Below are 71,103 nucleotides of genomic sequence, written 5' to 3' on the forward strand. Positions count from 1 at the left end.
TAAAAGTTATTGCTTTATATAAAAATACTTTATTTCAATTAAAAACAAAAAACAACTTTATTCTTTTAAAATAAAATAATATTTTTATTTTTTTTACAAGCAGAAGTCCACTTTTCTTTATTTGAGAAATATTTCGCAAAACATTAAATATAATGTTTTACATTTAACAATATTTAAAAATATTGGTGGCCTGTAATACGTTTATTCTGCTTTTCCGAAATTCGAATATATCGAATTAAAAGAAGACAAATCGATTCATAAGAAGAAAATTCGAGACATCGAATTTATAGACGTTTGTGAATTAAGTCAAATAGAAATAGTGTTTTTGGAATTGAAAATTGGAATTCCGCCACTTTTAAATATAACGGCTCATATGTACATATTTACGTACAATTGAATATTTATCGAAAGAACTTTTCAGGATCGAAGTGAACAACTAATTATTACTTTATATCTATGTACGCAGTAACAATATATGAAGTTTTGTAATCATGCGAAAATTCGAACTCGAGATTTTGACTGATTCGAACTCAGAATCGATCACTGATCACGTTTTAATGTTCCAGAATAAATGTTTATGTGTGTCTGTGTATTTTGGGGATTTTTTGAACACCGTTAGACTGAAACTTAGTATCGGTTGCTGAAATTCTTATCGACACGAAGCTAATTTTTTTCAAATTTTAAGTTGACCGGAAATGGTACCTCCCCTTATACATAGGTGTCCTCTTTTTTTGAAGTTTTTGAATTCTATTATCGCCCATACGGCTACTTGAATCAGATTGATTTTTTTTATATGTAATAGAAATTATAAATTTTAGACCGCAATATTTTTTAAATATTTTTTCCTAAACCGGAAGTAGTACTTTTACTCTAGAGAATCGAGGTTTTGTATGTTTTTCTCAGAAACCTTTTGATTTATTGAACTGAACTTTCATATTTAGAAATTTAAGCGTAATACCAAGCTATCCCTAAAAATTGGTAAGCATCCGTCAACCGGAAGTGGCAGTTCACTAAATTTAATAAATCGGGAGTGGGATTTTTTCCTCTTAGAAAGGTCAAAAATGTTGTGAATACTATTTTGTCCACAGCCCTGAACGTATCGAGCTGAAAATTTATATTTGTATTTTTTATGTACTAACTTAGAGCTGATAAGATTTTGGTCAGAATCTGTAAATCGGAAGTAGTATTTTTTTTTTAAAATATATTCAATTAGTTTATTTGACCTTTTAAATTATTTTAATCTTCTTGATATTTATTGTAAATAATACTGATAGTGATTTTAAGTAACAAAAAAAAATTAACAAAATCCGACAGCCGGAAGTAGAACTTTTGTCTTGTGCAAGTGTCCATACATTTGCGGTCAATTTGTATCGAAAATGCTGTCATAACATAGAATTGCATAATACTGCCGGTAAGTGTGAATGTGTCTGTACGGTTCAATATCGAATTTTATTTGTGACCTTCTTATATTCCACAAATACATAGATAAATTCATGGGTTGATCACATCCGAATTTTTTTTTTGCCATTCAAATAACGCATAATTACTAATCATCAATATCAAACCATCCGCATAGGTAATCTTAAAAAAACAAATATATTATGAGTATACCTGTCTGTCTTTATACATGAGCAAGATGACGATTAGGTTGAAAAAAAATCCAAAAAAGCCTATCAGAAACAAGACGAAAGCTGTTGTGGCATATCCCCACGTGGGCATTAGTTCGTAAAAGTCTTCTTCATAATATAACGATCTCTCCACGGATATGTTCAAACTTTTAGTCGTAGCTTCCTCCATCGTAATTTATACTTATAAACTCTTACATATCTTCATCAGTATCGTTCTTAACTTTTGCTATTTCATTTATTATACACACAAATATAATATATACAATGGCATCTGTAAATAAAAAAAAATTATTATTTCAAATTAGAATTGAAAAGAAAATTTTATTTTTATAGTATTTCTTATACTGCAAAAAATTAGTTCATTTAAAAAATATATACATATGTATATTTGATGCTAGTCAAAGTTTAACATTCTATTGATGCAGAATAATCCTCATTTTATTTCGTTATATCTTTCAGGTACTTTTTATTGGGTTAGTTAAATTTTATAGTTAGTTAAAGCTCGCTCGAATTCACTTGAAACTTGGATATTGTTCGACTATCGCGGAAAACACTGGTATACATTTATACATACATAGGTGAACAGTTAAAAACTTTATTTTGTAGTTTTGTGTGAATAGTTACGTATTGATTACGTCCAGAAAATTTATTGGTAGCACTATTACATTAAAAAACTTTTGTGTAAACATACATATGTATATAAATAAATACATACATGCATAGGTACTTTTTCATCTCAAAACTTATATATATAAATATATATACATATATGCGGTGAAATTATCTCTCTTTTTGTCATACAGCCTTGTTTAATGTGTGCGTGCAGGATACGGGAGGAAAAGTCTGTTCCTCTTATTCCTGTTGTATCCTGCTCGCGCAAATTAAATGAGGATGTACGACGGGGGGAGAGAGACTTTAACCGCACGCCACTGGTATATAACCTAACCGTTATTCATATGTATGAATGGTGAACGAACATTTTCGACTTTTTCACGGTCACCCATAAAAGGTATATGTATATATATCAAGCCATTCTCATTTAAATTCCCTGATCAATATCAATGGCTCAAATTTATGAAAATTGTTGTTTTCTAGAATGATCCAAAAAATATATTGAATCAAACATCTATCTCAATTTAGTTACAAATAATGGACATGGAGGTCTGAAACTTTCCACGGTCACATCGTAAATCCTAATTGTGAGTGACACGCTTCAGAATTATGTTAGTGGTCATTTGTAGTTTCATTAAATAATTACAAGTAAAATAATTTGAACTGCATATTTTTCTCTGGATTTATATTATACATACAGTGTGGTCAAGTGAAAACGCATGGTTAAAAATTAAACAGTATATAAAAATTAAATAGTATATTTATTGACATAAAAGTTATGGTAAAAGTATGCCATTTTAAAATGTTTCCATGTGAAAAATTATATCACTCAAATGAAGACCGTTTTCACGAGCATGCGCTTGGAACCATTTTCGGAAGTTCGCCTCCACTCTTCCCAGGGTTTCCATTTGTTCAATTTGATTTTGTATTGCAGTTTTCAGTTTTTCCAGTTTGGATGGCTTTCCTTAGTACACGTGTGCTATGAGATACATATATACATAGCTCCACAAATAATAAGCTAAGAAGACGTATGTAAATAGCACTGAGCAACAAAAAATCACGTTTTTGAGTTACGTTGGAGCAAGGGGGACGGCAAGCGAGAGTCCGCCACTTACGCGCGTAAGTGGCGGACTTGCCATCTCGCTTGCTCCAATGCTTCTAGTGTACGCTCCCGGAAACTGTACGAAAGACTTTCTTAGCAATTACCGCTCGAGTTAGTACGTTTAGATAAAAATAAAAAATATGAACATAGAAAACCAATCCTTATGAACGTGGTGAAATAAAAAACTGACCCAACAAATGCAAAATAGCACAGATAAAAAATCCGTAAAAAAAATATATTTTTGACTTTTAAAATTCGCTGGAAAATTAATTATAAGTATTTTAAAACAATAAAAAATCACAATCAATAGAAAAAACATCTTACTATTGATTCCAATACTCACTTTGAGCACAGCAATACTAGATTTTGAATTAAAGACCGCAAAAGCCAAAAATCTGTAAAAAGTGCGCATTTTTTAAACGCTTATATTTCGTAAAGGAGACCCAAACATGGGCGCCCGCAAGGGGGGGGCAAGGGGGGGCACTTCCCCCCCCCTGGATTGATTGAAAATAGTCAAATAATGTTACTTTTATTTTAAATCACTTCGTGTTAGCATAAAGAAAGTGTGGAGAGACAGAACGTTGGCCAGCCTCTATGTAAAATCTACTACGAAGATTCCTATCGATCTCAAGCTTAAGTATCGTTTGCTAACTGATCCATACAAGCCTCACCCGTCATATGATTTTGAAGGCGACATGTCAGGAAGTGGAAAACGTTGTTTCAGGGAATCTTGGCTAACCCAGTATACTCCATGGTTACCATATTCACCTAGGTTAAAAGGTGCTTTTTGCATTTTCAGTGTTTTATTTCCGCAACCAGTTCAAAGAGGAATTCAAGGTGCCTTCATTACTACTCCTTGTACAGAGTACAAAGATTTTAATGCTGATTTAATTAAGATGCTGAACACTTCGCGTCAACCATTAGAGATCCAAATAAGGATATTATTTGTCAGATAGATAATTCTGTAAAACGAACTATTGAAGAAAACAGAAAGAAACTGTATCCTATTATTTCAACAATCTTATTTTGCGGAACAAATTATTTGGCAATTGGCAATTGAAAGATAGCACCAAAGGAAATGTCGAACAACTTTATGCGTATCGAATTGAGGGAGGAGACAGTATTTTAAAAAACCATTTTAACAATATGTACGGTGGAGCGATCGTTCAGCACATTACGTCGTGTAAAAACATGGCTTAGATCTACAATGTCAGATGAACGTCTGTCTGGATTGTGCATGTTAAGCGTACACAAAGACAAAGTGAACTGCAACAAAAAATACTTTATGGACAAAATTGTAGATACAAATGTTTGGTAGCGATAACAGACGACTTCAGTTCTTGTTTAAAGAATAAATTTTATTTTAAATTTATGTTGTAAAATTTTTGTTATATACATATATTGTGTTAATAAAAAAAATGTTGCTACAGTATGCCCTTCATTACTACAGTGTCCTGTCCGTTCGTTCACCATACAAATACGCTACAGTAAATTGAAACTACATTAAAGATTACTAAAAATATATTTCCCCCCCTTAGAAAATTTTCTGCTAGCGCCCATGGACCCAAACAACAAAAATCATTATCATATTCGAATTCAGTGGGTCAAACTTAGTAAGGATTGGTTAGTCTCCGCTCTCGTAATTTTTTTTGTTGCTCAGTGTAATCATACAGGGAAAGATCAAGCCAGGCAAGTCAGTGGACATCACCAAATCGTAAAACAACGCTTGAACTGCAGCCAGTGAAACTCTGTAGTTGTTGTTGGAACTATACATTTTCCCTGTTGATTCCTCATATTCGAAGATCTAGATAGTTATATTCATGATTACTGGCATGACAACTAAATGGCATAGAGTGAAAAGTCAAACAATTATCACCACAGGTTCTTCCTTCCTTCAAACGCCGAGCACTATTTATTACTAAAACGTCCGTTTTAAACTAAACTAAATTATATTAGTCCGATTACTAGATATTTCTAGAACTATTTTTAAAGTAAACTTTTATAATGCAAGTCGAAATCTATCTTATCTCATATTATACCTATACATATATTGATATGAAATTTTCATTGTTACTTTATGCTCTTTGTTTCAGGACGCGGTTTGCCATTAATGGGTATCGGATTACAACGATGTACATACATACATTCAACTAAAATATGTGCTTACCTATTGTATATTCCAGGCTGCTAAATTAGTAGACATGAGGTATTGCATATTCAGTGGAGTTATGTACAATTTTCAAGCTATCACATTTAATTTTCATATGGCCATGTTTTGTCACATTTATTTTACAACTTTACCCAACGTTGATTTTACCCCAGTTATTGAAATATTATAATGCAGCATATTCTTAATGTTATACGTTATATTTAGTATATAAGTATGTAAGTACATACACCACAAAATTACGTTGTATGTACATATAGTAATCCGATATCGGGAAGGCCGAGTTTTGGACAGAAAGGGGGTGATTACTAATTACTGATTAGGGAGATGACATAAATTTGCAATATACTTATATATTTATTTATTGTTCGGACTTATGTCAGTCATATGGCCAGGTTTCCTGAATATAGGATTAAAGTATCCACGTGTTTATATATAATCCGACTAATATTCGTGTATATATTTCAATAATTAAAATTAATTAATTAATTCTGAAGCTATTAAATAAGAAAATCAAGTATTATATAATACATATATTTTATTAGAATGTGAATTCAAAATTGAAATCTATGGAATAAAATATTTTTCGTAAATTCTGTGGAATGCTATTAATATTCAATGTTATACCTATATATAGCCTCGTTTCATTTTGAATACTCTCTTTCAATGCGTTATCTTACAAAAAATGACAATCAAGTAATGGAAAATATGTATACAAAATGCTTAGGTTCATCTGAAGAAATCTGTAGCGATTAATTTCAATATTTTTTACAGAAATGAATTTGTTTTTATTGAAAAATCTGCCAAATAGTTATGTACACATTATGCATATTTTTAATCTTTTTGTAGTTTCGCCAACGTACTTATTATAAAGTACTTTACATATACATATGTATGTATGTATAATGCAATATGTAAAGCAACATATTTAATATAACGTAATACGTAAAGCATCACATTTTTGATTGCTTTGTGATCAAAGACATTGTTCTAAAGTGAAAAAAAAGTATGTGCGTACATATTATATTATAAGCTTACGAGTAATAAAGCAATTTAAGCAGCCTACTCTTAATGAACAGCTTATCATGAAACCCACGGGTACAGGAGTGGTCTTATAAAAAATAACAGGAGTTATGCGCATAAAATAAAATAAAGTAAAAAAATCGGGAAGATATATTGACGGCAATATACATCTATCTAATCTAATATATAATTTCGAAAGAGACTTAAGTATGTATGTAAATATGTAATGTTGGTTCGTAGCATCGAAAACAAATCAGTTTCCATGACGATTCGATATATATTTTTTTCGATTCAAATAAGGCACCTGGGGTGAAGTCTCCGGGGGCGAAGGCGAAGGTGAAAAAAATTTTTTTTAAACTTAAAATTCGATTATCTCAAAAAATATACGAAACTGGACATACAATATACATACATATGTGCACCAAGCCTTCGATATGTTGAATATAATAACTATAAAACATTTGTTTCTACTTATGTATGTATATGTTACAGTTGAAGTGTATCTTCCGGTTTTAATATATTTTGACCAGTTAGAATATATGTGTAATATTCCATCTAAACTTGTACCAATTACCGTTATAGTTGGTCTATTTTCTGTTTTAATATATTTTGACTACCTATTTTCCCGTTAGATCCAAGGGGGGGGGTGCCATGGGTGCTATGCCCCCTCCCCTCCACCCCTCACCCATGGACGAATTTATTTTATATATATATATATGTTTTAATTTTTCACATTTAAAGGCATTATTTACTTTTTTTGGAATAAATATATTTTAATTTTACATAATTGCATACTGCAAGATGAAAATGACCGTTTGTGCTATTATCTATGCAAGAAATAAGTCATAAGAAATTCATGGCCTACTTTTATAAGATCTTTTTTATATATTATTTTTTCAATTTAAATTCCCTCCCCCCCCCTCCCCCTGGCCACTTTTTGGAATCGCTAGTGATCTTTTCCGAAATTGACTTGCACAAAATGTACCTTAAATAACATACATATATGTACATCTGTACGTAATTTTAATTAAATAAATTAATATATTTAGATTAATGCTAATATAAAAATGTACAAATCTACTTATATTCTACATAGAAAGATATTTTCCCCCAAAGAAAGACTACGTAAATATACTCAATATATGTACATATGTATGTATGTACAAAATAAGATGTTTACTATCATTGGTCATCCATACAGTTCGAAGGTACATGTATTTGTTTCAAATACTTTTAAAATCTGCCCAATCATGGGCGCCCGCAGAAAATTTTCTAATGGGAGGAAAAATATTTTTAGTAATGTTTTAATGTAGTTTTAATTTACTGTAGCGTATTGTTTTGGTGAACGAACGGACAGGACACTGTAGTAATGAAGGGTTATAATCTGTATCAACAGATTTTTTATTAACACAATATATGTACATATATAACAAAAAATATTACAACATAAATTTAATATAAAATTTATTCTTTAAACAAGAACTGAAGTCGTCTGTTATCGTTACCAAACATGTCTAAAAAAGTATTTTTTGTTGCAGTTCAAATTGTCTCTGTGTACGCTTAACATGCACAATTCAGACAGCGAACTGCGAAATAATATTGAGACAAAATAAAAACGTGCTGGACTTTGATGAACAATATAACTGATGTGCAGCCTGTCATGTATTTTCACTTGGATGCAATGAAAATTCTTCCAGTTGACAATAAATATCTTCAAATTTACTAGAAAAAATCCGAATACTTTTATACTTGCTTGTCCATCTTAGATTTTAATGAATGGTTTCTGGCACATTCATTAAAATCTTTGTACTTTGTACAAGGAGTAGTAATGAAGGCATCTTGAATTCCTCTTTGAACTGGTTGCGGAAATAAAACACTGAAAATGCAAAAAGCACCTTTTAACCTAGGTGAATATGATAACCATGGAGTATACTGGGTGAGCCAAGATTCCCTGAAACAACGTTTTCCACTTCCTGACATGTCGCCTTCAAAAGCATATGACGGGTGAGGCTTGTATGGATCAGTTAGCAAACGATACTTATGTAAGCTTAAGATCGATAGGAATCTTCGTAGTAGATTTTACATAGAGGCTGGCCAACGTTCTGTCTCTCCACACATTCTTTATGCTAGCACGAAGTGATTTAAGATAAAAGTAACATTATTTGACTATTTTCAATCAATCCAGAGGGGGGCAAGTGCCCCCCTTGCCCCCCCCCCTGCGGGCGCCCATGTGCCCAATAGAATTTTTATAATACCCATAAATGTGGGGTGAAAATACTATACACATCAGAGAGATGTAATATGAATAGAGGGGCCCTTACGAATAAATAATTGTTGTCGATAAATACGCTACATCGCACAGAATACAATCGGATCAATTTAATTATAAAAATGTATCCCATGTTGTTTATTGTGTGTTTTTGAATGTATTGTGCAATTTTTACCGATGCTTGCCCATCTTGCGAGTAATATAAACAAACAGATAAGTTTTTATCGGACATACGTCGAGCACCAGGCGTCAAATACGACTGATGCTAAAATTATTTAGATCTGTCCGTGGACATAATGTCACTTGACAACAAAAGAACACCTAAAGCCACTTCTATTAATATCACATTTCTCTGATACGATATGTAAAATCGTATTTTTCCCAAAAGAAACAATAAATCATTACAACAATACACACTACGAATATGTGAAAGCAGCCGAATTTTAATGAAAAATATAAAAAAATCCTTAGCCTGTCAATAAATCCCATTTTCATTCAAATCTTAAATAAAGTAGTGTACATATGTATATCATTTCAAAGTCCATACAAAAAAAAAATCTCGAAATCGTATATTGTATATTTAATTCAATTTTATACTGATTTTTATTCACTATATAAATACTTTCAAGAATAATACTATAGTTCCTTGTATTTTATTTGAATGTAAAACTTAAAAATGATAATAGTATACATGTAAAAAAATACACATGTATAGGAATATAATACATGCATATGCACATAGGTTAATAAATAAATACAAAAATAGCATACCTTTTTAATTATTTATATCTTCCAAGTGATCATTCTAACATTCACCTTAATGTAAAATGGTGTATAATAGTTCTTAGAAATCGCGAAAGAACTGAAAAGTCGCTTTTCCGGACGCGTCAAGTCCAACCGAACACACAATTTTCACTGAAACTCTATCGACGAGATACGCCGCTTAAATACTCGTCGGTAGCATACACCCGGAAAATATTAGAAACATTTATATTATTCAATATACATTAAACTAAGTATGTTTCTTCAATCTACATAACTGTATATGTACATACATACGTGTGTAAGTGCATATTATGTATAAAAATAAATAGACAACACAATTCGTGAAAGCTATCTCAGATTAATTAAATTTATTTGAAGTTTGCTTTCCGTATATATGTATCATACATACATACATATATATATATTATAATATAAATATATATGTACATATATATTTTTATATCTTAATTTTTTGCTTTTGCTTTTTGTTCTATCTATTAATTTTTTTATTTTTTGTTTTCTCTCTCTCTGTCTTATTTTATTATGTAGGCCATTGTTGCCCATTAGGTTTTTCCTGTAATGCCAAAATGTTAAATAAATAAAAATGTAGTTATGATATACCTTTTATATTTTTAACGATCTATTATATGCGAATTTTATACGTCGTTAAAAAGTATCGGTTTCCATTCGTTCGTTATATTTTATTCATTAAATGTCAAAAATGTTAAATTAAAATTAAACTCTCCCGAGAGGATTTTCTCTAACGAATGTCACGTTATGGCTGTTAATAATCGCAAGGATTTAGTTAATCTCTTTTGAGAATAAACTACATACATATGCATTTATGGAAGTGCATATTATAGGGTTCCAAAAAACCGCCCGAAAGAAAAAGCCGGTTAAGACAATTAAGATTTAAATAAGCTCAAATTAAATATATTTATTATATTATGCAAAAAAATAGTTTTTTATAAATTAAATTGAGTTATTAACATTATGAACTTTCATAAAATCATTATTATATGTTATTATTACAAATAATACAATTTGTATTATTTATCACAGCCGTAAAATGGCAGATCCTAAATACGCACAAATAGTTAAATGATTTAAAAGACAAATTAAAAAACACAGTGAAAAGCCTCGTGTCAGAAGTTGAAATTAGAATTTTTTTTCGATTTCATAGACAAAATAATGGACACAACTTCTAAATTAAAATTAAAGCTTCAAATAATAAATTGCGGACGACTAATAACAACATGGAATATTGTTAAGAGAATGAATATTTTTGATTCATTATGGATTAAATGCAGTACATAATATCAAAATATACATACATATGTATGTATGTATACATGTACATATGTATATGTACTTTTAGAATACGACTTATATAATTATTTTCTCTTTTTTTGTATAATTTAATTGGATTATTGAAAATTTTAAAGCTGGATTACTTTTTTATGAGCATTTTTTTACGGAAAGATCAATACATTTGTATGTATATGTATTATATAAACATACTTCAAACCCAGTATATATAAACGCATCTCCAAGTAAATTTGCATGTGCTTTTAACATTTCTTTCAGCTTTTATTTATTATATATGATATTATAATAATTATTATTATTTTTATAATTATACTAGTATTGTGCCCGTTAATTTCGGAAAGAAATTGATACACGAATTATACGTTATACACATAAATATAAAGTAAGGTAATTTATAGGCAAAATGTTGAGTGCGCGCATTACCCGCTCGCCGATCCAACCCGTTCACATGTCCGAAATTATGAATTAATGTGTGTGTGTGTGTATTCGTGGATGTGTATATGTGTGTACGCTCCCACGCAGCGCATGTGACGCTGACGTCACCCGTTCCAGGGCAGGTGCTCAATATCAAGATTCCATGCAGACGCTCCACGTACCCCCCACTTTCTAGCATCTCCTTGACACGATCGGTCGTCACGCCACATCCCTATAGCGGATGCTTAAAATGCACCCATTGGTCAGAATATATCGTCATTGCTCTAATTAATCAAACATTTTAGTCCACGTGGACCACTTCTCGCTGATATTAAATATCTCTACTCCTGCAAACAAAATAACCAATTGATATGGGATCCGAGGAATAAAAAATATTATAAAAAACATTTGAGCGGCTTTTTTCTTTATTCATGGTATGACACCATAATTATCGACGACTTTGGTTAACATCAAGTAAAAACGTAAAGGAGGTTTATAAAAAGTGTAATATGTAAAATGTATGTTGCACTAGCTATTAGTTCGTCTGACATTTCGACAGCTCGATATCAGAAGGCTCGTGTTGTCCGTACGTGATAATCAATCTGTGGTTGTTTTATGAAAAACCTTTTTTTTGTTGGAAGTAGCTTCTGATCTACATTCTGAACTTGTTGCAGTTTTGTAAATGTTTTGTGTGCTGGTAAAAAATATATAAATACGAATAATCGATTTGATTAAAATTCATAGTATTTCATATGTATTTTCCTGACTTGGCCAGATCTATGAGGAGGCAAATGGCTGCATCTGCCCCCCCCCCCCCCCCCTCCCCCACAAATGACTTTCCTGATGACCCCGCCTTAATCAAATTACATATATAGTTTTTCATTCCAAATTCACCCTTTTTCATTTCAAATTGACCCTTTTCAATGTCAATTTGAAATGAAAAAGGTTCAAAGAGTTGAAATTATGCAAATGTTAAAATGCTCGTGTAAATCGGTTTGTTTGAATTTTTCCTTCTTTTTTCCGGTCGCTTTCCAAGTTTGTGAGGGTCGTGACTTTCCCGTGGTCCTCCACCCCTCTCGATACCTCGCAGCTCGCAGTGACTCGATAGCCGTTTTCCCAGTGGCAGCCATAACCTGGTCACCCCATCTTTTTGGGGATCGTCCTCTTCCTCTGCTTTCCTCAACGCTTCCCAAAACGACCGAGTTTTCCAGGCTGGCCTGGTCTCGCCTCGCAATACATCCAAAGAACTTGATAACACGCTCAAGGCATATAGAAGATGGGTCTACCTCACGGGCCCGAATGTGAAACGCCCGAAATCGCAAATATCGTAAGGCAAAGATCGAAAATCGAAAGATCTTAAGTCGAAAGATAAAAAAGGGTGCATGGTAAACGGTACATACTCACTTAATTTGGGCGAGCAGGATACAACAGGAACAAGAGAAACAGGCTTTTCCTCCCGTATTCTGCGCGCGCACATTAATATGGGAGGAAAAGCCTGTTCCTCTTGTTCCTGTTGTATCCTGCTCGCGCAAATTAAGTGAATACAGAGACCGATGGAAGATAACCCATCACCAACCCGCAGCTTTTGTAATATGGAGGCATTGGTTCTTCTCGCTAATTTTTTCCTAATGAATTTATAATTTTTGTACGAATGACGAGATGTATTATATTGAAATCATTTAACGTTTGCCAGATTTGTGGGTTTTATTTAGGTAAACGAACTACTAGTCATATGCTAACCAGTCACAGGACAACCGGTCGCCCTAGATCGGTCACACGTGATCACCCGTCACACTAAAACTGGTCACGAGAAAACTGGTCACACTCTAAAACTGGTCACACCCTAAAATCGGTCACGATAAACTGGTTAACCGATTTTAGGGTGTGACCAGTTTTAGGGTGTGACCAGTTTTAGGGTGTGACCAGTTTTAGGGTGTGACCAGTTTTAGTGTGACGGGTGATCACGTGTGACCGATCTAGAGCGACCAGTTGTCCTGTGACCGGTTCACATTTGACTAGTAACCACCGAACCTTAAAGGTCTGTTCATACTTAACAGCACTGCACGGCTTCAGCACTGCACGACTCCGTTTCATATATGTCATTTTATTACATTTCTATTCATATCTACCTACATGTCGCGGTCACGTCACGTTTACAGCAATTTGGCCGAGTGCAAGGCAAAATCGGCTTACTTATACATTAGAGGCTATGACGATACGGCGCAATATTGCTTACGTCGTATTGTCGAGTACTTGCAATATTAATGCATACACGTGCATTCGTAGCTACGCGTCAGAATACAAGTCAGCAAAAATGTTTCGGCGTTTATCGAACGAAAAATTATGTATAATCGCGTTGTTGTTGGAGGAAGAAGATCAAGAAGGCAATAAAAAAGCACGGAGGCGTTTTGATGTGCATCCCATGTTAAAAAATAAAAAAACCGAAGGAGAGTTTTGGAAACTGTATAAGGAGCTTGTGGATGATGGACAAAAATTTTTTAAATATTTCCGTAAAAAATTTAATTTTTCTTTAAATATTTGCACCAAAACCATGTCGAAAGATTAAACAGCTGTCAACTATCACTATCGATAATTGGTCCAAAACAGCAAAGCGGCAGACTCATGGCACGTAATTCGCGTGTATATTTCCGCGATGGCCAAAAAAACGGATACGATACGTTGACGGATGTTGCTGTAAGGTATGAACAGGAAATGTCGGGTACTGCTGTAAGCCTGCCGTGGCGTAAACGTGACGGTTGGTATGAATATAGGTACCCATACAAAATGTACCAAAGAATACTTTTCGTACGGCCGGATACCTGCTGAAGTCGGTACGTGCTGACTAGGTATGAACAGACCTTTATTTGTGGGTTTGTCCAAAAGGGAGAGAAAATGGCCGGAGAAAGTGCGATTAGGACCGAATAGTAGAGTACAGCTGGTCGTGTCCGTCTGCCGAGTGGTCACTGAGACTGCTCGACTAGTATTAGCCGACGTTCGTGGAGTTGTACGTACGCACGTACGACAGATTATTAACTTGTAAGGGGGCACAGGCGAGGGGGCGCAGCCTTCATCATGGAGGCGATCGGCAGCGAAGTAGGCCTCAAAATGCGGGTGAGTGAACGCTTAAAACCACCGGCATTTTCTGCATTTGACAGCTCCATACAAATGTCATGCCGCTATTGTTTAACAACCCATTCGTAATATTCTCAACGTTTAGATCAATTATTTCATTCTTTAAATTACTATTTTCTCAGCCATATAAATGACTATTTTCTTAGCCATTAATATACATAGTGCAAATTAATTGATATTTACCTTTGGGATCGATATTTGCTTATAGATTTAACAACATCGTGTATGTGTAAAATTTATTATGTTTTTATAGTCGGCCATCAAAGCTAAACTCATGGAGCTGGGCTGTTACGTTGGTAAGATTTTTTTTTTTATTTTGTATCTGTATATCGAATAAATATGATGTTTTCGCTTCTTGTTCAGACGATGAATTGCCTGATTATGTGATGGTGATGGTAGCTAATAAAAGGACTCGGTCACAAATGGAAGAAGATTTGCAATTGTTTCTCTCGAGTAATACAGAAGCTTTTGTCAATTGGCTACATCAAGTGCTGCAGAAGCTTCAAGAAGTCACCATTAACACCAAATTAGGTATTTTTTAAATACATTTATAATAGTTATGCGTTTTATATATTTATAATAGATTTTCAATGAGGATATCATATTTATATCTTATGAAATTCCAGTTAATACTTTGGATCAAAAAAAATCTAAGTCAAAGCATGGAGATTTTTTGCTTATAGCCAAAAAAGATCATAAAGAAAAGGATAAGAAGAAAGATAAGGAAAAGTCTAAAACAAAACAAAAAGTTAAATTGAAAGCCAAAAAAGCGAAAAAAGAAAAAAGTAAAAAATCACCTGATGAAACCAAAGAATCTGAAAGAATCAGACCTAATGTTCCTCATTTATTAATGAATTTAGAAAAAGAGTCTTCGCCTTCTATAACAGACGTGTTTGCAGGTCAAATTTTGAAGTCACATGGTATTTCGTTGGTTCAAAATCAATCAAATAATTCAGAAAAAAATGAAGTCGATACTGAGGATAGAGTAAAACGAAAACTTCTTAGAAATAGGTTTCCCATTATCGATCCAGCGACTGTATCTCAAATCAACCTTGACCCGTCGATACAAACGGTTGATAAAAATCAAGTCGATGCTTTTGATATACCATCTATTACCGAAATAGAGAAATTCAAAAGTATGTCTAGCATTGATGAACCAGAAAATATTTTACAACTTAAACTACCCGAGGTTAAAAAAAAGTCTATAGAGTCTCCCGCATCCGGTTCGGACGGAGAAGATTTTATTAATATAAGAACTGAGGCTGAAGAACTAATGGAAATTGGCATAAATGAAGATAATTCCACAGTAATGCTCACTTTTAATTATCCTAGTTTATAAAAAATAATGGGATATATTTAAATTTTTTTTATTGTCTAATTTTAGAACAATGTTACAAAAAATGACTCTTGCACTCCACCTTTGGAATCATTTGTGAAGAGAGTAATTAATGACACTACGAAACCGAATGCTAAAGGGCTAATAAAAGCACCAGAACCATCCCGATCAGATTTTCCCCAAATCGAACTAAATTTACCAAAAAGACCTCTCAGAGAACGCTTAGGTGCTAAAAATGAAAACTTCTCTAACAAAAGAGCAATAAATTTAGTTAATCCTTATCAACAAAATAAATCTGGAAAAGCGGGCACATTTGATGAGGACAACAGCTTTTTGAACAGGTGACCCACATTTATAGTGTATTGTGGATACATCCATCTCTCGAATCATGTTTACTGCCACCTACCAATAAAACCACATTTTTTATTTTATTTTATTCATTATAACTACGGTCATAAGTAGAGGTAGGATAACCAAGGTGCCGTTTATTGTTCAAATGTTGTAAATGCATTGTTAAAGGTTTGCCGAACCTTTTTTACAAAGCATTTACAACAATTGAACAATAAGCGGCACCTTAGCTATCCTACCTCTAGTCATAAGGTATCATCGTTTTATTGAATTTGGGTACATTCATTGTGAATTTTCTTTTTTATTTTTGGTTAGTATTGTAAAATGTTTAATACTGAACAAAAGTACTTTTAAGATCTCATTGGATCTATGTTTAATAAAATAGATAATACTGATTTATACCTCTTCATATATTTTAACATTTCATTTTCGCTACAGCTTAAATTTTGAAAATCTTCTCTAGATTTTGTACTCATAGATGAATCTACATACTATTAGTACATTCATTAAATTTCGTATGTAATTAATTTCTTAGTAAATCTTGTCTTCTCTGAGTACTGCATAAATCGAGAGACGGGTGTATAATATTTACTAACAATTATTTTTGTTTAAATCACTATTTTCTTTGGTATCACTTAAACAAGTGAATTTATAGACTTTCAGGAAAAATGCATTTTGAAAAAGTAGATTCTAAATCAAATTCTGAGGGAAACTTTCGAGAAAAAATATCAATTAAGGAACGACTGACTATGAAGGATAAAACTTCTAAAAATAATGATACTACTAAAAAACGACTAGGATCAAGGTCTGCCTTCTTGATTGCTTATTTTTGTATTAATTTGATTTACATAATATTTAATTTGTGTTACTCGTTTTCAGAGTAGTACCGATGCAAAATGAGCCTATTAAGAATAATATTACAGTGGCTGTAGCCAGTGTTGTCAGAGCTCCACCAAGACCTCAACCTCAAGGCATATCTGCAGCTCCCCAACTTTTACTTCGAGCGATGGCAGATGCCCATAAATCTATTCTAAATGTAATTTTATTATGGAATTTTTTATTAGTTTACTTTTGTGTGGATTGATGAATCTAATAAAAAAAAATTCCATAAAAATATCTTTATAATAAATACTTTTTATAAATTATTACTATGATATACAGCAATCCCCACTTTTACATGTATTATATGATCGGAAAATTGTTTTGTGCGGTTAAAATTTTACATTGAAATGAAGTTCTCGTTGAGTTGGACGAAATGCATTGAAATATAGAAAAGTCTACTATTTTCTCATCGGTTTACTAGTGCACGGATTACTGTGGGATTTTTGCATACCTTTATAAAACCTTTAAACATGTTTCGATTTATATATTTCAATACCAAGAAAAGTTTCATATTAAAATGTATTCTAAACTATTTTCTAATGCTAAATGTTAAAAATTTTAGATGCCTCCAAAGGTTGATACTGAATTGATTTCTAAGAAGAAAGCTCTAGTATTGCCAATGAGGAGAAATTTGAATCATCAAAAAATTATTATAGAAGTTCCTAGCAGTAATATTCCAACCTCAAAATGTCATGAAACCCAAGATTCAAACTCCGACTTTGAAATCGATATGGATCCAGAAAGCTTAGGAGATTTAGAAAGTGACAATGAGAGTCGGTTAGCTATTGACCATTCTAGTGAATATGTACCAAAACCACTCGGTAATAAAACTGACAAACCGAAAGTCCCAGATTATATTCCAACTCATATTACTTCTACAACTAGAAAGAGAGCCTTAGATGATGCTCCAACTTTATCAAAAAATGTGTGCGTATACAATTTTTTCATTAATATTTTGCATTTTACAACTACTTAATTTTTATCGATATATTCATACATTAGGAATCCATCAACTGAATCTACTCATGAATATGAAAAAGATCCGCAGTTTGTTGTCACTCTCGACGGTCTTGATCCAAATGTATTCTTAGAGAAAAAATTAAAAATGATAGATCAAGACACTGAAATTGCAAATAAGCCTGAAGTAGAAGCAAACATTGAAAAACCTCCAGGAAATAATACAAATATCACTAATGATAATGATAATGAAAAAAAGAGTATCAAACAAAATATTATCATTACTTTTAATGACACTAATGATAGTAAAACTGTGAAAAGCAGCAGTAAAAAAATCACCAATCCAGAACCGAACGCGAACAAAGTCGTGGATTGCGAAAAAAACATGATTTCAACAAATTCGCCTGAAACTCTGTCCAATGATGACGAAAACGTTCAACAGAAAAAACGTAAAGCATCGCCAATTATTTTTAACAAAGATGATACCAAAATTTGTAAAATAGTTGTAAAGAAAAATGATGGCTCAAAAGAAGATCGACCTATAACTACAAATAAATATGACTTGTTGCCATCACGTGAGTTGGTTTTATTTTAATTTAAGTATATGAATTCATATCCACATATATTTTATGTATAATTCACGTATGTACCTGTATTTTAGTGCCACCAGACAGGCAACGAAATGCTTCTACTATTAGCACTGGAATTAGAGAATCAAGATGTCGGTTTTTCCCAGACTGTAGATTAGGAGATTCGTGTGAATTTTATCACCCTCCTCTACAAACCACACCTGTTACCAAACAAAATACAGTATGTAGAGCTTTTCCAAACTGCACTTATGGCAGCAAATGCGTATATGTTCATCCACCTTGCAAGTTCAACTCCACTTGTGTTCGAAGAGACTGTCCCTATTCACACAGTGAAAGAATTAAAACCAGTTTACCTATTCAAAATACATTGATGTCGCCGGTTGTGGGTGAGTAGAAAATTTTCCTCTATATAACAAATTGCAATACAATATATTGTATGTAAAATTGATAGATGGTATTGTCGTTTGGATTATGTAGCTACTTCATACTGTTTTCTTAGTATTAAAATAAAATTTCGCTTTATTTATTTCAGCCTCCCGTGTCGTTGCGGCAACAAACTACAAAACCATATCAGCTGCATCATTGCCAGCGATATGCAAGTTCTATCCTAACTGCATAAATCCCACGTGTCATTGGTATCATCCAAAACTATGTAGATTTGGAAAATACTGTGTTAATAAAGTTGAATGCAATTTTTACCATCACGATGTGCCATCATTAAAATGGAAAAGCTCGCAGTAACTTTATATATTAAGCAATTATAGTTTTAATAATCGAATGTTTATTTGCTAGAAATTGAAATAGAAAATAATGCAAAAATCTTTCTGATGTGTACTAAATTAAAAAAATTTTATTTATGTAAAAAGGTTCACAACTACGTACATATTTTCTCATTGATCCAAATGTTGTTCATAATATTTTATATATGAATTAAATAAATGTTTATCTAAGCAAATATATGTATAAGATGGCTCAAGTAAGAATACATATGTATGTATGTACATAGTACCTAACATTGAAGGTTGATAGAGTTATAATAGTTGAATTTTCTAATATTGTTTACATGTAATGATCTTTTCTATCAACCTTTGAATACGATCATAATGTTCTTAAATTCTTGAAACATCTTTGATACATGAAAGTTTTTGCACCATTTATTTTTACCAGTTGTAAGAACTTGTCTTGCCAATTTTACTATTATTTTGTTCTCGAATATAAAAAAAAACATAACAGCCTAAAAAGTGTTGAAATACATATGTATTCCGAATATAGATATACATACATACATATGTAAGTATCATTTAAAATCCTTAAATTGTAATATTCTTCAGTGACTGTCTTAGGAATTTGTGAAATCCAAACTTGTTTTATCATTTTTCTTAAAAATATATCAATTCTTTATACAGAGACTTGCCATTTACGATTGGTTAGACAAAATTTGTCTTTTATTTTTCCACCAAAACTTTTAACGGGAGATACGAGTAAATCAACGTTCTAATTACCCTGCTCTGATATCAAAATGCTTGTTACAGTTCCATTGCTTGTTCAGAGTACAATATTTAATAGGAGTCTGGATGTACAAAAATTGAAAGGACTTTTTTTAAACACGGTTTATTTGAATGAAAATTCATCGTCATCATCACAATTAATTCTACAAAATTGTTTTAAAAAAATACGTTTATACAAGATAAAAAATTAAATGTGTAACTCACGACTTTATCTATATATTTGAGGAATATAAGTATGCACACTATGTGGGCATTACTATGCCCACTCCTCACATTGGCTTGATTACATTACAAAGGCGTTGTGCAAAAAAATGTATGCAACGCTAAAATTTCAGTGAAAGTACATTCCAAAATAGTATAATATTCAGTTATTTGATAATACAATTGAGCTTCCTATAGCGCACTGGATCGGTTGGACAAAAAGGCAAGATAATTAATAAACAAGATGGTCAATATTGTAGTATTTTTTAAACTTGTCTATTACGACTATTTTTCACCATCGTAGGAGCGGATTTGATTTGAATATATATTGTTGACCAAACCCCGCAAAATGGCAAAGTTTCAAAACGACCGGAAGAATGTGGGACATCAAATCCAAATGTTGTCAGACGAACGAGCGAAGGCAAACACAGAAAAGGCTTGTAAAAAAGTTAGAAAATAAGATAATAATTAATAAAAAAAAGAGTGAATATGTAGAAAGGTTGTAACACTACGTTCTCCACACCGTCCCTTCAGTTGGCAGCCATGTCAGTGTTTAATCTAGCAACCCCAAACCCCCTCTCCCTGGACGTAACTTCCTGGGCGCTAATCCACCCAAACGCGCTCTTCTTCGTCGAGCTTTTCAAGGGAAAAGGTCGAGCCAGCCCTCCCTGTCCCACGCAGTACTTTCCAAATCGTCACCTGAGGAGCTCAAATCGGTTATTTATCTCTTCTACTATTCTGCGATCCGGATACATTCACAACAAATTTCGAATGTTGAATGCGTAGTTTAAATACGACACATAGTATTTTTCTCGTTATCGTACCCATCTCTTTCCTTTACGTGTACTTCTAAGAGAATGGAAAATATTTTTCGAATTAATTAATCAATTTTCGAACTGGGGGGTATGAGGGGGGATTCGTTGACTCCATCCATGATAACGCCCCTGACCACGCCTTTTTCGGGCATTTAACATTCGCTAAGAACTAAACTAGCTGAACCCGGGATGCGCTGCAATGCCACAATAACGCATGCAATTCCCGTTTCCGTTCCGTCATTTGTCGGAAAAACGCAAAAAAAAAGTTGGTCGTGACGCGAAAACATTTGAAATTGTAGCGTTGCAATGACACTCATTCCCTTTTTTTTCACAGTCATCTTCCCGGATATGCATACAACAAATCCTGAAATTTCCATCACAATCGTTTATGCCTATTCGAGACACACAAATAGACATTCATTTTTATATACATACTAGCTGAACCCCGGCATGCGTTGCAATGCCATAATAACGCATGCAATTCCCGTTCCCGTTCCCATTTGTCGGAAAAACGCAGGTAGCGAACACATTTGAAATTATTGCGTTGCAATGACACTCATTCCAGTTTTTCCCGTTTCCGTTTTTCCCAGTTTTTTTTTCACAGTAATCTTCCCGGACATGCACACAAGAAATCCTGAAAGTTTCATCGTAATCGGTTCGGTGGTTTAGCAGTCTATTCGAGACACACAGACATTAATTTTTATATATATAGATATTGATTATATATTTAATTCCAATTTCATTATTTTTATTTTCCTTTTTTACTTTGTAGGAATCTCGTCGTCGTCATCGTCATCGAAACCTTCGAGAATATTCCGCAACAACAAAATACATCGAGCGGAACAGCATCAAGCATTCCAGAAAATACTACGCCTCGACGAAAGCAAATTCCTCTTGTACGCATCAACAACTAAAAGCTCGTACGACCACTTTCATCAAGCATTCCAGAAAATACTACGCCTCGACGAAAGCAAATTCCTCTTGTACGCATCAACAACTAAATGCTTGCACGCATCAATAACCACTTCCATCAAGCGTTCCAGAAAATTCTACGCCTCGACAAAAGTGCATTCCTTTCTTACGCATCAACAAACCACCACCATCGGTCAGGCGATTCCAGAAACACTATAAAAGGAGGTACAACCCAAACAACGCCAGTCGACCCACAGCAGCAAGAGTCGACCCACAGCAGCAAGAGTCGACCCACAGCAGCAAGCGTCGACACACAGCAGCAGACCAGTCGACATCCAGCTCCTGACCAGCCACCACTTCACTACACGGACTTGGAAGATCAACCAGCCGACCGAGCCAGCAACACACTGCCGTATCCAGAGACTTGCTGAACATAGCCGAATGCCGAGCCAGCGACACTCTACCGTATCCAGAGACTAGCCGAACATAGCCGAACAACGAGCCAGCAACACACTGCCGTATTCAGAGACTTGCTGAACATAGCCGAATGCCGAGCCAGCGACACTCTACCGTATCCAGAGACTAGCCGGACATAGCCGAATGCCGAGCCAGCGACACTCTACCACATCCAGAGACCTCTGAACGACATACTTTTACCAACAATTAACCATACTTGTGTATACGTGTTACTACCAAATAAATACCACATTCAACATATAGTTGTATTAATACCGAACACAGACGAATCTGTCTACAATACATGGCGGACTGGTGGTGAAGAAGACCTTCACAATAAGACTAGTTCCCATAACTTCTATACTGTTTTCTTGCGGAACAGGTGTAGCGTAATGTAAGAGGGTTGACTGTATTTATTTTCATTGGCTACGTCCACACTACCGATATCTACACCCGATATTTACGAATTTTTCCATAACCAGTTCCTAAATAGCAACCATAGGTTGCAATATGGGAACTGGATATGGAAAATTCAAAAATATCGGGTGTAGATATCGGTAGTGTGGACGTAGCCATTGACAATATTCTATTTTCATTGACAATATTATTTTCACTTTTGCAACAGTTGGCTACTCTGACATTATATTAATGTGGAACTGTCAGGCACACAATCTGTCAAAATATATATTCCTAGTATGTTGTCATTTAAATTATTGTTTCGATTTCAAGGAAAAAACTGCAATTTCATACAAACAAGGTTCCCATTTTTTTTGTTCACTATAAATGTGTACATTTCATAAATTCTCATTTACGTCATAAATACTTGACAAATGTCCAAATAAATTATCACTCAAAGAAATCATCACAAATGCGCCGTGCTTTTTCAATTTACGCTTAGTAACTGTGTCTGAAATTTATTCCAGATGTTTGTATGAAAGCCATTACGATGTTCTCAGTTTGAAAAAAGACTGCACCACCAAAGATGTGCGCAATTCGTTTATTGGACTATCAAAAAAAGTTAGTCTCAAATATTCATTAAATAGACAATTCGAATACACAAAAAAAATACTATTAATCAAAAGAATTTATTTACTGTTTATATATGTATGTAGTTCCATCCAGATAAATCAAATAATAGAGATTCTCATGCTAAGTATCTACAAATACTCGAAGCGTACAAAGTCCTCAGCAATCGAAATCGCCGTGCTGAGTATGATCTAAATTTTTCCAATACCGAATCTTCATACACAGTTCACACAACTCAAAATGTATATAGTACTTATTATGCTCACGAATATGATGATCCTGTAAAAAGGTAAAATGGCAAAATTAATTTATTTTTTAACGCATTAATTAAGTATATTATATTAGAAGTAAAAACTTTTAAAAATATAAAAACCTGAATGATAACAAAACTGCAACTGTACTCAGTTAGACTTCTCAAAATATTTTAAGTAGTAAAACGTGGCGTTATATTTAGGCTATTGTGATGGTCAATTTTTGTTTTTCTTATTAATTTTCAGAGCTTGGAAAGATCCTTCATTTTATGCAAATCGTCATAAAACACAATATGGAGAAACGCACAACTCTAAATATGTAATTGTCGTTGTTATATTGACTTTTATATCTTTGATTGTAATTGTATACTCGCTCACTTTATGGTTAGTGTTTTACTTATCTCACTTTCACATTATTGTAATATGTAATATTAATCATCAGATGATGAATTTTAGGCATTTATTTCAAGAGTATAAAACAGGCACTGACACAGAGTCTGCCAAAAATGCTGCTTATTTGGAATTGGTTCGATCAAATGCAAGGGAAAAGAATATTGATCAACAGATTCATCATGTGCTATCTAAAATGAAAGATTAACTATGGATATTATAATGTCCGAAGTTTGTAAATATCTGTACATAAGTAGGTTATACAAAATTATATGTATAATTTTATGTAACAAAATATACTAGTATTATATTATAGACGAATGTAAATATAAAAATAAATTATTTATTTACAATGACTACTCTAAATACTAAATGAAAGTTGAGACAATTGTCCAGTTCAGTGTTAACCAATTGGAAAAAATCCAAACATCGGCAAATATTTTGTTGTTTTCAGCTTGAAGTTTGTTGATAAAAGGTGGCTATTCTATTTATTTATTTAAAAAAATAGAAGCAAACAGCAATAAAACGTATGTATGTATATTACATTGACACCAAAAATGTTTCTCAAGATTAATAAAAACAATGAAAAAAATAAAACTTAAAACAAAAAAGAAAAGCATTGAATAATGGTGTACGTGTACATATGTATTACTAAGAAAAATGATCCAGCAATAGAAATTTAAAGCAAGAAAAGGAATAACAAAAAGGATCAATTTGATAAGGGGGAATATTGTTAAAAGAAGAGCAAGATCTATATAAATAGGAATTACAGGAACAGTTGGTTGAACAGGGATTAATGTGAAATAATGAAGAATTATGGATGGATCTGATTAGCCATTGGAATAGGATCTTATTTTATAAATTAGGACTCAATTATATTATTCAAAAGCTAAAACAACATATTAAACACAGTCTTCCTGACTTTATAATATACATACATACTTAACCAGCGTATTAAACTTGAACTTAATAGTGTCGTGTCACAAACTATGAAAAAACACTTGAAACGTTTTTAAGGAGGATTTTAAAAGATGGGATTCCTAAATCAAATAATAATTTTAGGTGGAAGTCTTTTCCTTATCAGTGTTTAAAAATGCCTAAATAATCTCTTAAGCACAGAGGAAGAACAACACATTGAGTTAACTATAACCAGATGGTTTTTTAACAGGAAAATTGATCAAAATAAGCTGATTTTCTTTGATGTTAGATAAATATTATATATGCCGGGCTGCCGTGTAAGCACAAAAGCAAAACCTCTGGTTATTAGTTTCTTAAGTTTTTGGGCCCGGGGAACTCATACGATTAAATATTATAAATCACAAGAATTAGACTCAATAGGTTTTAATCTTCATGTAAAAAATGAAAAGTATCAAAGCTTTCCCAATGCCTTAATAATATTTTTAACCTATCGTTGGATTCGAATTATATTTTTAAAATATTCAAGACATATTATATTCTTAAAAATTTGTGTTACGAAGGTAAAATTTGTTTAATTTCGACCGAACCCTAGGTGGAGGTGTAAAAATTAGACGTTTACTGTTGATTTTCCCTTTTTACTTTAATTTCCAAACAGAAAATACCATATTCTTTAAATGGAGCGTATTACACTACAATATGGATCGGGATCACGGATTTCTAAACAATCCGGATTCCCTACTCATTATCACGATACTAACCTATTACACTATCAATTCTATATTACAAATATTACAATAAAAAAAATGTATGTACAATTCATCGATGTCTCGTTAATTGTCGAGTTTAAGTCAGTGTCTCGTAATTTAGCGACTTATATAATAAAAAATGCTGTATTGTTTGTAATTTGGCCAGGAAGGCGCATTGGGGTTTACCTGTAATGCCTTCCTGGTATGAAATAAAAAAAAAAAAAAAAAAAAAAAATTCTGGTTTAATCCCACAGGTTTCTGCTGGCCGGACCTTGGGTTTATGACTCCAGGTCGATCGTTTCCTATCAAAATTTGCCAATTTATCTATTATAAAATTATTTTATCTATCTATAAAAAAATATTTAAAATTTTTTTACGGAAATATTTAAAAAAAATTTGTCCATCATCCACAAGCTTCTTATACAGTGTCCAAAAGTCTGCTTCGGTTTTTCTATTTTTTAACATGGGATGCACATCAAAACGCCTCTGTGCTTTTTTATTGCCTTCTTGAGCTTCTTCTTCCAACAACAACGCGATTATACATAATTTGTCGTTCGATAAACGCCAAAACATTTTTGCTTACTTGTATTCTGAAGCGTAGCTACGAATGCCCGTGTATGCATTCATATTGTAAGTACTCGACAATACGACGTAAGCAATATTGCGCCGTATCGTCATGGCCTGTAATGTATAAGTAAGCCGATTTTGCCTTGCACTCGGCCAAAGTGCTGTGAACGTGACGTGACCGCGACGTGTAGGTAGATATGAATAGAAATGTAATAAAATGACATATTTGAAACGGAGTCGTGCAGTGCTGAAGTCATGCAGTGCTGAAGTCGTGCAGTGCTGAAGTCGTGCAGTGCTGTTAAGTATGAACAGACCTTTATACTTATAATATTTGTATCAAATGTTTCTGGCCAGGAAAGCGCATTCTAGTTACCTTTTAGGCCTTCCTGGTATAAATTAAAATAAAAAAATAATTAACAAAATAAAATACGGATGACGATAAGCATGGATCATGTGATAATATTGATAGTGTTATGGGAACTAGTCTTATTGTGAAGGTCTTCTTCACCACCAGTCCGCCATGTATTGTAGACAGATTCGTCTGTGTTCGGTATTAATACAACTATATGTTGAATGTGGTATTTATTTGGTAGTAACACGTATACACAAGTATGGTTAATTGTTTGTAAAAGTATGTCGTTCAGCGGTCTCTGGATATGGTAGAGTGTCGCTGGCTCGGCATTCAGCTATGTTCAGAAGGTCTCTGGATGCGGCAGTGTGTTGCTGGCTCGGTGTTCGGCTATGTTCGGAAGGTCTCTGGATACGGCAGTGTGTTGCTGGCTCGTCCGGCTGGTTGATCTTCCAAGTCCGCGTAGTGTAGTGGTGGCTGGTCAGGAGCTGTATGTCGACGCTTGCTGCTGTGGGTCGACTCTTGCTGCTGTGGGTCGACTGGCGTTGTTTGGGTTGTACCTCCTTTTATAGTGTTTCTGGAATGCTTGGTGGAAGTGGTTATTGATGCGTACGAAAGGAATTTGCTTTCGTCGAGGCGTCGAATTTTCTGGAATGCTTGATGCTGTTCCGCTCGATGTATTTTGTTGTTGCGGAATATTCTCGAAGGTTTCGATGACGATGACGACGACGAGATTCCTACATGGCTCTCCGGTGAGTGTTAGCGATGTGTGTGATTTTGTGGGAATCTTGATGTGTTGGAGTCTATTGACTCGATGGCGTCGTTGTTCGTCCGGTTGTGCTGGAGAAAGTTGTCTCAACAGCGGGTCTTGTGTTGCATGCCGGTCCAAGTCTTGTTCTCTACCAGGTTGCTTATTTTGGGCGAGCTGCGTTGGTAGTGAAGGTTTGTGATGGCTTGGATGGTGCTGTTGTGCAGGCTGCTGTGTTCTGCGTGGAGTCATTCGCGTGACTGTTTTGCTGGTTGTGCTGGAGTTAGTTGTCTCGACAGCGGCTGTGTTGTGTTGGAGCTAGTTGGCTTAGTGGCGATTTGTTTCACCGGTTGTGCTGGAGTGGGTTGACTCAACAGCGGGTTGTGTTGGTAGCTGGTCCATATGTACTTTCACACCATGTTACTGTTTCGGTCGTTACAATGGTAGTGAAGGTTTGTGTCGGTCTGGACGGTGCTGTTGTGCAGGCTGCTCTGTAGGCTGCGATGTGGGCTGCTATGTAGGCTGCGATGTGGGCTGCTATGTAGGCTGCGATGTAGGCTGCTATGTAGGCTGCGCTGTGGGCTGCGATGTTGACTGCGCTGTTGACTGCTATGAAGGCTGCGTAGTTCAAAGATGGGGTCACCAATGTAGGCGGGGTACATGTGTGTTGACCGCGCTGTTGGATGATCAGAAGGTTGCGTAGATCACTTCGGGGTAGTACCAATGTAGGCGGGGTAGCGATGTGTGTTGACAGCGCTGTTGGATGATCATGTTCGGAAGGTCTCTGGATACGGCAGTGTGTTGCTGGCTCGTCCGGCTGGTTGATCTTCCAAGTCCGCGTAGTGTAGTGGTGGCTGGTCAGGAGCTGTATGTCGACGCTTGCTGCTGTGGGTCGACTGGCGTTGTTTGGGTTGTACCTCCTTTTATAGTGTTTCTGGAATGCTTGGTGGAAGTGGTTATTGATGCGTACGAAAGGAATTTGCTTTCGTCGAGGCGTCGAATTTTCTGGAATGCTTGATGCTGTTCCGCTCGATGTATTTTGTTGTTGCGGAATATTCTCGAAGGTTTCGATGACGATGACGACGACGAGATTCCTACAGTGTAATATGCCCTAGTGAAAACGGTTTTCTTAAGTCTGAATATAAGCTGCGTGAAATTGTTGTTGTTGGCCGTTAATATTAGTATCACGGCCAAAGTGTTTGACACTTTACATTTGACGTTTGATCGGTATCACTGCGGGATATCTTTATTTCTCTACGAATTACTACACCGATAGATTAAAAAAACAACAACAAATCAAACATGGAGGATTCGGATTCGTTATTATTTTCAAAATTAATTGAAATAGGATGGTAACTAAGCATATCCGCAGATATTTATTATTTTGACCGCATACAAGTTTGTAAAGAAATAACTTTGATTTTTGTCTTCATTTAGTGCGTTACCCGATAAGATTAATAATTTAAATAAACTGCCACACAACTTCGCTTTACCAATTGCCCAAAAATGTCTAGACAAAATCAATAACGAAGATGAAGACACTCCAATACCTGAAAGCAAAGGCGATCAAGTGCTTTTAGCATCAAAATTAGCGGCTACTTGCAAGGTAAATATTGCTTATACAAACAATCGAAGTATTTTAAAAATATTGTATGAAAACAATTCATTTATAGGATTTGGGCTATGAAGGTGAATTGGGATACGACCTTTTTATATATCCTAATGAACACGATTTACGAGCCGTTTTGACATTTTTGCTAAATAAGCTATCGATCGAATGTAAAACTCAGGTTGCTTTCGATTTGAGAGATCTTTCTCTCATGCAAAAAGTGTCACAAAAAATACGAGAAGAACTAGATAAACCGTGGATTCCGTTATATTGTAGACCAAAAGGTTTTAACGTACATTCAGATGGAACTTGGACTCGAGATGGATGTTGTTTTACCGAACCATTCCAAACAATACCTTTTAAAATCACAAGAGAAACTACGAATTTGACTGATGGTATAGAATTTTTAATCGACTAGAACGAGTGGCCAATTAAAGATACATTTACATGTTACAATTTCTCAAAATATATTTTTAATGGAATATATGTACATACAGTGTATTCTCAATTATCCGGGTTAATGATAGTGCATGGATAATCTGAACTGTAAATTAATTTTAACACAAAACACCAGATTCAATCAATATTATTCTGTATACAATATATCTCCTGGAAGAAAATATATCTGTACATATAGTTAATTAAGACTTCATAATCATAATAATAATAATTCATGATTATATTGAGTGTTTTTTGTATCTTGCAGTTGTGAAAAGTATTTTTTATTTGGCTGCACAGTTCAATCGCTAAATTTGAAAATATAAAATTAATGGGAATATTTTGTCTTCTAAAGCTTTTGTAGATTATTGGGAAAAAAATGTACCAAATGGCAGTTGTGATTTAATTCATGACTCAATAAATAGTCCCGAATCGTTGATTCAAGCTGATATTATACTGAAGAAAATTAGATCCAAAGGTGGTTTTAATTTTCATACTCTAAGTTCATATCAAGATAAGATGGAAGAAGAAACCCCTAAAGAGATTGAAGAAGTCTCAAAAGAAAATTCAGTAGAAGCTATGGATATCGAAAATGTTAATATTGACATGTTGTATGATAAGAATGAAAGAAATATTATATTCAATGCATTATTTTTGAGTGATGAAACAAGTGGTGAAAAAATTAAAATATTAGAAGATAAATTGACTCACAGTATGCGTAGCGTCAAAGACAAAATAAACGCTGAAAAAAAGGTCATCGCAGAATATGAAGAAATCGTAGCCGCCCAAAAATTGGAGGTATATTTATGTATTTTTACGAAAAAATTTTAATATCAAGAGTATTTTCATTATTTACATGTATAATTTATATTTGTGGTATTTAAGAAAACAATTAAAACTCTAAAAAAAAAGTTTTGCAGTTCAACCTTTTGAATGTTTATAATCAAAAGAAGCAACGATTTATTTCCATGCATAATTTAATTAATAAACTATTGGTCCTTTTATTTATACCGTTTATATTTCATTTGTCTTAACATTTAAATAACTGAGTTGATCATTTTTCTCATATGTTATATTATGTTTTACAGGTGAAGGATAATGAAGTTGAAGCCTTAGAAAATAGAATAAAAAAAAAAGCGCAAAAGTTGAAAAAAGTGAAAAGGAATCAATCACACTTAATAATGTCTCCTGATAAAGAAAGGTATATTTAATATTTTTTATATAAGAACATTTTCATCATAGCATTTTTAAATAACCACCAATTTTTAGATTGATTTGTGCTAATGATGTAACTGAAACAATAGACCGCCTGACGAGAATCAAGTCAGATACAAGCAATATAATAACTAATGTAAATTCTATTCAAAAAGATATCAATAGAATCAATGGAGTCCTAGATAGGTCTTTTGTTGTCGCCGATGAGATGATTTTTAAGGTAATTTTATTGCATAATGGGATGTATAATTTCATAAAATTAATTTTCTATGTTTTCTGTATTATTTTTTATAATTATGTAAAATAAAGTTGTGGGTATCTGTTTATTTCGATTATTATCATATGCTACTTTACTGTCGATATGAAATTTATATTTTGATTATTCGTTATAGGACGCCAAAAAAGATGAATTCGCCAGAAAAACTTATAAGTTAATTGCTAATGTTCATACTGAATGTAATGAATTGTGCAATATGGTAAAAGAAATTGGAATATTTACAAGAGATGTTGTTGTTCTTGAAAAGAATGTGGAAACTGCAGAGCGCAAAAATACAAAAGAAAATTTAGAAAGAGCAACTTCTGATTTAATGAGTTTTTCAAAAACCGAATTAGAAAATAAATAAACTTAAAATATTTTGTTATTTTATATAATTTTGACATTATTTTACGTTATACATATTTAATCTATCACTATTTTCTATGTTATGAAAGTGCATGTAACTAAATATATATATATTTTTTTACTATCTCCGAGATATTTCAGGTGGAATATAATTAGTATCAGACTTGGAGAATGCTTTCTTTTTTTTATATATGCGTGGTTCTTCTCGTAGTACTTCCTTTTTATTTTGAATTTTAAGATCAACTTCTTCCTCATTATCAAAGAACCAAATTTTTTCGTCAATCTCTTGTATTATTTTTTCTCTAGATGCTTTTTCTGCTGCTCTTTTCATGACTTCAAGTCGTTGCATTTGTTCCTGTAATTTTTCACTCCTTAAAGTGTCCCATGACTTTAAAGTCTGAAAAAAAAAAAATGTAGTGTAATAATAAATTGAAATAAATATGTACATGTATTCTTTACAAGCTTTTTAATATGTCGCTCATTTTCAGCGAATATATATTATATATACCTGAATATGTTCACTGATTTCATTTTGTTCGTGCTCCTCGATGGTTTTTTTTAAAGCTGTAGTGATTTCGTCTTCTATGCTCTTATTGTTGACTGGAATATTTTTTATTATCGATAATATATCGCCCAGCATTTGTGTACCTTGGGCGTCATTTTCATCGTAGTTTTCTACAACGTATTCTAATCGATCGAGTGTGTCTTTGTATATTTCTCCTTTTTTAGCTAATCTTTGAGCAGCGCTCATGGCTTTGTCGAATTTTTTATAAAAAACCCAACCTAAGAGATTACAGTCACAACTGGTAGGATCGTCTCTCTTGGACGTGATCATGGCTAACGTCTTTCCCGCAATCATTCTGTCGTCAGTTAAATCGAAATGATCGTCAAAGAAGGGATTTCGCAGGAAAGCGACTCTAATTTTAATTTCTTCTACTTTTTTCTTTTTGACGGGGGCCTTGGTCGGCTCTTCGACTACGGGTTCTTTGGCGGGTAGAGGAAGCTCGAGGAATTTGTACGCGGAATAAAGAGCAAACTGTTCAGTGATGGGCCCCTCGAAGTTTTCTTGGAGCATGAGAAAACCGGCTAGCTTGGAAGCCACCGAGTAGTCTCGCCGCTCGAGCATTTTGTCGAAGAGGATGTTGGCGGTGAAGCGGTCTAGGAAGAGGCCGTAGTTGAGGCGGTCGTCGAGCATCTGCAGCAGGTCGGGCAAGGCGTCGGCGCCGGCTTCGTCGAAGAGGCGGACGGCGGCGTAGTTGGTGGAGGGCAGCGCGAGGTGGGCGAGGGCGGAGGAGCGCGTCTTGTGCAGAATGTCGCGCACTTCGCCCAGCTGGTCGGCGCGCGCACACCTCAGGAACAGGTCCACGTCCACGAGGCTGATGGGCTGCTGCTGGGCGGCGCGATGTTCCAGCCGCGAGTACAGCTCGTCCGGCCGCTCCGCCCACCCGCCCGCCCCGCTCTCTTCACCCACCGCTCGCTTCGACCACGCCTCTTCGCACCCATACTTGCTCGACAGGAAACTCCAGCTCCTTCGCCCCACTTTCGTCCCCACATTACCTAACCTCAAACACCGCCCCCACATCTCTTTGACGTTTCGGTCGATTCTCGTTCAACTAGTAACTACATATTTGGCCATAACGATACATCGGCTTGTCTAATATATCATTTCTAGAGACTTTGGATAAACGGACTACTAGTCATTAGGCTTGGGCATAGTAGTTCGCAACTGAGATCGCTCAGTTTAGTTCGCCGCTCCTAAACGAACTAGTACGTCAGCTCCCAGCTCGAATCAGTGAAAGGCAGATCGTTCGCTCGCTTTGGCTCGATGAAAGAATAACACACGACGCAAAAAAGAAAACAAAAATAATCAAATTTTTTATATTTTTTTAGAAATAATCAACAATTATATTACTATTAGGTACTGGTTAGTTCTTATAAAAAATATCACTTACACTTATAAAGTTGTTACCTAACAATTAAACATAATGACTTGTTTGAGTGAGATCGTATGTATAAAAAAAAATACAAAGGAAAAAAAATATTACATATTACTGTGTAAAAATATCAATTTGGATAATTTAGCCCTATACGTAAACTATTTTTAAAGTATATTAAAGAAATGAATTAATTGTTAATAGTAATTGTTATTATACATTAGAAGCATAAGCTACCTGATAACGACAGTGTCTTATTATTTTAAAATTTATTTATCGTTCGGTTAACGTCACTCTCATTCATTCGGTCACAAACTAATGAAATTCTTGTGTAGTTCGCGAACGAACTGTCTTGTGTAGTTCGCGAACGAACTAGATCGTAAGAGAGTGAACAAGACGCGCGCGCATGTGCAGTGAGCGAGCGGCAGTATTAGTGTATTACAGTGGCGGACGGTGGGTGTTAATACCGGGTGTGCTGTGTATGCCGTAGGGCGTAGGGTATAAAATTAGCAATTAAAAAAAAATACTCGTTTTGCATTACAAAAATGTTTAATTTATTAGTTATTTATACATAAGTTCAATGCGACGTTTCTGAGACATAAACTTTTCAATCACGTCTGCATAGAATGTGTCTTTCTGTTTTAATTCCACCAATAACTTTTTTTCTATTGAAATTAAGCTAAGGCCACATAATCTATCTTGACCTTGCGTACCTCTATAGCAAGTTTTTATTCTTTTCAGCGCCGAAAAAGACCGTTCTGCTGAAGCTGTACTGCTTGGTATCGTTAATATTAATTCTCCCAGCTTAAACACCTCTTTAAAACCAGATTCGAGGTTATTTTTTGTCATGAATTGTATTAATTCATGAACAGGTTTCTCTGAAAATTCAGAGCTGGAATATAGCACAATGAGTTCGTTTTTCAATCGAATATAATCAAACAGTGATCCATAAAAATCTTTTAATTTATTAATTAAAACATTTGGAAAATTTTCTTTATATTCGTCATATTTATCATTACAAAGAAGGTGGAAATATTCTAATTTGGAAAGTGAAGAATATCTACATTCGACTTGTGCGATTATGCTATCAACTATTTTGAAATATAATTGACGAAATGAAGTTTTATCTTCTACTTCTGAATAATTTTTTAATCTTTGTGGCCTACGATCATGATCATCATTTTTTTCATTTAAATAATTATTCCATAACATTTCAAAATTATTATACCTTTCGTATTTCAGTTGCTGCAAAACATCATTAATTTTTTTACAACAATATAAAACGTCCGAAGATTTAGATTGAAGAATGTTATACAAAACATCAGTTATTCCAAACAGTTTTGAAAAAAATTGAAGAAGTTTAATTGTTTGAAAATCCTCTAAAAAGCCTAAAAACCCTCGTGCTTTTATAACAGTATCTGTGTCCCATAATTCACAATTTTCTATAACATGTCGAAAAAAAATATGTAAATTGACTTCTGTATTGTTGTACTGTGCTACTTAAACGAGATGTAAAATTCCACCTTGTGGGTGCTACAGAGGGAAGTCTTTTTGTCACAAATTCCTGTAAAGCGAATACTCTTTTGGAAGATTTTGAAAAGTATGTAGACAATCCATTTAAAGTTTGAAAAAATGATTTACTTTCTTTAATATCAGAAAGACCTTGCTGCAATACTAAATTCAATACATGAGCATAACAGTGTGTAAAAAGAGCAAAAGGATAAGCATTGAGGACTTTGGATTGCAAACCATTTACGTGTCCACTCATTACACTTGCTCCATCATAAGTCTGTCCAACCAATTTGTCTTGAATTTTAAATTCTTCAACTATGTTCACCATTAGAATAGACCATTAGATGTTTTATCAGCACTAACGTCTGTAAAACTAATAAACCGTTCATGTACATTGCCTTTACATACAAAACGTAAAACTGTTGAGAGCTGTGATTTTGTCATTATATCTGAAGTTTCATCGAGAATAATAGCAACAAAACTTGCTGACTCTACTTCATTTTTTATATGAACTTTAATAACATGAGAGATTGCTTCGATTATGTCATTTTGTATACTTGGAGAAGTACCACGAAAGGTAGTAGCAGTATTTAAATGAGTATCTAAAACAGAATCATATTCTCGAAGAGCATTTAGATATTCAATGTAATTGCCTTTGTTTACGGAATTACATGACTCGTCGTGACCTCGCAGGGACAGTTCTTGTTTTCCTAGATAGATTATTGCGTTAATAATTCGTTTTAAAACATCTCTATTTTTATTTACTTGTTCATTATGTCGACTTATTTCGGCTTTACGTTGACTGTCAATTAATACGTCGATTCGTTGTTTGCCAAACATTTGTATGGAAAGAAATGATTGAACGTGTGCCTGCGATCCTTCGTGTTTCTTCAGTGCTGCTGTCAAATGGTTGAGATCAGCAAATCCTTCTTTGTTCCACACATTAATATCTTTGGAGAACAATAAACATGGCCAGCAGAAAAGTTTGGATCGAATTTCACAGCCTGTAATCCATTCGAATTTTTTATAATTTGAAACGCAAAAATGTCTAGTGTAAACTTTTGTTTTTTCTTTATGCAAACTGGATAAATTTGGAAGAGACGGACACGGTTTCCCATATTTAATTATTTTTAATTTTATCTCAAAACTTCTATTTGAAAACGGAATAGTTAAAATGTCTTGAACACTGTTAGCCATTATTAGTTATTAGAGGTAATAATATGACCATAAAAATACGAATGTGCGAAAAAGTACGAGACCACGTGCCGCATCGCATTCGGTCAATTGCCGAGTGGTGCGGTGCGGTGCGGTGCGCGGTGCTCTGAAGTCGTAGCACACCGTACGTCTTAATATCGCGAACAAACCTATACAAGCGAATATCCGCCTGCACACTCCAACCAAACCCACCAATTTGCTGCACGGCATAGGTATTCTCTCGTCGCGGCGCACAAACTACATCTAACATCACACAACACGCTGCAGACTGCACACCATACACATCAATGCCTGCTTATACAACAACACATTATTTTGTATTAAAATACTACTTTATGTGGTCTTTGGTTTTCACGGGTGTGCGCCGCACACCTAGCACACACCCAATATACGCCACTGGTGTATTAGTGTAGTGTGGTGTAGTGCCGTCCCACTCTCGCTCATTCGGTCACGAACAGTGAACTAGTTAACTATGGAACGAGGAGTGAGGGAACTAGTTCGACTAGTTCACCTGTGGGAGCGCTCTTACGACCTAGTTCGTTCGCGAACTACACAAGCCTACTAGTCATATGTGAACCAGTCACAGGACAACCGGTCGCTCTAGATCGGTCACACGTGATCACCCATCACACTAAAACTGGTCACGAGAAAACTAGTCACACCCGAAAATTGGTCACGAAAAAACTGGTCACAACCAAAAATTCGATCATTTCGTGACCAATTTTCGAGTATGACGGGTGATCACGTGTGACCGATCTAGAGCGACCGGTTGTCCTGTGACCGGTTCACATTTGACTAGTAATCACTAAAGAGCGGACCCAGAGCGCGTTGTTCATTGTTCACATGTTGTAAATGCATTGTTCAAGGTTTGCCGAACCTTTTTTACAAAGCATTTACAATAATGGAACAATAGACGGCGCGCTTTCGGTCCTACCTCTAGACTAACCACCGAACCGAGACTTTGTACGTATGTAAGGTTTAAGGTCTGTTGATACCTATCCAGCACGACGCGTATCCTGCAGGTGTCATGCAAGTGCGGATAGTATTCTTTGGTACATTCTAGATGGACGCGCATGAATGCGTAAATGCGCATTCGCGAATGGAGTATGAATAAGTCTATATAATGTACCAAAGAATACTATCCGCACTTGCATGACACGAGTCGTGCTGGATGGGTATGAACAGACCTTTAGAGGTTTGTTGGGAGCATCGAAAACAAATCAAAGTTTCTATGAAGACGACATCGATATCGTCGAATATTATTTTTTTTCGATTCAAATAAATTTAATAAAAAATAAATGAAGTTTACTATTAGATTATTTTGCCATGTTTAAGTATTACAAATACCGAGCGAAGCCGGTTAATAAAAAACCTTTATGTTTTAATTAATGTGATGTTACTTTAATTATTACCTAGGTGCTAAAATATGTTGTATTATTTTGGTTATTCTCAATTAAAAAAATACAATTTTATGTAAAAAAAAAACTCAAAATTTCCCAGTTTTTACATATTATATACCTCTTTTTTTATACTTCTCTTACGATTACAATTCAGGAAAAAATTTGCCTCTTATCCGATCGTTTTCATACTTTGCCACATTGCTCATTTTGATCATCAATATAAGTAAATGTATCCTCCGCCATTACGATGGAGAAAAAATATATCTTTTTAGACGCGTTTGAAATTTGAATTTCTGAAAAGTGCCTGACGTTTATCCAGTTTTTAGTTTTAAACATAGATGGCGGTAGCAAAATAAAATTATTGGTATTTCTCTATGTTTTCAACACCCCCTCCCTCTTTCTGGATCAATTCAGCGCCCCCCCCAAATGCGCTCATGCTTGCGACCGCTCCCCTGGATTGCTCCAACGCCCGGAGCGTCTCACCTTAGGAATCACTGGTTAATTATTGGATTAAACATTTACTTGGTGAATGTAAACCCATTCCTCCATGGTAGCTGTTTTTATAGCTACAAAAAATATATATATAAAGCCCATGTACAACAAATACCATATTTATTTAATGTGGGAAGTAATATGATCGATCCCGCTCATTCCGCTAGCCGATTAGGTAAATTCGAACCTGTTTTTTTACATGCATATATATATATATATATATATATATATATATATATATATATATATATATATATATATATATATCTTGGATCAGCTTAGAAGGGGATGTAGCGGTTGATAAAATTAGGCAGCATTCGAAGAAAGTCAATGATTCATTCAAAACAAATGATTTGTTATACATATATAAATTACAACAACTTAGAAATACATAAAGAAATCATAAGATCGTAAATTACTTTTATTTCTAATGATTAAAACAACTAAACTATTTACAGTGATCGAATAACCTTCCTCTTTGTCATTTTTTCAAGCCATTCATCCATTAATATTTGAGGTGTTTTGTCAGGAGTACGGTAATGTTCTGGTGGTTTACCCTCTTCTAGGCGCACAAAGTAATGACAATATCTATACGTAATTTCTCCAGTTCTAGCCTTAGCATGTCTTCTGAAGCCTTTTATGGTAACACCCTTAGTTGTGAATGATTCAGCTAAGAATAAGTTCATTATGTACAATATAATTTTTCGGAATATTAAATTAAAATAAATCTAAATTAATAATAAATACTTACCAACCCATAGGTTACTTTTAAACTCTACATTGTGTCTTTCGATAGCCAATTGCTGGGCTTCTAATATGGTTTCTATTATATAAGGAGCCCCTTTCTTCCAGACAAAATTCAGCTGTTTTATTGCTTCGTCGACAGCCATTCCTCGTATTAATGTGGCTACATACCACATTTTATCAGGGCTGTATTTGATATTCATTTTTTGATGACAAACAAACTGAAATAAATATACCGTTAGTATTTCTTGAATTTAGATTTTATACTTTTGTATTTGAAATTTTCATTTGCACATTTTCCAAAAACAAGTCGACTCATTTATATGCATTTACATGCTCGTGCGAGACTTTTATCTATTCAATCTGCAAAACTGTATTGCATAGTTACTGTAAAGACAATTTGTTTGAGAATCTTACTCGGCATTATTGAATATATTGTATCAATTGAAGGTTTGAAGGATATATTCATATTCATAAAATTATCAAAACCAAACTGACCATTTCTGGTTATAATTTGCTGATTTTATCTGACTTAATAATTGTCGAGATAGTTTTAAATAAATTTGATACCATCATCAATTTATTTTACCCACCAAAATCATAATCCACTCTTACTTTCCATTTTTTCCGCTCCAGAAGGCAAGCGGGAAAAAATATTTTCCAAGTAGACTTTACTACATATACATATGTATGATAAATGGTGATAATACATGACTAGCTGAAGTCCATTGGACAAGCCAAGTTCGAAATAGAGTATGCATTAAAAAAATATATACTAACAGCGGGACGGGGTTTTTCATCTGGTAGTTGAGGCGGATAAATTCTTTGATTATGTCTGACGAATTTGCGTGAAGCAGTTTCTTTCGACCACGCAGAAAGCAAAGCACTGCAAGAAAGGGGGCGCACAAAGGAGGAGACGTTGGGTGATTCGAGTGCTGCACGTTTGACTGCAATTGCAACGCTCCCTCTCAACCACGATTGGACAGAAGACCACATCTTCTATTTGCCGCAGCCCACCAGGCCGCTATCACATAACCTCAGCCGCCGATCTGTCAAATTTCACTGCTACCAACACTATTCTTGTTGACTGCCGTTGTCGTTTACGAAAATCGTAGCATAGCTCGCGAGTATTTCGAAATTTGTAACTTTATTGGCTACTTGTTCAGCTCGCTTTAAAGTCACAATTGCTAACAGATGGCTCAGTAACGTATAATTTAACATATATTTTTTATGTTATAGCGAAAACGATGGTATATTTTGAAAAAAAATTATATGAATTTTTAAATTAAATAACGGGTTTTTTAGATTTTTTTAGATGAAATTGAATTTTTAGATTAAATAATATATATATATATATATATATATATATATATATATATATATATATATATATATATATATATATTTTTTTTTTTTTTTTATGAGGACGCGAGCTACCCACATCAAAAAGTCTACGTTTTGCACACGAAACGTAGACTTTGGCGACGTTGCAAATTTATTTAAATTTTTGTTTAACGGAAGCTGTTGATAAATTTTTTTTACAAACCTCTTCTATGTTTGCCTTCGCTCATTCATCTGACAACGTTTGGAATTTTTATCCTACATTCTTCCGATCGTTTTTAAACTTTGCCATTTTGCGCGGTTTGGTAAACGATATATATTTATATATTTTTATTCGTGGATCTTGGCGCCCTTTGGGGCTTTGGCGCCAGGGTGTTCTTTGCCCTCAAATCACCCTTTAGAGCGGTCCTGGCCTGATGTTCCGTGATCAAGACTTAAGTGACTTGCGTGAAATCGGTTCGGAATAATCATCGAACCATTTATACAAGAGCGCGATGATGCCATCGTACGACCTGCGCGTTCTGGTGAAATAGATAAAATCACTGTTCTTGATTGGCTACGTCCACACTACCGATATCTACGGTAAAAGGACTACTAGTCATATGTGAACCAGTCACAGGACAACTGGTCGCTCTAGATCGGTCACACGTGATCACCCGTCACATTAAAACTGGTCACACTCTTTTTTTTCTTTTCCTCCCGTATTCTGCGCGCGCACATTAATAGGGGAGGAAAAGCCTGTTCCTCTTGTTCCTGTTGTACCCTGCTCGCGCAAATTAAGTGAGTATGTACCGTTTACCATGCACCCTTTTTTTTTGATCTTTCGATTTTCGATCTTTGTCTTCCGATATTTGTGTTTTCTGTAATTTAACATTCTGGCTCGTCACGTAGATTCAAAAATAGGTATGCAATAAAAAACAAAACACGCACGCTGGGCTGGGCTGGGAGAAGGGGTATCCACCGTCCGGCGACAATACAGAATTTGGTTCGACGTCGGGCCAGCCGAAAAAGTTTCAAACTGACGATGAATTCACCTACACACGTTCCGGCCTGCGTCAACATCGATCGCCGGACCGACGGCCGGTCCAATAATCCGGAGCGTCTGTAGCCACCTTAAGGATCTTAATTATATTTGATGTGCAAGTCCATGGCACCGTCAACACTAGCGATATCTACACCGATATTTTTATTTTATTTTTACATATGTAGGCGGGGTTTTGTTGTTGACCGTATAACATGTTTGTTGACCGTATCCCGGCCTAACGAAACACTGTTGTGCTAGTTTTATAAAGTTTTATTGTTTGCCTATGGTTGTACAAAGGTATTATATTTGTGGGCAAAAGTATGTCGTTCAGCGGTCTCTGGATATGGTAGAGTGTCGCTGGCTCGGCATTCAGCTATGTTCAGAAGGTCTCTGGATGCGGCAGTGTGTTGCTGGCTCGTCGTTCGGCTATGTTCGGAAGGTCTCTGGATACGGCAGTGTGTTGCTGGCTCGTCCGGCTGGTTGATCTCCCAAGTCCGCGTAGTGTAGTGGTGGCTGGTCAGGAGCTGGATGTCGACTGGTCTGCTGCTGTGTGTCGACGCTTGCTGCTGTGGGTCGACTGGTCTGTTGCTGTGTGTCGACGCTTGCTGCTGTGGGTCGACTGGCGTTGTAGTAGTAGTAGTGGGTAATATTTTATAGATAGTTCCATGGAGTTTACTCCATGCCTATCGATCTAGCGAATTATCTGGGATCCGATTCGCGGTGATGTTGTGGTGCGGGCTGGCGGCTGCTCGCATTGCTGATTTGGATGGCTAGAACACTAAGCATAGGTTAGTGCATTAACTATGGGATACTGTTACGGTTAGTATGGTTAGTTTTATTTAGAGGCTATAGTATTATGTTAGTGGCTTGGTTAACTTAACTTATGGTTACTGTTGTCATAATATATATTTACAGATTAATTCTATCTATCCTAGTTTAGCCTATACCCATCTTCAAGATGTCGATGGGCCTTTGATTGATCGTGAGTTTGGTCTCACCGAGGGAATTTATAAGAGGGTTGTCTATCTTGCCGAGAGACTTGAAGTAGTTCACGGCAAGTTTGTGTACGTGTTTGTCAAGGTGGTCAATGTTTAGGTCATTGTGAATTATAGTGTTTCTTGTGTACCAGTCGTAGTTGCCCGCGGCACGCAAGAATTTGTTTTGAACTGTCTGTAGTTTGAGTATGGATGTATTGGAGATGGTAGTGTGAGCCCACACGGGGCGACTGGCGTTGTTTGGGTTGTACCTCCTTTTATAGCGTTTCTGGAATCACCTGATCGATGGTGGTGGTTTGTTGATGCATAAGAGAGGAATTTGCTTTTGTCGAGGCGTAGAATTTTCTGGAATGATTGATGGAAGTGGTTGTTGATGCGTAAGCGCATGTGGTTGTTGATGCGTAAACGAGGAATGCACTTTTGTCGAGGCGTAGAATTTTCTGGAATGATTGGCGCCGTTCCGCTCGATGTAGTTTAATGGTGGCGGCGTGTTTCGACCGTTTTGGTTCCACTCGACTGGTAGGGGCGTTCCGCTTGAATTTAATATAATGGTTGCAGGTGTGCGACGTCTGGTTTTCGGGAATGTAGTTTGTTGTTGCGGAATATTCTCGAATGTTTCGATGACGATGACGATGACGAGATTCCTACACATATATACCAGGAAGGCCTTACAGGTAAATCCCAATGCACCTTACTGGCCAATTACAAATACAAATGCAGCATTTTTATTATAAGTCGTTGAATTACGAGACACTGAAAAAACTCGCAAATTAACGAGACATCTATGAATTGTACATAAATTTTTATTGTACATCAATCAAATTTCAAATAGTGGTGACATAGTAGGTAGGAAGGATTTTTAGCCAATTTTTTTTCCGGGAACCGTTTCAACAATGAAATCAGAGAAAATTGGCAAACTCTGATAGGAAACGATCAACCTGGAGTCACAAATCCAGGTCTGACCAACAGCATACTCTGAAAAATTCATTTTCATTCAGGGATTGAACCCGGCACCTTCTTGACGGTAAGCAGAAGCTTAACGTCCGAGCTATGCTGCTGGCTGTACAATATGCTATTGTTGCGTAGGGGTGGGTGGAGGATCCAAGTAAAAGGCCAACAGTCGTTTCACAGCATTTATTGATGATTCAGGAGATACACGCAGTGTCACTGCTACGTCCAGAATGAATTATATCGCCTACGTACCGCCTTATAAAGGGTAGATCTCTCAGGACGCCTAATCTGTTTACCTGTTGTATAGTCACGTATTTGGATATGTATTTCCAAGACATTGGGTCTTCCCGTACCGATTCTGAGAAATAACTAATAACGGTCATTGTTTAGCCTAAATGCACTTAGAGTCCAGATATAATCTTTGGAAGTAAGTGCATGCATTTAGTTAATCCGATAACAGATATCCGTTGGTCTAAGTGCAATTCGCTCAATCCGCGGCGTACGTAACACTATGTACTGTAGGCGGGGTACGATGTGTTGACCGTATCCCGGCCTAACGAAACACTGTTGTGTGATTCAAAGATGGGGTCACCAATGTAGGCGGGGTAGCGATGTGTTGACAGCGCTGTTGGATGATCAGAAGGTTGCGTAGATCACGTCGGATTAGTACCAATGTAGGCGGGTTACATGTGTGTTGACCGTATCCCGGCCTAACGAAACACTGTTGTGCTAGTTTTATAAAGTTTTATTGTTTGCCTATGGTTGTACAAAGGTATGGTATTTGTGGGCAAAAGTATGTCGTTCAGCGGTCTCTGGATATGGTAGAGTGTCGCTGGCTCAGCATTCAGCTATGTACGGAAGGTCTCTGGATACGGCAGTGTGTTGCTGGCTCGTCCGGCTGGTTGATCTTCCAAGTCCGCGTAGTGTAGTGGTGGCTGGTCAGGAGCTGTATGTTGACTGGTCTGCTGCTGTGTGTCGACGCTTGCTGCTGTGGGTCGACTGGCGTTGTTTGGGTTGTACCTCATTTTATAGTGTTTCTGGAATCGCCTGACCGATGGTGGTGGTTTGTTGATGCGTAAGAAAGGAATGCACTTTTGTCGAGGCGTAGAATTTTCTGGAACGATTGATGGAAGTGGTTGTTGATGCGTAAGCGCATGTGGTTGTTGATGCGTGAACGAGGAATGCACTTTTGTCGAGGCGTAGAATTTTCTAGAATGATTGGCGCCGTTCCGCTCGATGTGGTTTAATGGTGGCGGCGTGTTTCGACCGTTTTGGTTCCACTCGACTGGTAGGGGCGTTCCGCCTGAGTTTAATATAATGACTGCAGGTGCATGTCGTCTGGGTTTCGGGAATGTAGTTTGTTGTTGCGGAATATTCTCGAAGGTTTCGATGACGATGACGACGACGAGATTCCTACAGTACAATATAGGTTGCAATATGGGAATAGTACAATATACCACAGGTTGCAATATAGGAACTGGTTATGGAAAATTTCGTAGATATCGGTGTAGATATCGCTAGTGTTAACGGTGCCCATGGGCTGCGGTATGGCAAGCGTCGCGGGTTGGCCGTGTATGCGATTGTTTTGAGCAGCGCTATTCTGGAAAGTTCTTGAGGTCGCCGGCTGCGGCTCTGGAAACTTCCATAAAAGGAGGGCCATTCGCCGGGAGTCCGGCAACGCGTGCGGCCGTTGTGTGTGGTGACAGCGCGCAGCGAGCGGACGCGTGCTTTGCTTGTGCTCTCCTCGCCACTCGCCACTCGCCACCCGCGACACTGACACTGACAGCCACTGCGACGATATGGCGGCCATGTCTGTGATCGGCCTGGAGTTCGGCACCGACTCGTGCTACGTGGCGGTCGCCAAGGCCGGCGGCATCGAAACCATCGCCAACGACTACAGCCTCAGGGCCACCCCGTTAGTACTCCCCCCACCACCCCCTGCCCACCCCACCCCACCCCACCCCACCCACCACGCCTCGCCGCGCCGCGCACATAACCTCGAAAGCTCGCCGCCTTGACGTTTGTCCATTGTTCGGCTCTTTCTTCCCACTCGGGTCGGGTCGGGTCTCGGAAAAAATCGAGATACGATGCCATTTCTCGATATTCATTCTGTCGTGCGTATGCGCGAGACTTTGGACTTCTCCTTGGCCCACTGACATGTGTGCATAGATAATATGAATTTTCTAGAAATGCGACGTGCCCGCATTTCAATCGATAAAACAAACCTCAGGTTATCAATTCAAATTATTGTTCTAATAAACGTCGCACGGTGTATGTAGGTTTTGACATTTATCGCAGTGCGATCGGAATAGACTCGGTATTATGCGTTATGAGCGATTCACCGTTTCAAAGGTAGGTCAGTGCAGTTCTTTGGAAGCGGGCCAAACCTTGAAAATGTTATGATTTCTTCGAAATTCCCTTTGAATTAATGTTTCTCGTGATGTGTGAACCGTCTTTTATTTCTAGCGCCGTGCGAAGATTTAAAAATATGACTCTTTTCTGGTGGAGAGTCGGTTGTGATCGACTATCAAACTAGAATGTTCTACTAATATGTGATCTAGCCATGTCAGTGCATCACCGAAACACTCTTCTGGAAATGTGTAAACATTCACTGTCAATCGTTATGAAATTACTGTCGATGTCATTGTTGATTTTTAACGTCGTTGTCGCCGGTAATGAATTACGTCAACTTATGCTTAAGTCAATGCCATCGAATACTAGAATACAAAAAAAAAAATTAAATGGACAACATGTAATCTTCCTTTTGCACGGGTGATATATTCCAAACACTCGATTCAAAGTCAGTCACTCGATCCAAACACTCGATTCAGAGTCAATACTTGTCAACAAACCTCCCCATTTACTACTGGTTTCTATACATCGTTGGAGTATTTTTATTCTTTTTAGTTTTATTAAACTATGCTAAAGAAAAAAAAAAGAAATGGGTAATAAAACTAGGGCTGTGGAGTCTGTTCAAAATTTACCGACTCTGACTCGTGTACTTGAACAATTTTAGTAAGATAGACTTTTCTTGCCAACTTATAAAATTATTAGCAATATAAATAATAGCCATTTTTCAATATATAAAAAATTAAAGCATTTAAAAAAATCAATAAGCAGTGACAAAGTAACCCAATTTATTGAATTATTAGTAATTAAAGAGGTATAAATAAAAAGTAAGCACATTCATAATATATGAATTTCATTCACAAGCAAATCAATTTAATAAAAAAAAGTATGTAACTGATGAAATTTCTGTTTTGACCAGAACACATCAAAGTATATGCAATTCAACGATTTTATTTATAATATAATTAAAATTCATGATTTTTATAAAGAAATGATCAAATTTCAATTTATTAGTCGATTTACATCAATGAAATTACAGACTAGTTGACTTGTACTGTAATATTATTAATAAAAATGTGTCCGAGTCGGTTGATTTTTTACGACTCCAACTCCAACTCCTCAGGCCTAAAAAAATTTCAAAACTGCAAAAAGAGTATCATATGTACATATATATATATATTGTGCATAGTAAATATAGTGTACTGGAAAGTTCCTTTCATATCGAATATACATATATTATTTATTGAACCAATTTGCATGGAGAGTACAATATATGAGAATCGCTTCTGATATGTATAGCATTTTAATATTTTATGGGATATTATTCAGTCTATAATAGAAAAGACACTCAGTTACAAAGCCGTACATCAAAATAAAAATTTGAATATATCCATACAAAATACGAAAGAACTTTCCAGTACACATAATATTATACATGCATAAATACTAACTTTTGATTATAATTATTTAATATGTCGTTTACAGATCATGTGTGGCTTTTTCTCCCACGAACCGAATTCTCGGCGTTGCTGCTTTCAACCAAATGGTGACTAACATGAAGAATACGGTGACTTCTTTCAAAAGACTTTTGGGACGCAAATACAATGATCCGTACGTGCAGCAAGAGCTCCGTCACTTGCCTTTTAGAGTTGAGGAGCGACCTGACGGCGGTGTCGGCGTTCGGGTTCACTATCTGAACGAAGATCACGTTTTCAGTCCAGAACAATTGACAGCTATGCTCTTCACCAAGTTGAAAGAGACGTCTGCGGCCGCTTTACAGACGCCTGTGTACGATTGTGTAATTTCCGTACCATCGTATTACACTAACACTGAAAGAAAGGCACTTTTAGACGCTGCAAATATATCAGGTATGTACTTTATTTTATGTGTGGAGCTAATTTCTCAGTCAATTATTACAATTATACATGTGTTGTTTTAATTTAGGTTTGAACGTATTGAGGTTGATGAATGAGACGACGGCTACCGCCCTCGCTTATGGTATTTACAAGCAAGATTTGCCTCCCGCTTCTGATAAACCTCGACATGTGGTGTTTGTCGACATGGGACATGCATCTCTGCAAGCTTCAATTTGCGCGTTTCATCATGGCGCACTTAAGGTTCTGGCAACATCTAGCGATGCTAATCTCGGAGGTCGGGATATTAATTTTGTGCTGGCGCAACATTTTTGTCAAGATTTTCAAGCACGCTATAAAATCGACGTGAGAAGTAACTCCAAGTATGTATTTTCTCCCCTTATGTTATTAAAAATATATGCAAATACTAAGTGATATGCTCGATTTGAACAGGTCGTTTTTGAGACTGCTACAAGAAGTAGAGAAGATAAAGAAACAAATGTCGGCTAATAGCACGAAACTTCCGTTGAACATTGAGTGCCTCATAGACGAGAAGGATGTTACTGGTGAAATGCAAAGAAATACTATGGAATCCCTTTGTACAGATTTGTTCCAACGGGTTGAGAGAACACTCAGACACTGTTTGCATCAATCTAGTAAGTCGTTATCGTGTATTTATTACCTTCATATAACCACAAAAACTGTCTTATCTGTTTTCTGCTAAGATATCATATTTCATTTTAAAAACAAGCATTGTTGGATGGGCTGTGTTTGTAATGTTATACTTAAAGTCAAGGTTATTCGTATTCAAAATGACCTCACGCTGTACGCTCGTAAAGGTATAATTTAAAAAACTTTTCTACTATGTATTTTCAGAACTACGTCTCGATGACATTTATTCTGTGGAAATCGTTGGAGGTTCATCTCGTGTGCCTGCAGTGAAAGCAATTATCGAAAAGGTGTTTGGAAAAGCGCCATCAACATCGCTCAACCAGGTAATATGCAATCTTTATTATGTTAAAAAAATGTAATCTTTAGTTTGATGCTAATAAATGATGACTATTTTAGGATGAAGCGGTAGCTCGTGGGGCTGCTTTACAGTGTGCAATCTTATCTCCCGCCGTTCGAGTTAGAGATTTTTCTGTAACTGATGTTCAACCATATGCCATTCGGTTGTGTTGGGACGCTGATATGGGAGATGATGGTGAAATGGAGGCTTGTATCAATTAATTTCATAATGTAGTAATAGGTATTTAGATATTTTGTGCTAATTTTTCCTTTCATTACAGGTATTTTCCACCAATCATGCAGCTCCATTTTCCAAGTTGCTTACATTTTATCGCAAGGAGCCTTTTACTCTGAGTGCATATTATGCTGAACCTGTACCATATCCTCAGTCCTTCATAGGTATGTATGCTTTTTTGCAAGACGAAATAATACAAATCGCTTGTTTTTAATTACATATTGTATAAATCTTTGTCATTTTTTTTAATTCTAGGGAAGTGGGTTATCAACGACATTAAACCTACAGCGGAAGGAGAGTCACAAAAAATAAAAATAAAAATTAGAGTTAACATTCATGGCATCATTACCGTGGCCAGTGCTACTCTCGTCGAGAAGAAAGACGCTGCCGATAACGATAAGGACGCGGAGAGCCAAGAGAATGCTAATGCGGAGAACAACCAAGATCAACCGATGGAGAATTCTACAGAACAACAAAATGGCATGGATGATGCCGCTAATGAGGTGAGCAATCCGGCTACACCAGAACAGCAACAATCGTGGACACAGAGAGTTGGCCAATGGTTTTCATCGGTACGTCCCTTGTTCGCCTCATAGTGTCCGCTATGCCCGCTAAACATACACGCACTTTGACATAATTTCACCTGTTTTTTTTTCTTCAATTTAATTTTTTTTATCTATCAACCTTGATGTTTTCACTATGATTACACAGCATGGCAGTCCTACCCAACCCCTAAAGTTGTTTTCATTGTACATCCGTGTCTTAAGTTTTATGAAGTATTATATGTACTTATATTGGTTAAATATTGATATATTGTGAGTTTCCCATAGTTTTTTCTTTTGCATGTCTCCTTATTTTATGTGTGTATGTTTGCGGGTAGAGTGGCACTGGTTTTTTGAGATTTCAAGTGCTCGACATGTTTTCAGGAAACTGGCGATAAAAAGGATAAGGGCAAAAATAAAAAGCAATCTATCAAGGTGGAATTGACTGTTAAAGCACAATCGTGTGGGTATACGGCTCAAGAATTGAACGAATTGTTGGAAAGAGAGGTATGTTTTTAATGCTTTGTTATTAAATTTATAAAAAAATTCGTCAGAAATAACGTAGCATTATTGTTTAGCTTACAATGGAAACTGGTGATAGAAAAGAAAAGGAGCGTGCCGACTCTCGTAATGCCCTCGAAGAATATGTATACGAATTGCGAAATGCTATATCAGATGATGGCCATTTGCACCGGTATACTTCGCCTTCTGAGAAAACAGGCTTCCTTCGCTTATTAGATGATACAGAAAATTGGTTGTATGAAGATGGTGAAAATTGTGATAAACAGGTATTTATTAAATTACGTTTTATAATATTCATATTAAGATTTTTGAAAAATATTTACATTTTTGCTATCAATCTTTTCAGGTATATAATGATAAGTTAAATGAGTTGAGGAATTTGGGTGATCCTATTAAGACAAGATGTATGGAATACGAGTCTGAGCCTGAGGCTCGGGATGATTTTGTTAGAGCTGTACTTACTACTAAGGAAATAGTTGATTTATACAAGTAAGCTTACATTGTTTATTTGCATAGGTTATTGGAAATTAGTCATTTTAAAAGTGAATGTATCTATTACTTAAAACTGAATTTGGATTGTGTTAAGTTTTAATTTAATGTAATTGCAGGAAAGCTGACGCTAAATATTCTCACTTTGAAGAAGCTGATGTCAATAAAGTAATAGAAGCAGTGGAGAAGGCTGAAAAATGGATAGCGCATGTTCATGATAAAGTTCGAGAAACACCCAAGTGTCAGTCGCCGCCGTTTACTGTACAGCAAATAAGACAGGAAAAACAGGTACGATGAATTGCCCTCTATTACTATAAGATATATAAGGATATTTTTTAAAAGTTTATTTATTGTTTTTGTAAACTTTTCAGAACTTTTTCAATACAGTGAGCCCCATAGTCAATAAACCAAAACCGAAAGAAAAAACACCTCCACCAACGGGAAATGGCCCAACAACACAAGAATCAAATCCTCAACAAACAAACCCAGAACAGCCTCAGCAGCCTTCTGACCAGATGGATGTAGAATAATTGAATTCTAGGCCTGAACTAATTCAAGTAGCTTGCAAAATTCCTGCATACAATTTAATGCTTTATGTAAATTAATTTCATCTCGGTCACCTCTGTGTTACAAAGTTGCTGACTAAAGTTAAAGAATGAAGTGTATTTTCATTAATTGGATTGAATATCTATTTAATTTATCGTTTATGACTAGTGGTTTTTTTTTTTATATATTTACTACTACATTTTATACAATGTAGTATAGTTGAATACTAATTAAATTATTACATTGTAAATAATGTAAGACATACTTCTTTTTGCATACTTAAATATGTACTACTTGAAATGATTTAAAATGTGAAATGCGCAAGTGAGTTCTGTACGCTATTAAAAATATTTTTCATTCCTCGTTAATAAATGTATATCGCATTTACAAATGTATTTATGTATTTACAACCCTAGAGTTTTTTCTGCCATGAAATGTATATTTTTTTACTTTAATTTTGTAGCATCGAGGTGAAAACATAAGTAGTTCGAATAGTCATCATTTTTGGCCATTTCCAAACAGTTTCAATCGAAAACATAAAAAAATTGGCCGTACCAGGGTAGGCAATGATCTTTAATATTTAAATATTTTCAAAGTAGCCGAATGTATAGTTATAAGATTGGGCGCCTGTCATACAACAGTATTTAAGTATCATAAGTCTACATTCTGGCCGGTCTGTTGTATGTTCTTGATCCTGTAAACTGAATAAAAATGCTAAGGGTATATGTGATAATTATTTACACGCTAATGTAAGGTTCGCTTAAGTTACTACATAATAAACACACTTATGCCAGTTACTGCAATTGCATTTTGGTTTGTGCATTACTTTTAACTTAGAACTAGTTGAATAACAAAATTGAATAACGAACAGCGTTTCAATCTTTTAATTGCTTTAATATGTATACTTTTTTTATAAGACAAGTTCTCCGAATCATTTCTTTAATATACGTAAAGTTTAAGTAAGAGTGGTAATATTTTAAGATGAAGTTGTGTTTCGTTTTGTGAAATATGTAGATATTTCTTTGCACTCTGAAGCTTTTCATTTTTGAATTAAAATGCATCACAATGTATCGGTATACTTTTTAAAATATATTTCATATGAATTTTTAGATGACTACAGATTTGTCGATGTAAAACCGGACTTTTTGGTTTTTTTTTTATTCATTTTCGGAGAAATTTTACATTGTATGTATATGTAATTCATTACCCTCCGGTTGATGATTTGAAAATTGAACAAAAGATGTAATTCTTATTTAATTTACTTCTCATTACTGTTTGTTTGATTATTAATAAAGTATGAATAAAATAATTATATACTGTGAGAGATTTGTTAAGTAATAAAAGCAAAAATCTTGCGTGTTTTTAAAAACGTACTTGTATGTTGTTGATGTGATATGATTTAGTGCAGTCCATGTGAATGAATTGAGATCACTCTTAGGATGATTTGCTCACCGAATATCGATTCATAGATTGGTTGCACCGATAGATAATACTACATATCACACAGAATTTTTCTGAGCCCTTTTCATTCCACCTTCACATAAAAAATATACATTTTCGGGTACATACATACATACATACAAATATAGTGTAATTCTGACTTGTGTTCAACAATTTTTAATTCATAATTGTAAATAACAGTGTGATCTTAGTTAATTTTAAATGTACCGTTTAAACTGCCTATCGAGTCGATTTTTGCCTTTTATCGCATTCCTCAAGGGATTAATTACAAAATCTCCGTTAATTTTCTCAGTATTAATTATTTTCGTTAGACATAATATAACGCTCGGAAGACAAAATGAAACATTTGAATATTGTAGCATTCGCCCATTTTTCGAAAGTGTATTTTGTGTACAAAATTAATTGGTTAAGTATTACCTTTATTGATTTTACTCTTATCACAGATGAAAAGGGCGTTTTACAGTGCACGTTCGTACACTATAAATTTGTGATGTAGGAAGAATTTTAATATTTATTTGAACAGCTGATTAATGTTCAATAAACATACTAAGAACATGTTGTGTTTTATTTTTGACGTCATTGATTTATTGAAAGGTTTTCAGTTTATACGTATTTTAATACAATGTTCGGATTTGTCGACTTTCACTACCAGTCATCGGTACATGCAGGCCTTTTAGATTTAGGGGCCCAAAAGATTTTAAATAAAAATACTATACTACACTAGACATAATAGGAAACACTAGTTAAAGGTTTATACTCCAAATTTGATACACAACACATTGCGTGTCGAATTTTTACGATTTTGTACTCCTAAAGATATTTAATAGTTTTCGTTTATGGTACAGTAATAACAATTGTCTGCAACCTTCACTGAAATGGCGTCTGTAAGTCGTTTCTGATTGGCTGGATTGGTCAAAGACGCTTGTGATTGGTCGGTTGTTGAATAATATTAATTATTTTCGATTTAAATAATAAATTAAACAAACAAATGAAGATTTTTTCATTTCATTTCCATTTACCGGGTAGTACCACTAGTGATCTATAAAAACGATGTTAAATTGAAATGTCTTTGAATGTTATTGCAGAATTTTGCGACTTTGAAGGTGAGGGAAAAAAACATCAAGTATGTGATTTAATTTTAATACAAAAATATAGATAAAGTAAAAATACTAAAGGGTGGCTTTTTACAATCGTTTGAATACGGGTCAAATTTTTTTCAACGACACTGGCAGGCCGAGCCTGAGGGTATATGGCAGAGAAATGTTATGATAATAGAATAGGCTTTAGGCTTTATATTGTTGTCAAGTGACGATTGTCCAGACATTCCTAAATAATTTTAGCATCGGTCGTATTTGATGCTTTTGGTGGTCGACGTATGTATGTCCGATAAAAACTTCTCTGGGCAAATGCATCGTTAAAACTTGCACGATTCATTAAAAAAGATAATAAACAACATTTTATAAGTAAATTGATCATTTAAGTAACATATTATTCAATTAAAATCGTATATGAAAGCGTCATGGCGACATTTAGCATTAGGCAATAGCATAAGCATACGCGTACAATATTGCGTAGTTATGGAAACGGTACGCGTGTATTGAAACAAGAAATGTATTCGAAAGGGCGCTTCTATTATTATAACATTTCTCTGGTATATGGCGCCCCTCAAATTTTTAAACAATACATTTCATGAAATTTTATGTTGAAGAAAAATGTATTAAGACAACAAAAAATTAAATTTTTATTCAAAATAGGCATGTTTTATGTATAAAAATAAATAAAATGAAATACGGGTAAATATGAGTAAATTCGGTAATGAAGACATTAATTTATATTCAACAATGAATTGAAGAATTTTATAGAGTGATATTTCTTCTTTCGAATATAATTGGTTAAGATATTTAATGAAGCAAATTCATCCCTGATATATATGTATATATGTATACATACATACATATGTTTTAGCGGGGTCTACGTGACGAGCCAGAATGTTAAATTACAGAAAACACAAATATCGGAAGGCAAAGATCGAAAATCGAAAGATTTTAAGTCGAAAGATAAAAAAAAGGGTGCATGGTAAACGGTACATACTCACTTAATTTGCGCGACCAGGATACAACAGGAACAAGAGGAACAGGCTTTTCCTCCCGTATTCTGCGCGCGCACATTAATACAGGAGGAAAAGCCTGTTCCTCATGTTCCTGTTGTATCCTGCTCGCGCAAATTAAGTGAGTATGTACCGTTTACCATGCACCCTTTTTTTTTGATCTTTGCCTTCCGATATTTGTGTTTTCTGTAATTTAACATTCTGGCTCGTCACGGAGACCGGTTTCAGCGGTATTTTATATAAAATATAATTCCTAATTACCAATTGTACCGACGTCAGTCTGCTGCTTCACAAGTTTTATTCGTGATTCGTTAATATTTGACAGTCAACTTCCTGCGTTCCTCGTAAATTATATTTTAAAATCAGTATTGTTACTTTTAGTAGAAAAATTAAGTTGAATATACATAAAATTTTATATAAGTTCAAAGAAAACCAAATTTTTATTTTTACAATACAATAATCAATTATCTATGGCGCCCTAGGCACGTGCCTAATCTGCTGCACCTTTGAGCCGGCTTTGGCCACTGGTAACAGTCAATAGGAAACGAATGAGTTGTTTTGTTTTGAAAAAAACAAAAATTGAACAAATGATCTGATTATTTATTGCAAATAAACAAATTACATTTTATAATAACGCAATAACAAGCCGTGTGTTGATAATCTTGGCAAATCATAATATAATACATGTCTAAGAGAAGTTAACATCATGTTTTCACTAAAGATGTTGGAAATTTATTCGTCGTTCTCGAAATCCTTGGGGTTTTTGCGGATCGAACGTACATACTCGGCTTCACCCCAGTCATAGAGAGCGTACGCTGCTAGCAGTGCTGAAAAATATAACGTCAAATATTAGCTGTGAGGCTGGTCTGTATTGGGATGTGGATTTCAGGGGGACTTACGGGGGGCGACGACGAAGATGTTCGAACGGATCCTTCTGAACACGTTCATGACGGAGTGAGACATGATGCCGGTGAAGGCTTTTTGTTCATACGGTGAGAGCTTGAAGTATATGACTCCCCGGATCGTTGCGAGGTGACCAAAACCGTGACCCATCTTGAAGAGTTATTGATCTGTGAAATATAAAATTGATTATTTAGATTATTGTGATGTCGATTCGGTGAGAGTCCAAGTGGGTGAATTTGAGATTAATTTAATTGTACACAATATAATGAAAATTTGCTTTTTCTGATTTTATAGGTTATGTAGTTACGTAATTATTTGCTGTTGACAATATTGTACATAGAGGACTAAAATATATTTGAGAAATGAATTTTTAACAAAAAAATTGAGAGAATTACATAATTTCATGAAAAACAAGGACAATTTAAAGGTACTACCTACACTTCGGATGATTGCGACCTGACAGAGGAATCGCAGTGTTACCAACTGTAGGTGTAAGATTGCGAATGTGGTCTAACAGCATGTATATAAGCCATGATTTTTTAAGCAGTATATTAATTTTAGAAGTTTTGGTAGACTACTAATTTAAAATAAGTGTATTAAATAATGTTAAAGGTATTCTAGTAGTAATTTGACCACAAATATCATTTTGTATGTTCAAGTCAAAGTGTATATTTTGTTCGTTTATTAACATACTTTTTTTTCATACACGCACTGAGGTCTGTTCATACCTAGTCAGCACGTACTGACTTCAGCAGGTATCCGGCCGTACGAAAAGTATTCTTTGGTACATTTTGTATGGGTCTATTCATACCAACCGTCACGTTTACGCCATGGCAGGCTTACAGCAGTACCCAACATTTCCTGTTCATACCTTACAGCAACATCCGCCACCGTATCGTATCCGTTTTTTTGACCATCGTGGAAATATACACGCCAATTACGTGCCATGAGTCAGCCGCTTTGCTGTTTTGGACCAATTATCGATAGTGAAAGTTGACAGCTGTTCAATCTTTCAACATGGTTTTGACGCAAATATTAAAAAAAAATTTGTCCATCATCCACAAGCTCCTTATACAGTGTCCAAAACGCCTCCGTGCTTTTTTATTGCCTTCTTGAGCTTCTTCTTCCAACAACAAAGCGATTATACATAATTTTTCGTTCGATAAACGCCGAAACATTTTTGCTGACTTGTATTCTGACGCGTAGCTACGAATGCACATGTATGCATTCATATTGTAAGTACTCGACAATACGACGTAAGCAATATTGCGCCGTATCGTCATGGCCTGTAATGTATAAGTAAGCCAATTTTGCCTTGCACTCGGCCAAAGTGCTGTGAACGTGACGTGACCGCGACGTGTAGGTAGATATGAATAGAAATGTAATAAAATGACATATTTGAAACGGAGTCGTGCAGTGCTGAAGCCGTGCAGTGCTGTTAAGTATGAACATACCTCTAATGGTTTTAGTTTAAGAAATTATGGTCAAAAACTATCTTCAAATAGACTCACCAGGCATGAAACTTCTGGTTATCAAAAGTTTTGAGCTGTCAAAACCTTTGAGATGTCAAAGCGTCTAGTATTTAAAATGGAAATTCTATAGAACCTGCTTTACAACGTTGCTAAGGTATTATTTCCATTTTTACTAATATTAAAAATATTGCAACCCAGGGTAACCATACATACATTGAGGATGGGACTAACCATTGAGAATACGGTAAACGGGTTACTTCTCAAATGTGAATCGCTAACAAGATAACTGCTCGCGTGAATCTCCTGTCGCACGAAAATTGGTCACACTGGAAAATTGCCATATAGAAGACTGGCCAAATATTGCTCAGAATATGCTTTTTTTACGAGATTTTTATTATTTGACGAATATTTGGGTTAAATATTAATAAATCCGAATCCGGAAACGAAAAAGAATTCGGAACCGGAACTGAAAAAAGAATCGGTATCCGGAACTGAAACAGGTGACTGGAACCGGAACTGAAAATGGAATTCGGAACTGGAACTGAAAAAGGTATTGTAATCGAAATTGCATTTGAAATCTATACATAATAATAATTAATAATGTATCCTGGCATTCTAAGATTTGTTTTTTTGAAATCTCTATACTGGTTGACTCCTCTGGCACAAACTTACATATGTATTACATATATCGCGTCCTATTTTATATAAACATATTATTATATAATATGCATATCAGAGCCGGTTCAATAAAAAAAATAATCGAAATTTTTTTTCGAATATTTGAGGAAGCCTGATGTAGAATATGATCTTAATGGGCCATTGTTCGAAGAATAATATCTTCAAAAGTTTTCATATGTACATATTTACATACATACGTTATATTATATTCATAATAGATTGACATCTTTGTGTGTGATGAGTCAGTGTTTTTTAAATTAATTATTATAGATATACAAGCGATTTTTAATTTTACGAAAGGGTACGGAAATATTGGATTTTTCACGAGAGGGAGCGCTACGTTTGTAGATTTCACGAATAGAAGCGGCGTTCCCATGCGATCCCGACTATTTCAGAACCTGATTTTAATTTAAGTTACCTAAGATTGTCGCATGGCCAACGACTACAGTATATGTATATGTATATATGAGACTGTTACTGAGGTACTATTATTGGAAAATCACTTGAATTTTTTCGTGAAGATCATACATGTTTAAAGGGTCGAAAAAAATAGTGGAAGAAAAATCGAACAATAGTAAACTACCACTTCCGGTTGAGGGATGCTTACCAAATTTTATCCATAGCTTGCTATTATGCTTAAACTTCTAGATATGAAATTTCAGTTCAATAAACCAAAACGTTTCTGAGAAAAACATAAAAAACCTCGATTATCTAGAGTAAAACTACTACTTCCGGTTCAGATAAAAATGTTTAAAAAATATAAGGTTATAAAGATTATTATTTCTATTACATGTAAAAAAAATTTAATGTGATTTAGTTAGCGGTTTGGGAGATAATTGAATTCAAAAACTTAAAAAAAAGAGGACACCTATAAGGGGAGGTACCATTTCCGGTCAACTTAAAAACTTGAAAAAAATTAACGTCGTGTCGATAAGAATTTCAGTTACCGATACTAAGTTTCAGTTCGATAGGACTAGGTGTGCTAAAAAAAATCCCCAAAATACACAGACACACACACACATTTTTTTTAGATCATGAAAACGTGATCAGTAATCGATTCTGAGTTCGAATTAGTCAAAATCTCGAGTTCGAATTTTCGCATGATCACAAAACTTCATCTATTGTTACTACGTACATATGTAGATAAAGTAAAAATCTATGTATGTGTAACATAATTTATAAATTTTAATATATTTTTAGGAAGCGAAAGATCGGTTTATCCATTTCTATTGGCGCCACAGTGATATATTTATGTATTTTGATCCATTATTTATATGAGCTCTTCTTTTTTGTTTACAATTCATTGGTCATATGAAATGTTGTGCGTTAATGGATCATGTTAATGTGTGAAGTTGGCATTATGTTCACGAAAGCAAATATATGTAATGAATACTGTCTCGTAAGGGAGGCAATGGTAGCAAGCACGTGATGCGTAATTAAAATGCTTTTTAAGTAATTATATAGACGACACAATAGTCATAATTGTGATAAGAGCACAGACAGTCGTTGGCAAATTTTTAATTCGTGTACTGCCTATTTGTACAGCATGCACTGTTTCCGGTTTTGGCTCGCTTTGTCCGCCGCACTCCCTAATCCGATTGCGGTCGTCCGGTTTTGCGGCAGAGCTTACTAACCGCTCGGTATTAATCTATTCTCCTTTTTCCCATTTCATACAAAACATATAAATGTGTCTGTGTGTATTTTTTCATATTCGCACAATACCCATTGAGCCGATTTATTATCGTTTTCCCAATGCTCGTGAGCAGTTTTGTATTGAAAATGTTTCAATCACAATCGGACACGGTCGACGGACAGACAGAATGGAATTAATCTGTGTAAACGAACGAGAACGATGCTATTCGTATGCGATAATTCGAATATAAATACGCAATAATTCGTTCGATTGTTGTTTTTGAAAAAAATTGCTATCTAAGGAAAAACTAGTCTTATACATTGCCCTAGTTCTCGAGCAAGCAATTTTATAATTGCAAAAGGATACATTTTGTAATTAGAAAAATTAAATTGAATCAATTCACAGAGTTTTTAGAATTCAAATATACATATGTATGTATACATGTACTATGCATATACGTATGTTACAGTCCAAGTGTACATTTCGTTCGTTCATGAACATACTAGTTTGTTCATATAATAACTAATTTCGCCAGTTTGAGTGCATCTGCATATGTATTTTGCAGTTGAAGTTTATCTTCCAGTTGTAGTATATTTTGACTAGTTGGAATATATTCCATCTAACAGCTACCGTTATAGTTGAAGTATATTTTGACTACTTAGTTGGAATATATATGTAGGTTATCGTGAAAACGCCACTCGACTAGTAAATTGAATTTGGAAAGTCATATTTTGTTTTGAACACATTCTTATACATAGTTATCGTGATACGGTACTCATTACCTTTATTCGTAATACCTAGAGAATATTAATGCATTATTGAATTCTAAAGCATTCGTAAAAACATCAGAGCCCTCAAAACTCAACTGTTATATTACAACTGGCGCATATTGTTGACAGTGTATTTGCTCTTGTGGATATATAATTTACTAGTTGAATTGTATTCGAACTTGAATGACTTAAAACGCCAGTTGGAATATGTATATCTCAACTGAAAATGCACTTCGACTGTAACATATACAAAATAACAAATTGATGAATGAACTAGTTTATTTATGAACATACTAGATTGTTTATATACTAACTTATCTGGTTAGTTATAGTGTACACATAAAACAAATTAACAAATGTATTAGATTGTTCATGTACAAACTATTAGGCATAAGTTTGAGTATTTTTAATTGCATGTCCCATCCTCTACATACATATGTATGTGTTGCAATATTTAAAACAATAGCGTAAACGGGAATTATAACCAACGTTGTAATATGATTTGCACATAGGATTTCCCTTTTTAATACTTGGCGTTATGATATCACAAAAGGTTTTGACAGCTAAAAGTTTCATGCAACACCTGATGAGTATATTTGAAGATGGCTTTTGACTGCACTTAAACTTAAGCCATTAGTTCGTGTATGAACAAACTAGTATGTTCATGAACACTTGGACAGTAACATATTATATATGTTATATGATATACAAAGCGTTTTACATTATTTTGACTGAACTGAGCTAAAGTGAATTTAAATTTTATTCATGCATGATCGTTAAGGAGGTAACCGGTGTAGGAAAATCGACGGCCGCACGTTGTCCTGTTTTTTCAGACCATCAAATTTCGAATTCAAATGCAGTTTTGCGTTATTAGCTGAAATACACGATGCACCTTATCTGAGAGCATACGGGAATTATGCTAATGCGGTCGTTGCAAAACGGAACACATACGCTGAATAAAACTTTGGAACTTTCCATTTTGAAATTAAACAAAAAATAGCATACCATTCATGTCGAGAAACAATAACCATATCCGCTGTTTTTATTTCGAAACTAAAATTAAAATAAATAATACCTGTAATTTTTATATTTTTAGGCATTTCATGTTTTAAATCAGATTCCATCAGAGTTATAATTGAAATGAAATTCCAATAATATAAAAAAATGTACCGTTCAATTTGGTTGGTTTGATATTATTAAATAACTAGAAAGAACTATTTTACGAACGTTGTGTTGCGTGATCCACGAGCTTTATACGAATTTCTGATTGAGAGACCCTATTTCTCTGTTTCTAAAAAATAAAAGATTTTATTCAATTTACTTTTCAAATTGTACTGTAATTTGATTTTTCCAAGGTCTTTTTATTGGGTTCCATATATAATGGTCATTCGTATAATAAATATAACACATTGTTCATAGTAAAAATCTAAAACAAACCACAAACTTTTTAATATCAATGAGAGTACTCTTGAAATTGAATTTTATAAAAGTGTATCGTTATATTTTCGACGTTTTTCTCCTTGATGATATTTAAAAAAAATGTCTTTCCATGTATTCTGAACATTTTATTTCTAAAAAATGTCCACAATGGTTCAAATACGCTTAAGGATTAGACAGCTTTATATTTTATTTAAGCGTATAGAAAAGGTAATTTTTAATGGTACAAATGTACATACATATATACAATTTAAGAACATCTAATATATAATTTCGAAATAGACTTTTTATTTATGTAAATATCGTTGGTTCGTAGAATCCGTGACGGTAAATTTAATAAAAAAAAAATCAATATTCAAATAAATTTACATATGTAAATAAAATAAAACTATTCAAATACATTTAATTAAATGTTTACTATTAGATTAACTATGTTTAAGCGGTTTATAATATAATAATATACAATGTCAAAAGACGTTGGATTATTATTAAAACTTAATAGATATAAACATTTGTGTAATAGATTTTCAGAAGAAATCCTTAAGAGTATTATAGGTTTGCACATATTACATATGTACAGCTTATTATACGTTTAGCTTATTATAATTAATAATTTTGTATCAAAATTGGTTATAAAACGTTTCTTTTCTTATTCGTCTTCATTTATTTTTTACTTTATTTATTATTCAGAACGCAAATATGTCATGAAGCATATTATTTTTTACACCCAGTTTGTGAGGCAAATTCAGTAATAGGTATTTGTATACATTTTTGGATGAATGAATTTTATTGATCCTTTACTTTTTTAGAAAACGCCCTCGATTCATCAATTATTCAAGTGGGGTAAAAAATTTAGTTAATGGAACTATTAAATGAAAACTGACAAAGTGAAATAACAGTATAAAGCGCGTGACATAGAATTATTACAATCAACTTAAGTAAGTATATGAAATTTTTTACGATGGTATAAAGCGGAGTTACGACCCTATGAAAATTTCGAAATTTCCGTAATTTTTTTGTTTACGCGACGCGGCGATTAAAGCGCTAAAACTCTAGCTTGGAAACGGTCGTTCCTTCTCATCCTCATTATTCTCCAGCCTCTTCCCCAGAAAAGTGCGATCTTGCAAAATTGAGCGTATCGCAATAATGGTGCGCTCGGTCGCTCGTGAAACTTTTAAAATTGATGCTTTTTGACAGATAAAACTTTTAGTTTTTTACGAGCTGTATTTTTTTTTAAATTTACAAAAAACGATACAGATATGCCATACCCACTCGCTGTTGAATACGTATGTATGTAGGAAAGTTTTGAACGTGCAGGACGAGCATTTTGAGAACGTGCCTAGTGTGTATGGGTGGAGTGTTTGTGTACTAACTTACTACATATGTACATATGTATGAAGCACTTGCCCTTTGGCAAACCTGACGAAAATACGTATGATAAATGCCTTTGAAATAGTCCGCGTGCATCATTTGGAATTCCTTGCATCCTGATCTTACATTTATGTATTTCGCCTGATCCTACATTTATGTATTTTAAAAAAAAGGAAAGAAAATTAGTATATTATTTGTGATAAGTATTTCTTTATCCCGCTTAGCAAGGCCACTTTATACTTTAGTTCAAGGCATTAACTTCTCTATCCTGGTCCCGTGGTCGCCAGCTTCAGTTTACCAGGTACTCCAAGACTTGCAAGTGCTACTTTGTGAGTATAGAAGGTCAGTCAGAAGGTCGAATTTAGAGCCTAGTTACACTGGTCAACTATAAGATTTTTCAATACGTGATGATTCGGTCACACATGTTTATAATTTTTTTCAGTATGTAATCGCCAATAACTATTCACCGAGTGTCGCACCCCTTAATACAAAGATATGCATTACTCAAGCAATAAAATTACCGTGACCAGACCCAAAGCCACGCCGGCAGCTGATCTCGCTGGTTGGGTGATTTTATGACTCGGGTAACCGTTGAGTTCCCTGGTGTGGCATGCTCCACACAACTGCATACATTTGATCTGGTCGCGTAACACAGTTACCCGCCCAGTTGCCTTTGGGGCAAAAACATCAGCCTCGGTGGTCTATGTTCTGATACGATTAAAGTAAGTACGATTCGAAAAATACACGACACCGTCAATTTTTTTCGATATTTGGACTATATTTTGCAAGGTATGCTTAAATTGTAAATCACAAAATGTCAATTCTTTCATTTTTATCATTAAATATTTTTTATCAATCACATTTTTGCTTTTTTAGAACATTTAATGAATTAAGTCGATAATTTGTTACAAAAGTCATTTTCATTTATTTTATTTATTTATTTATTTATATATATTTTAGCTATCAAGCTAATTTTAAAATACATCTTAATTATTATACTTAACTCTAAAATTTATAATTAACTTATATGTACTGTCCCTCACAAAGGTATCTCTTCGCACCTCGCAGGAATGCATCCATGTTTTTAGCAGACCTGATGCACTCAGGGAGGGCATTATACATGAGCACACCCCTGTGAAAAACACCCCCAGCCGTCTTATTCTTTCTTACTCTACTTACAACTAGTTTGTCCTTATTTCTAGTATAAAAACTGTTTATCTCTATTCCTTATTATATAATCATCAAAATACTTAGGTAATAACTTATGATCTAACTTATAAACAAAAGACAATGTACTAATATTTAGACTAATTCTAATACTCATCCATCCTAATTCATCTAACATACTTCCAATACTCTTAAATCTACTCACATTCAAAATACCTCTTATAGCTTTATTCTGTATTTTTTGCATTTTTTCTAAATCTTGGCCACTAAACAAATTAAGCACAGTGGCACAATAAACCACATGTGGTAAGACAATTGAATTAAACACTAAACTTTTACTTTTTTTACTTAAAATATTTCTTAATCTACATAATATACCAACTTTTCTAGCCATTTTTTTCATTATAGAGTCAGCGTGCATTTTAAAATTTAATCCAGAGTCTATGTATATTCCTAAGTATTTTATATTTTCAACTTTTTCAATTAACTTATCATCAATTCTAATTTCATTCAATATATTTTTATTTTTACCATTCAACCATATCATTTTTGTTTTATTCACATTCAACTTTAATTTATTTTCACACAACCAGTCATTCACATAATTTAATTCTATATTTAAAATCTCAGACATTACATCAACATTCTTTCCAATTATATATATCAATGTATCATCTGCAAACAAATGTATTTTACACATCTTAATTACCTTAACAATATCGTTTATATATAATATAAATAATAAGGGTCCCAATTTGGACCCTTGCGGCACTCCATGAGGTGTTACAAATTCAGAGGATAATACCTTATCAATTTTTACTATTTACCGTCTATTATTTAAGTATGATTGAAGCCACTTTAATACTATACCATTTATTCCTAACTTATATAATTTTTGTAATAAAATATTCCTATCTACTGTCTCGAACGCTCGCTTAAAATCTAGAAAAACTGCTCCAACAACCATGCTAGATTCATCCATCGCCTCCATTCAATCAGAAACCACCAATTGGATAGCGGTTTCTGTTGAATGTTTCACTCTAAATCCAGACTGTTCCACAACCAAACAATCATTTATACTAAAGAACTCTTTCAATTGAATCATAATGATTTCCTCCAGCACCTTCTCAACAATTGGTAACATATTGATGGGCCTCATTTCACCGGCTTTATGTGTACCAGTAACCTTTGGTATAAAATGTTAATAAGTAACCGTCGCATAAAATGTTAATAAAAATATACCAAGTTCTTTTTCGTGGCCCCATCTGTTTTTCAAGCTATGAGCCGCCACTGAATGAAAGTATATGTCAATAAAAGGGAATATAAAGAGATGAAGCATATGAAAATTCCTTATTTGCGGTCATCAAAGACTTTCATTGTGTCGCAAGCGAAGAGGTTAAGTCTGAGCTGGGGAGATGAGAGGGTAATACACATGTCAAAGGAAATCTTAATTAGTTGACTGTCAAACAGAGAGCAGACGCTATCATTTCCAAGTTGTAAAAAGCTCTCGACTCTTGTTTGACTTCAGACATCTGAAACTGTTGAAGGTAACGAGTGAAGTTTTTTTTTTATCGCCTACTTCATATGTAAATTGGCAAAGCATTTACACTCGTAAATTGCTTGTTCACCTTTTCGAAGCCCTAGAAAGCTAAAATTCGAATAGTTCAGGTGTTCATTATACGAAAAACAAAATTGGAAATTATCGGAATGAAAGATCAATCCACTCTTCAAACCTTTTAACTAATCAACCCTTTATATTCCCGGCTCACTTTTGACGACGTAAATTAATTGATACGACGCGACATAATAAATTATCCACGCTCCCTTCTCACGTTACGCGAATAATTTGCCGCGGAAAAGATTAATAAATACGTCTGTCCCGGTGCGTTTCAGCATTTAGGTTCTTTTCATTCGGCCGCCTGAAATTTTAAGCCGACAAGTGACAAGCGTGTAATGTGCCACACGCCAAAAAAATACGAACACGAAAAAATCCAAACGTTTAAAAATCTCGACAAAGCGGATTATGCGACATTTTTTTCACAAGAATTTATATACTCTGTTCAATTTTTTTCTACGATTCGCTTTGTTTGTATACTGTCTAATAATTATTATATAACTGGTTTTTGTGTTTCGTTATTGAAAGTTTACGGCTTAAAGTTCAATTGAAATAGTGCTCCAGGAAAGCTGTGCTACGAGTGAAACTATTGTAAAACTGTCAGTCGTGATGTTCAAAGTTTACGAGCGTTTTCCTAATTGAATGCAGACGGTGTATAATTCCCCACTGTTAACGGCACAGGTCAATGTTAAATATGATGTAAACAACAAAGCTCTGTTTGACGAAACAGGGATTGAGTCCTCACAACCGAAAATATGAAGCGTGGGCAAGGAGGGGAAAAAACTTCATCTCGAGAGGAGTATCAACGGATTAGGCAAAAAAGCTCCCACCTCGGGCGACGACAAAGCTCTCACGTGAATTTATTCAACACGAAAAGCGCAAGAAAATCTTATTTTGATGGAACACGTTTCTTGAATAATAAAAGTAATATCCCTGTCCTCCCCCCCTCCCCACTTCCCCTCGCCTCCTTTCCCACATTGCTCTCCGATGGTGTCCCTCCATTTTTGAAGAGCAATTTCACATTGCTAAATGTGATACGCGCCGCTTCAAAATTGGCATCTTCATAGCTCGTTTTCGGTATATTTTATATACATATGTATGCTGTTTTGAAGGCAGTTCCAAATGAAAATAAAATTCGCGTAATAGAATCTCACGTACATATGTTATTCGTGGAATTGAGATGAACATTTATGTGTAAATTAATATCAAACATATGAAATCTGTGTCTCTATATATATGTACATATATACCTATATAATAATACAAATAATATATCATTTTATATATGCCATAGATATGTTCGACGAAAAATCGCGTTTTCCTTTCGATTTCGGCGTTACAAATTGTCATTTTATGCTACATTTTTATGCATATTTCATTTCGAACTGATTATCAGATGACTTCATCAATCCATCATACGGACTACACGAAAAGATGTTCGATATCAATTTAAATAAATTGTCTTTTTTGCAAAACCGTGTTGGTTGTGATATTACATAATTACGTAAATCGAGAGATGTATGGAACATACTAAAATGGCTGGAGCGAAAAATGAGAATTAAAAATTTTCAACGATAGACCTATTGGAAAATCGTATCAAGGAAAATCATATCAACAATGGTTTCCCATTGTAGTTTAATTGGGTCAATTTTGATTAGTTTCAACTGATTGATGAAAATGAAAAAGTCACTGTTTTGTCAGAAACGCTTAAAAAACTCATGGTTTTTATGAAGTAGGGTCAGATCATATTTTTCTATTTTACATTTGTTTTTGCAAGTTTTTCAATAGTTTCATCGTGGGAAAATCAAAATTCTTATTTTTTCGCCCCGCCTAGTGTAAACCTATACATACATAACTGAATCTCTCTTTAAGTAAATACATATGTACATAGCTAGAAGCATTGTTCGGTAGATGCGTTAATGGTAACCACCGAAAGGTCCCTGGGTTGACTTTGATTGAAAATAATTTATTCGGAAGTATTTTTGTACTGCGGCTAGTCAGACTTGGATATTTGTGATCGCTTTCTATCAGAGTCAATCGCGTCTGAGTTTGTGATATTTGTGATAATTTTCTATCAATTTATCGGATTTCATTGTTAAAACTGTTCCTCATAAATTGGCAAAACTATCCTAACTACTATGTGTCATAGGTAAATATAAATTTTCCAAGAAAGAGGAAAAATATATATTAAAAAGAGATAGATCTAAATTGATATTTCAGAATCAAGGAATATTTTTGCTAAATCAAAAATGTTAGTTGATTTCAACAAAATGTTAGGTATGCGCATAATAAAAATGAAGTCCAACTGATAAAACTGAAAAGATCCTTTTCGGCCTTTTGGGGCTCCGGGCAGGTGTATAATTTGTGAATCGGTAAAAATGGTAGGTAGAGGATAGAATTCGAAATTCAACCCGGCACCAATTTCCCGGATTCGGTTCTGGCTAATTCGATCAGCGCACGCACAAAATTTCATTATCGCGAAGTGAATAAATTAACCGCGCACAATTGGGAAAATTAGTGTAATGCTTATCTCTCGGTCAGGCGCTCCAAGGGTTAAATTATGCACGGCCGTTGTCTGCTTCGATTTTTTTCCCAGCTTTCGCAGAGGGAACGATTGTACTGGATCTCTGAAATTGGAACTGAAAGGAAAAATAGCCATGCGAAGTAAGAAAGAAATTGAGTCGTCCAGGATTGGAATAGTTGTTGTTTAATTAATGGTAAGGGAAAATTTTCCTTACATCTTAAGGGATATTTGTATTCGGGTCGGGTGGAAAGTTCAAGTGTAAATCTAGAAAATTAACCTTTTCGGCGAAATTGGATCGGCGCCTTCTACTTGTTTTTAACGAGTGTGCGATCGAAAAGCGAACAAATATTTCTATTAGGTGAACAATCAACTTAATGATCTTCACAGAACATTCACAGCTTTATTTATCGAGGAATATATTAATTTGATTCAAAATCAATAATTCTAATTTCACGTAATACATACATACATACATATTTTATTTTATTTTATTTTATTTTATTTTAAAAAATCAATACCACAGAGACTTGACAGGTTGCCCCAAAGCGTCAATGTGATTTTAATACAAATAATAAAAATCATAAAAATTACAAAAAAAACATCATAAAAAAAATAATAAAAATCATAAATAAAAAAAAAACATAAGAAAATAATAAAAATCATAAATAAAAAAAAAACATCATAAAAAAATAATAAAAATCAAGTAAAAAATATGTACACAAAATAAAAACAAAGAAATAAGATTGAAAAATTTATATCGTGCTATTTCGGATGTGTTCCACCAACTCAACATAACTGGCATCGAATAGGTCCAAGTAATGTGCCAGTAAGTTAAGGAGTCGAACAGCTCTCGAGAGGGGGGAGTTCATGAGCACGTTTGATTTAGCCCTAATTGGCAAAAATATATCATGTTTTCTTAAAACTCTACGATTTTCCGGGGCCCAGAATTTTAGTTTCTCCAGGATAGTGGGATTGTGAATCTCTCCTCTAAGTAATTTTACGAAATGTTTCCCAAGAAATAAATCTCTTCTCTTTGCCAGGGAGTTGAAACCCAAAGATCCCAAGACAAAGGCACTAGGGAACAGATATGGATAAAATCCAAATGTCTTCAGATATAAAAATCTAAGGAATTTCCTTTGGACTCGTTCCAACATTAGAGAGTAACGAAGTTGATAGGGAGACCATATAATGGAGCCAAACTCGAGCACACTGCGAACTAATGTACAATATAAGAGACGAATGGCAGTGAGCCCTAGTTCGGACGAATTACGAATTACGAATCCAAGGATTTTTGTTGCCCTATCACAGATATTCTCAATGTGAATGTTGAAACTCCCACTATTTTCGAAGACTATTCCCAGATCAGATATAAATAATTCTCTCTGAAGAAGAGAATCATGAAATTTATACGGATATTTAATAGGAGAACGAGAACGAGAGTAAGAAATGACCCGACACTTTAGGATATTGAAGGGAAGTTTATTAACATTAGCCCATTCATAAATAGAATTCAAATCCTCTTGCAAATAAAGAGCGTCGGGTAAATCAATTATTCTCTTATAGATTTTTAAGTCATCCGCATATAATAAAAATTTAGAATGGTGAATAGAAGATTGAATATCGTTGATAAATATTAGGAATAATAAAGGGCCAAGATTTGATCCTTGGGGAATCCCAGTAGTGGCAACATACTCATAAGAAAAGCAACTCCCAAACTTAACGAATTGACGTCGATCCTGTAAATAAGAAATAAAAAGACCAACAAGATTATAAGTAAATCCAATAAAACTTAATTTACTAACCAAAATTTTATGATCAACTTTATCAAACGCCTTCTCAAAATCAGTATATATTACATCCATTTGATTATTACAATCCAAAGTGCTGGTTATGTCATTAGAGAAACATAACAAGTTGGTAATAGCTGATCTGGCCGGACGAAAGCCATGCTGCTGATCAATGAGCATACTTTGAAAGTGATTAAAAATGTATCTGTGTAATATTACCTCAAACATTTTGGCTGGCGCTGACAAGATAGTTATTGGTCTGTAGTTCCTTACACAAGATTTATCGTCCTTCTTATGAATAGGAGTTACTTTCGAGCATTTCCATAAATTGGGGAATGAAGAGTTCCTTAGAATTAAATTAAAAATGAATTTTAAAGGTTCTAAGAGACTAACCTCACATCCTTTTAAGATGTAATTAGGGATGGAGTCAGGACCGGAAGAATAAATATTTTTTAACTTTAGAAAGCCATATTTCAGATCGGAAGAGTCAAGATGATTAATCGCTAAAGTGGGGAAAGTAAATTCCGAGTCCTTGGTAGGTTCCATGGAATCAGTAGGATTATTGAAAACTGATTTAAAAAAGTCGGCAAATCCATTAGCAATGTTTTGATCACCCTCTAACAATCCAGAATCATTGTACATAATGGTCGACTTAACACGATTTACACGTTTAGAATTGATAAAGTTCCAGAATTTCTTAGGGTTTTTAGCTATGGAACTTTCACAATCAGCTACATAAACATTATATGCATTATTAATTAATTTCTTAATTTCCGTACGTAAAATACGGAAATTATTTAAGATAAGAGGATTGCTCGATTTCTTCCAGAGTTTATGTGTTTGATATTTACTTTTTAAGAGATTAATAATTTCTTTAGTAAACCAAGGCGGATAAATCCTTTTACTCGTCACTAATCCTTTCAACCGAAAACAATCATTAAAAATAGAATATATAATGTCATAGAAATTAGAGAGGGCCAAATTAACATCTTTGCACTCATAAACTCGCTCCCATTGACAATTACAAAGAATATAATTTAAATATTTGAAATCAACATTTGTAAATAACCATCCATTTAGGACAGAGGTATTAAGACAGTTATTTATTAAACGAAGTGAGGAATAAGTTATAGTTAATTTTAAATGAATATCAAGAGCAGGATGATAGCTGTCTTCAGGAACCAAGGAATCAACTGAATTTGAAATAATAATATTCTGACAATCTAAATTTGTTAATAGAAAATCCAACATGGAATTATTAAAATAGTTTCGAATAGTATTAATTTGTTTTAAGTTGAATAAAGATATAAAAAAATTAAGGTCATCAGGAAAACAGTTAGAAGAATTCAGATTAAAATCTCCAGATATAAAAATGCGACCATTACTTAAATGTGAATAATTAGATATAATTAAATCAAAAAATCGCTTATAAATATTTGGTGGAGATCTTGGTGGAAAATAAATAGTACATATGTATATAAAAAAAGGAATGTTAACAAATCTTAGTTTTAGCAATACACATTCATGAATGTCCTCAAGATGACTAAGTCTTTCAACCGAAATAATATTTGTATTTTTAACTGCTAGAAGAACACCACCACCTCTGGCAGATCTATCATGGCGATATATATTGAAACTGCTGTCAAGTACTTCGGCATCATGTACAGATGAGTTTAGCCATGTTTCAGTAATAGCAAGGAC

At 34.6% G+C, this 71,103-nt stretch overlaps 8 protein-coding genes across 13 annotated transcripts in view; 4 read left to right on the forward strand and 4 right to left on the reverse strand.

The window, feature by feature from the left end:
* The window catches only part of LOC143912334 (vertebrate ancient opsin-like), a 5,050-nt gene extending 3,253 nt beyond the window's left edge, over positions 1–1,797 (reverse strand). Inside the window, exon 1 of the mRNA XM_077431618.1 lies at positions 1,612–1,797. Coding sequence (XP_077287744.1) covers positions 1,612–1,797 — 186 coding nt within the window. The remainder of the gene's footprint in view (positions 1–1,611) is intronic.
* Positions 1,798–14,107: 12,310 nt separating this feature from the next.
* Positions 14,108–19,988, forward strand: Nab2 (Nuclear polyadenosine RNA-binding 2). Of its 2 annotated transcripts, XM_077430717.1 has the most exons (12): positions 14,108–14,420; positions 14,695–14,737; positions 14,805–14,972; positions 15,068–15,226; positions 15,341–15,747; positions 15,826–16,118; positions 16,781–16,930; positions 17,005–17,161; positions 17,570–17,934; positions 18,010–18,539; positions 18,626–18,940; positions 19,087–19,988. In XM_077430717.1, exons 1-12 carry the CDS (start codon positions 14,382–14,384, stop codon positions 19,293–19,295), a joined length of 2,835 nt encoding a protein of 944 aa, XP_077286843.1. In that variant the 5' UTR covers positions 14,108–14,381; the 3' UTR covers positions 19,296–19,988. The 2 variants fall into 2 exon arrangements, with proteins under 2 accessions (XP_077286843.1, XP_077286842.1); XM_077430716.1 differs by having other exon boundaries at positions 15,068–15,747.
* Positions 19,989–23,077: 3,089 nt separating this feature from the next.
* Positions 23,078–24,783, forward strand: LOC143911731 (uncharacterized). The gene is made up of 5 exons (XM_077430745.1): positions 23,078–23,203; positions 23,370–23,463; positions 23,559–23,761; positions 23,970–24,107; positions 24,180–24,783. The coding sequence occupies exons 1-5, from the start codon at positions 23,142–23,144 to the stop codon at positions 24,319–24,321; spliced, it is 639 nt and encodes a 212-aa protein (XP_077286871.1). The 5' UTR covers positions 23,078–23,141; the 3' UTR covers positions 24,322–24,783.
* Positions 24,784–28,615: 3,832 nt separating this feature from the next.
* On the forward strand, positions 28,616–31,781 carry LOC143911611 (coiled-coil domain-containing protein 22 homolog). Its single transcript, XM_077430580.1, has 7 exons — positions 28,616–28,793; positions 28,879–29,047; positions 29,115–29,445; positions 29,844–30,286; positions 30,577–30,689; positions 30,758–30,923; positions 31,096–31,781. The coding sequence occupies exons 1-7, from the start codon at positions 28,744–28,746 to the stop codon at positions 31,324–31,326; spliced, it is 1,503 nt and encodes a 500-aa protein (XP_077286706.1). The 5' UTR covers positions 28,616–28,743; the 3' UTR covers positions 31,327–31,781.
* Positions 31,269–33,119, reverse strand: LOC143911612 (uncharacterized). Its single transcript, XM_077430581.1, has 2 exons — positions 31,834–33,119; positions 31,269–31,722 (listed from the first exon to the last, which is right to left on the reverse strand). The coding sequence occupies exons 1-2, from the start codon at positions 32,905–32,907 to the stop codon at positions 31,447–31,449; spliced, it is 1,350 nt and encodes a 449-aa protein (XP_077286707.1). The 5' UTR covers positions 32,908–33,119; the 3' UTR covers positions 31,269–31,446.
* Positions 33,120–38,196: 5,077 nt separating this feature from the next.
* On the reverse strand, positions 38,197–39,726 carry mRpL22 (mitochondrial ribosomal protein L22). The gene is made up of 3 exons (XM_077430427.1): positions 39,403–39,726; positions 38,630–38,843; positions 38,197–38,548 (listed from the first exon to the last, which is right to left on the reverse strand). The coding sequence occupies exons 1-3, from the start codon at positions 39,616–39,618 to the stop codon at positions 38,331–38,333; spliced, it is 648 nt and encodes a 215-aa protein (XP_077286553.1). The 5' UTR covers positions 39,619–39,726; the 3' UTR covers positions 38,197–38,330.
* A 4,726-nt stretch (positions 39,727–44,452) lies between these two features.
* On the forward strand, positions 44,453–52,904 carry Hsp110 (heat shock protein 70Cb). Of its 4 annotated transcripts, none has more exons than XM_077431064.1 (13): positions 44,453–44,848; positions 46,768–47,150; positions 47,227–47,518; positions 47,589–47,791; positions 48,012–48,130; positions 48,204–48,350; positions 48,425–48,542; positions 48,634–48,950; positions 49,305–49,427; positions 49,499–49,708; positions 49,789–49,931; positions 50,051–50,219; positions 50,303–52,904. In XM_077431064.1, exons 1-13 carry the CDS (start codon positions 44,733–44,735, stop codon positions 50,459–50,461), a joined length of 2,499 nt encoding a protein of 832 aa, XP_077287190.1. In that variant the 5' UTR covers positions 44,453–44,732; the 3' UTR covers positions 50,462–52,904. The 4 variants fall into 4 exon arrangements, with proteins under 4 accessions (XP_077287190.1, XP_077287191.1, XP_077287192.1 ...); XM_077431065.1 differs by having other exon boundaries at positions 49,323–49,427; XM_077431066.1 differs by having other exon boundaries at positions 48,634–48,881.
* Positions 52,905–54,203: 1,299 nt separating this feature from the next.
* UQCR-Q (Ubiquinol-cytochrome c reductase ubiquinone-binding protein) lies at positions 54,204–55,455 on the reverse strand. 2 transcript variants are annotated; one of them, XM_077431300.1, is made up of 3 exons: positions 55,383–55,447; positions 54,945–55,115; positions 54,204–54,872 (listed from the first exon to the last, which is right to left on the reverse strand). In XM_077431300.1, the coding sequence occupies exons 2-3, from the start codon at positions 55,096–55,098 to the stop codon at positions 54,778–54,780; spliced, it is 249 nt and encodes an 82-aa protein (XP_077287426.1). In that variant the 5' UTR covers positions 55,099–55,115; positions 55,383–55,447; the 3' UTR covers positions 54,204–54,777. The 2 variants fall into 2 exon arrangements, with proteins under 2 accessions (XP_077287426.1, XP_077287427.1); XM_077431301.1 differs by having other exon boundaries at positions 54,626–54,872; positions 55,387–55,455.
* Positions 55,456–71,103: the final 15,648 nt, after the last annotated feature.

Source organism: Arctopsyche grandis, chromosome 5, assembly GCF_051622035.1.
Source record: "Arctopsyche grandis isolate Sample6627 chromosome 5, ASM5162203v2, whole genome shotgun sequence".
Classification (NCBI taxonomy): domain Eukaryota; kingdom Metazoa; phylum Arthropoda; class Insecta; order Trichoptera; family Hydropsychidae; genus Arctopsyche; species Arctopsyche grandis.

Excerpts from the sequence above, each read along its gene's own strand:
- Nab2 (XM_077430716.1), top strand. The coding sequence starts at position 14,382 with ATGGAGGCGATCGGCAGCGAAGTAGGCCTCAAAATGCGG. Across the intron at positions 14,738-14,804 it reads GGAGCTGGGCTGTTACGTTG|ACGATGAATTGCCTGATTAT; the intron begins GTAAGATTTTTT and ends CTTCTTGTTCAG. Across the intron at positions 16,931-17,004 it reads AAAAAACGACTAGGATCAAG|AGTAGTACCGATGCAAAATG; the intron begins GTCTGCCTTCTT and ends ACTCGTTTTCAG.
- LOC143911731 (XM_077430745.1), top strand. The coding sequence starts at position 23,142 with ATGTTGTCATTTAAATTATTGTTTCGATTTCAAGGAAAAAACTGCAAT. Across the intron at positions 23,204-23,369 it reads TGCAATTTCATACAAACAAG|ATGTTTGTATGAAAGCCATT; the intron begins GTTCCCATTTTT and ends AATTTATTCCAG. Across the intron at positions 23,762-23,969 it reads TATGATGATCCTGTAAAAAG|AGCTTGGAAAGATCCTTCAT; the intron begins GTAAAATGGCAA and ends ATTAATTTTCAG.
- LOC143911611 (XM_077430580.1), top strand. The coding sequence starts at position 28,744 with ATGGAGGATTCGGATTCGTTATTATTTTCAAAATTAATTGAAATAGGA. Across the intron at positions 29,048-29,114 it reads AATTAGCGGCTACTTGCAAG|GATTTGGGCTATGAAGGTGA; the intron begins GTAAATATTGCT and ends ATTCATTTATAG. Across the intron at positions 29,446-29,843 it reads AACTACGAATTTGACTGATG|CTTTTGTAGATTATTGGGAA; the intron begins GTATAGAATTTT and ends TGTCTTCTAAAG.
- LOC143911612 (XM_077430581.1), bottom strand. The coding sequence starts at position 32,907 with ATGTGGGGGCGGTGTTTGAGGTTAGGTAATGTGGGGACGAAAGTGGGG. Across the intron at positions 31,723-31,833 it reads AAATCAGTGAACATATTCAG|ACTTTAAAGTCATGGGACAC; the intron begins GTATATATAATA and ends TTTTTTTTTCAG.
- mRpL22 (XM_077430427.1), bottom strand. The coding sequence starts at position 39,618 with ATGTGGTCTTCTGTCCAATCGTGGTTGAGAGGGAGCGTTGCAATTGCA. Across the intron at positions 38,844-39,402 it reads ATGAAAAACCCCGTCCCGCT|TTTGTTTGTCATCAAAAAAT; the intron begins GTTAGTATATAT and ends TATTTATTTCAG. Across the intron at positions 38,549-38,629 it reads TAAAAGTAACCTATGGGTTG|CTGAATCATTCACAACTAAG; the intron begins GTAAGTATTTAT and ends ACTTATTCTTAG.
- Hsp110 (XM_077431064.1), top strand. The coding sequence starts at position 44,733 with ATGGCGGCCATGTCTGTGATCGGCCTGGAGTTCGGCACCGACTCGTGC. Across the intron at positions 47,151-47,226 it reads AGACGCTGCAAATATATCAG|GTTTGAACGTATTGAGGTTG; the intron begins GTATGTACTTTA and ends GTTTTAATTTAG. Across the intron at positions 47,519-47,588 it reads GACGTGAGAAGTAACTCCAA|GTCGTTTTTGAGACTGCTAC; the intron begins GTATGTATTTTC and ends CGATTTGAACAG.
- UQCR-Q (XM_077431300.1), bottom strand. The coding sequence starts at position 55,098 with ATGGGTCACGGTTTTGGTCACCTCGCAACGATCCGGGGAGTCATATAC. Across the intron at positions 54,873-54,944 it reads CATCTTCGTCGTCGCCCCCC|CACTGCTAGCAGCGTACGCT; the intron begins GTAAGTCCCCCT and ends TATATTTTTCAG.